The sequence below is a fragment of the Neomonachus schauinslandi genome, chromosome 15 (genome assembly GCF_002201575.2).
Source record: "Neomonachus schauinslandi chromosome 15, ASM220157v2, whole genome shotgun sequence".
NCBI lineage: Eukaryota > Metazoa > Chordata > Mammalia > Carnivora > Phocidae > Neomonachus > Neomonachus schauinslandi.
In genome coordinates, this window is record NC_058417.1 from 46093091 (window position 1) to 46165179 (window position 72089).

Genomic DNA, 72089 nt, shown 5'->3' on the forward strand with positions numbered 1-72089 from the left:
ATCTCAGGGTCCTGGGATCCAGCCCCGCATCGGGCTCCAAGCTCCTTGGGAGCCTGCTTCTCTCTCTCTCTCTCTCATGAATAAATAAATAAAATCTTAAAAAAAAAAAAAGCGTTGGTTTCATACATATATGTGTGTATGTGTAAGATGTCATCGATGGTAAAGCACATGCCAATTTCAGAGATATTATATGAAGAAAGTATCTTAGACTCAATGAAATATAGTTCTTTTACTCGGTTCTCTCAGTAACCCTAAAAATGTAGGTGATACTATCTCCGTGTATCACTGAGAAAATTGAGGCTCAGAGAGAGAGGTAACTTCCCAAATGTAAGGTTTTAGTCCAACAGGAACTTCTTTCTTCCAGAGCTTTCTCTGGAGCCAGAGATGCTCTGAAATGCCCATTTAGCAGGGATTTGGGAATAGCAAGTGGATTGGAAGGGGCTGGAAGCTAGCTTGTCTTGAAACCCATCTGGGAGAAGTCACAGGCTTACAGGCTTATGTGGGGTGTGTTGGGGGGACTCAGATTTTGGTGGGGATTCAAATCTCCCCAAGCCACTCCCTTGGTGCTGCCGCTGCTCAGAGATGTGAACGGCGCTACCAAGGCTTGTATTATCTGTCAGACGTCAACCAGTCCTGGCTGGGGATGCCACCATCGCCAGACCCTCTCAGGACACCGACTGCCCTGCCCATTGTCTCTCTCGGATGACCCCAACTTGTCTGACACCATTGTGCATGTCAGCTTTCCTGGAACCAGGTCCCAGATACCTCAGGGCTGCCTCTAAAATGCTGAGGGTCTGTGGGGACTCCACATAGGCCACACAGCCCAGCCCATGCCTACTCTCTGCCTGGGGGCCCTCCGATTCCAGGCAGGCCCCACTCTCCCTTGAGACCTTCTGTCTCCTCAGAACCCAGTCTAAAGTGTCTATGAACAAGGCCAGATGTTCCATCAGCTCTTGCTGAGAGGAAAGAGGATAGTTCCAGGCTCTTTTTTTTTTTTTTTAAAGATTTTATTTATTCATTTGCGACACAGAGATACAGAGAGAGAGAGAGAGAGAGAATGAGCAGGGAGAGAGGCAGAGGGAGAGGGAGAAGCAGGCTCCCCGCTGAGCCAGAAGCCCGATGCGGGGCTCGATCCCAGGACCCTGGGATCACAACGTGAGCCGAAGGCAGACGCTTAACCATCTGAACTACCCAGGCGCCCCCCAAGGCTCTTATTCTGACCCCACATGTTAGAGAAGTTTCTTCTTGGATATAGAGCATATCTGAGAGAAAACGGAGGCCCAGGTGTGCCTCTCAACATGGATGCCTGTGTTTCTGAAAAGATGTGCTGGAGCATCTTCTTTATGGATAAAGAAAGCACGTTTATCCCCCATTGGCTTATATTTTCAGCTAAGACTCTGATTTTAAGAGGCTAATGTATTAAGAATCCTAGTGAGGGGCGCCTGGGTGGCTCAGATGGTTAAGCGTCTGCCTTCGGCTCAGGTCATGATCCCGGGGTCCTGGGATCGAGTCCTGCATCGGGCTCCCTGCTAGGCGGGGAGCCTGCTTCTCCTTTTGCCTCTGCCTCTCTCTCTGACTCTCATGAATAAATAAATAAAACATTAAAAAAAAAAAAGAATCCTAGTGAATTGGCCCTTAGTAGGGTCTTGTGGTTTCTTCATGATTTTGGAAGCCAGTGTAACATTAAAGCAAATTTTGGGACGCCTGGGTGGCTCAGTCAGCTAAGCACCTGCCTTCAGCTCAGGTCATGATCCCAGGGTCCTGGGATCGAGCCCTGCGTTGGGCTCCTTGCTCAGCAGGAAGTCTGCTTCTCTCTCTCCCTCTGCCACTCCACCCCCCACCCCATCCCCCCCCACTCCTGCTCTCTCTCTCAAGTCAATAAATAAAATCTTTTTTTTTTTTAGGATTTTATTTGAGAGAGACAGAGAGAACGAGTGGAGGGAGGGGCAGAGGGGACCCTGAGGTCATGACCTGAGTCATAGGCAGACGTTTAATGGACTGAGTCACCCAGGCGCCCCAATAAATGAAATCTTTTTAAAAAATAAGGCAAATTTCAAACAAAGAAAAAAGTTCATCCCCAACCCCACAAACTCAGCACTGTTTCCATAGTCACACATCACTCCTATTACTTACTGATCAAGCACGTACTATGTGCCAAGCTCTGTACATATGTCACGGTGTGCAGTGTTTTTAATTACAATCATCCTGATTCCATTATACATTCTGCTAAAGAGAACAGGCTCATAATTGATTCATAAATATTATTCACATTTTCTCATAACCTTCATGATTATTTTTTCGTGGTTATTTTTAAAATACATTATACAAAAGTTGAAAACTAATTTTGAAAACTATCCCATCTTGGCCCCTACCAACCATTACCTTTCCTATATATTTCCCTCTGCACATCTATACCAAATAGTAATCCTATGTGCTGATTTTCCTAACATTGTGTCATAAGCGTTTCTCCATCTTGTTGTCTAGTCCTCTTGCAAAATAGTCTTAGCTTATAGAAATTTCCAGCTTACTGGCATTTTCCTGCAGCTGACTTCCTAAGCATTGCTGGAAAGGTGCCAAAACAATTGTCTGAGTTGGGATTTGTTCTAAGTGGTTTCTTGTGTCAGGAACTGTCTGGCTCTGTGGGAGTCAGTCTTGTCCACGTGTGAGCAAGGGCTCTCCTCTGTGAGCCCCTTTCAGAAAGGGATGGCATAGCTTTGCAGCTTCTCCCTCTGCACCCCTCCCTCACCCTCTCTCTCCATCTCTGATGCCCATTTCCTCCGGTACAGGAGTCAGACAGTGCTGGGCTCAGCCACTCAGCAGAGTGGCCACATCTCTGAAGCCCTCTATTTCCTCGGCTGTGGGACGCAGCACTGTCTTCACAGGGCTGTCATCTACACCTGAGATGATGCATGGAAGTGCGGAGCAGAACAGTTGCTATTATTTGTGTGCAGCAGTCATTCTGTGCCTGGGGTTTGATCTCCACCATGGAGTCCCTCTCTCTGGACCTGACCTGCAGACTCCCAACCGTGGGAGCCAACCATGAGTGAGTCTGGCTTTCATGAACCAGGTCCTCTGGGTCTGGGATTCTACAACCTTGTTACCCACACCTTCTACGTCCTGACCTCTACCGTCAAGACTTGTCCCTTGTTTTGACTTCCTTACTAGAAGGGTACTGCTCTTACTGACCAGTGGCAATGTCCCCAAGCTCCAGACTTTAACAGTCCCATTACATCTCTGCTCCCCAACTCCTTCCCCTCTTTGCTTTGGATTCCCGGACATAAACTATCCGGACACCAAAGCACTGTGACCAATTGATGCCCTCTACTTCGAACCTTGCTCCTTCTCTACCTAGAGCACTTGTCATGTGGCTGCAGACCACAAAGTGTCTGTTACACCCACGCTTTGCTGTGTTGAGAAAGCAGTCTGATTAAATGAGTTACTGTAATAAATGAGTAAAAATGAAACCTTGCATGTGTATGGCAGTGAACACTACATATAAGGCACTTGCTGGCGAGTTACCACCTTTGATGATCACAACAGTCCCACGAGCAAAGTAAGAATGGTTTTGCTCACTCTGAAGACGGAAGATTAAGGCACCGAGATGTGAATCGCCCAAGTTTGTCGACTCAGTGATGGCGCTGAAATGAGTATCCTAGGTCTTCAAGTTAGTGTTTTTCCTCCCATTCCACTTTACTTCCAGAAATGAATAGCTCCCTTGCCTCTCCCTGAGGTATATGCAGTGTAGAGGAAGATGTTTATTAATGAATCCAAATGAGTTGGTCTTTTCTGGCTGGCCACGAGAAAAAAGAAAGAACATGAAACAGAGCAAGTTCTATAATATGGAAGATGCATTCCTGTGGCTACGTAGAAGGCTACAGAAGCTAGCTGCCTCGGCCACTTCAGTTTTAAAAGGAGGAGGAATGAGAGGGGAGCAACTTTGAGGGCAGCAAGAAGGGACATGGGGAAGGAGAGAGAACTTTTGGTCCCAAGGGTTGGGGCCCCCAAGCTTATACTTTGGCATGCCTCGGGGAAATGGCAAGTGCTCAGAGGGGAATGGCCTACTGGTGTCCCCAGGAGTCTAGATCCTTGCCTTGGGGTACCCACTCCCACCATGGTGAGAATTCCCAGATTCCAGACATGGCACAAAAACCGAGATCTGCCAGACTTGAGGGGACCTCAGGGTTTTGGACAAAAACCATGGTGGACTAAGCATCCCCCAGATCTTTTTTTTTTTTTTTTAAGATTTTATTTATTTAAGAGAGAGAGCACTAGCAGGGAGAGGGGCAGAGGGAGAAGCAGATTCCCTGCTGGGCGGGGAGCCTGACGCAGGGCTTGATCCCAGGACCCTGAGATTAACAGCTTAACGGACTGAGCCACCCAGGCGCCCCTGACCGTCCCCCATATCTTTGGCATCATATAAATCTCCTAGTAGCTATGGAAGGTGAAGGAAAGCCAATCATGACTGAGATTGAATTTCCTATAAGTCTGTTGAAATAAGGGCTCGAAGTAGGATTTAAGTTGATTTGATTTATTTATTTTTTAAAGATTATATTTATTTATTTGACAGAGAGAGACACAGTGAGAGAGGGAACACAAGCAGGGGGAATGGGAAAAGGAGAAGCAGGCTTCCCGCTGAGCAGGGAGCCCGATGTGGGGCTCGATCCCAGGACCCCGGGATCAGGACCTGAGCCGAAGGCAGACACTTAACGACTGAGCCACCCAAGTGCCCCTAAGTTGATTTGATTTAAAGACTATAATTAGGATGTTTCTTGGACCCCTGGGGCTGTGGACACAATAACCACCACTCCTCAGTCATTTATTCATTAAGAATTTAGCTAATATTTACTGAGGTACTGGGCATTTTGTCAGGCAATAGAAATACCTTTTTCATATTGATAGTATCCTTACCCGATAAAGCAAATAAATAATGGTAAATAGTTGGGGCATCTGGCTGGCTCAGTTGGTAGAACATGTGGCTCTTGATCTTGGGGTCATGAATTCAAGCTCCACATTGGGTATAGATGGCTTAAATAAATAAACTTTAAAAATGGTAAATAGCAATACATAGCAAAAAAAGGAATTGAAGAAGATGTTGAAGTGACAGAACATAAAGTAAGGAAAAGGCAAACCAATCCTACTAAGGTAAGGTGGTCAGGGGCATCTGGCTGGCTCAGTCAGTGAAGCATGCGACTCTTGATCTCAGGGTTGTGAGTTCAAGCCCCATGTAGGGCGTAGAGCTTACTTAAAAAAGAAAAGATAAGGTGGTCAGGACAAGCTTCTCTGAGAAGGTGACAGCAAAGCTGAGACCTGAGAGATAAGAAGGAGCCAGTCATGTTCAAGCAGAAGGAATTGCTTTGTGCAAAGGCCCTGTGGTGGGAAAAAGCTTATAGGTTCAAGGGGCTGAAAGAAGACCTGTATGCTTGGAGCACTGTGGGATGGTGAGAGAAAGAAATGCAAGGAAGCTGGAGGTAGATCATTCAGCATTTTCTCCAATGCTCAGCGGGAAGCCTGCTTCTCCCTTTCCCACTCCCCCTGCTTGTTCCCTCTCTCACTGTGTCTCTGTCAAATAAAATCTTTTTTTTTTAAATAAAGATTTTATTTACTTGAGAGAGAGAGCATGTGCACGCACAAGCAGGGGGAAGGGGCAGAGGGAGAGGGAGAAGCAGACTCCCCCCTGAGCAGGGAGCCCGACTTGGGGCTCCATCCCAGGAGCCTGGGATCAAGAACTGAGTTGAAGGCAGATGCTTAACCAACTGAGCCACCCAGGCTCCCCTATTTGTTTTTAAAGATTTTATTTTTAAGTAATCTCTACACCCAACGTGGGGCTCGAACTCACAATGCCGAGATCAAGAGTCACATGCTTTACAGCATGAGCCAGCCAGGCGCCCCTTATGATAGGGTTTTTTGATACTTCTAGCCAGTTTTGACATGGATGCCTTCGCAGTTGTCCAGGAGAGAGGCCACGGTGGTTTGGACTACGGTGGTGAAGGATTTGAGGTATATTGTGGAGGAGGGCCACCAGGCCTCACTGGGGAACTGGACATGGGGAGCGAGGGAAGGGGTAAGCTGTTTCTCCAAATATGCGCCTAGCAAGTGGCGGAGATGAAAGTCAAACCCAGCTCTGCCTTGCCTCTTCTGTACACAAGTCATTTGATAAATGCTGATAGTGACCTTCCAGGGCTCCAGCTCTTTTCTCCAATGCCAAACCCACGCCCATGGAGCTTTCTCTGACCTTGGGTTGACTTTGGGAGCTGCCGTGGGTTTAGGGAAGCTCAACTGTCAGTGTGGCCAGCCTTCCACCAGTGTTGGCTAAACACTAACAATGTAGAGGCAGGGGCTCCTCAGCAAGCTGTCTTGGGGAGGAAGGGGTGATATTCCCAAGACCCTGATTCCCATAGGCTCCCTCAGATGTCCCCCTCTCCGTCTAGAACCCAGAGTTTATTAAGCCCGTGAGTCTACCTGGTCTCCCAGCCAGTCTTTGTGAAGATGAGGTCTAAACTCTGTGACTGACTTGTCAACAACAAAGATTGCAGAGTCAAGAGACTTTCTTCTAGCCTGTAGAACAAGTGATCCTCAATTGTACATCCTACTGGGAAAACTGGATAATGGAAGAGGATTTTATTCTTCTTGAGTATATGGTTGTCCTGGTTTCCTGGGGTTGCCATATCAAAGTACCACAAACTGGGGGCTTAAAACAACAGAAACTTATTCTCCCACAATTCTGGGGGCCAGAAGTCTGAAATCAAGGTGTTGACAGGCCTATGCTCTCTCTGAATGCTCCAGAGGAGGATCCTTCCTGGCCTCTTCCAGCACCTACTGGTGGGTGGCAATCCTTGGCTTATAGACCCATCACTCCAAATCTGCCTCCATCTTCACTTGGTTTCAGTGAATGTCTGTGCCTACGTCTCTTCTTATGAGGACACCTGTGACTGGATTTAGGACCCACTCTAATCCAGTATGACCTCATCTTCACCTGATTACACTTGCAAAGACCTTTATTCCGAATGAGGTCACATTCACAGGTAACGGAGGCTAAGGCTTCAACAAATCTTTTTGGGGACATAATTCAACCCACACCAATGTCACCATATCTAAATAGTGGCAGGAAATTGACAAATTATCCAAAGGGAACATTTTCTCATTCTCTTTTGTTTCCCACATGAATGGAATAGTTGTCCCTGTTGCACATTACACTCCTTCCCTTCACCTTTTACTTTTTAAAAGAGAATAGTTGTTTTCTTTTCAGGATTTTATTTTTAAGTAATCTCTACACCCAACACGGGGCTTGACCTCACAACCCTGAGATCAAGAGTCACATGCTCCACCAACTGAGCCAGGGAGGGGCCCTGAAAAGAGTTGTTTTCTTAATTACAATAAGAAACAACTACTCACTGTATAACATGTAGAAAACAGAAAGGCACAAAGAAAATCACCCATAATTCCACCTATCAAAGATAATCATTATTTAGAGTATTTTTCCATGCATCTAGTTTTTCTTTGTATAAACTATCACCCTCCATAAACTGTTTGAAGCCTATTTTACTCAATATGTCATGTATATTTTTCTGTGCTAAGAAATACTCTTACACAATGTGCTTTTTAATGGTCGCAAAGAATTTTTCTTTCTTTTTTTTTTTTTTAAGGATTTTATTTGTTTATTTGAGCGAGAGAGAACACGAGCAGGGGGGAAGGGAGAGGGGCAGAGGCAGTGGACCAAGCAGACTTCCCGCTGAGCAGGGAGCCTGATGCAGGACCCCGAGGTCATGACGTGAGCCGAAGTCAGACACTCAACCAACTGAGCCACCCTGTGTCCCGGTCACATAGAATTTCTTATAAATTACTTAATGACTCCTCTATTATTGGCTACTTAGCGTGCTTACACTTTTTGCTATGTACGTAGCACTATGATGAACATCCTTTTCACGTCTTTGTACACATCTATGATAAATTCCTAGAAATGTAATTGTTGGATTAACATATGTGCATTTTAAGGTTTTTAAGATTTATTTATTTACATTATTTCAGAGAGGGGGAAAGCATGAGCAGGACGGGCAGGGGGAGAGAGAAGGAATCTCAACGTGGGGCTCAATCTCACGACCCTGAGATCACAACCTGAGCTGAAACCAAGAGTCGGACGCTTAATGGACTGCACCACCCAGGCGCCCCATCGCATTTTAAGGTTTTTGATGCATATTGAGAAGCTGTCCTCTAGAAAGACTATATACAACAACAGCATATGAAAATGCCAACACCAGAAAAGGGGCTGGGGTGGGAGGGGGAGAAAAAAAGGAAACAACAAAACAAAACAAAATGCCAATACTAAATCACATAGGCCTCCCTGAAGAAATCTGTCCATTATATTCTGGGAGTCTTATTAAAAATGCAGATTTTTTTTTTTTTAATAAGTAGCCTCCATGCTCAACATGGGGCTTGAACTCATGAACCTGAGATTGAGAGTCACGTGCTCTACGGACCAAGCCAGCCAGGCACCCCTAAAAATGCAGATTGTGAGCCTGCTGGTCAGGAGTGAGGACAGTAACTCTCGATTTCCAGCGTCCAGGGCTGCTACCATGCTGACCTGCTGACTGTGCCTAGACAGCAGGGCTTCAGAGGACTTCCAACTGGAACAAGTCAATAAAATGAAAAGCATCATCTTAATACCAGATCCGAATCACCAAACACTTTAACGATTACTCCATCTGAACAGAAGACAGCGATAATGGGTCGCGTGGGTGGCTCAGTCGTTAGGTGTCTGCCTTCAGCTCAGGTCATGGTCCCAGGATCCTGGGATCGAGCCCCACATGGGGCTCCCTGCTCGGCAGGAAGCCTGCTTCTCCCTCTCCCACTCCCCCTGCTTGTGTTCCGTCTCTCGCTATGTCTCTGTCAAATAAATAAATGAAATCTTAGAAAAAAAAAAAAAGCGATAAACTGCCAGGTGGAATGGTTGCCAGGTGAATATGGTGGAAAAATCCTGGCTCCATTAGTCCTTTATTTTTTTAAAAGATTTGTTTATTTATTTAAGAGAGCGAGCACAAGTGCATGAGCAGGGGAGGGGCAGAGGGAGAGAATCTCAGATGTCCTGCTGAACGAGGAGCCTGACACGGAGCTTGATCCCACGACCCATGAGATCATGACCTGAGCAGAAACCAGAGTTGGACGTTTAACCAACTGAGCCACCCAGCCACCCCCCCACCCAATTAGTCCTTTAGATGAACCTCACCTTCAAAGGTTCCTTCTTTCTTGCATCTGACTCCATCTTGGTTCTGACCTCTACATCTAGGCCAAGTCCCTGGTTTTCAACCATCGTTTCATGAACACAAAATTGTGTCCAAAGAGCTACAATGGTCTTGACCTCATTCTTGTCCCAGTCCTTGGCCCAGCTCAGCTCCTTCACACTGAGTGTCCTCTGAGCCTCTACCTCGACCTGCTTTAAGTCCTTACCTACATCAGTAACACCTGTAGGTCCTTTCCCCTGGCCCAACCTCCAGCTTTTCCTACTCAGTGAGCGTTAGAAGGAAAAATTGTTGGCAATGAGAAGCAAGTGTATTTCTAAGAGGAAAGTAACTCCAGCAAAAATAATCATTCCTTTCAGAGGCTCCTTACCACATGTTCTATGATTCTTTCCAGTCTAAGGGTGTGGGGGTGAAGGCCCACTGGGGGAGTACTCCATGCAGAACACTTTGGGACTATTTGATCCTCAATTCCACCAGCAGCTCACTAAGGTTGTACTGTGTGGTTAGGAAAGAAAACCCTACATGGAGTATCTTTGGGAGCTCCAGGACCAGCTGGGAGTACCTGGGGAGAAGCAGAATTCAGAGAGGGCCTGGAGGTGGGCTCCCCAGCACATATGACACCTTTGTGACAGAGTTGATATCCATTGATGACATTGCCAATGACCCCCTGGGTCTCACCAATGACAGGAATGATGCCCAGAATAATTCCAAGGACATTCCAAGGACAATGGTTCAAGGGACCACTGCTCTCTTTAATTCCTTGAGAACTGTGAGATGTGACTATCTTGATTTTACCTCTGACCCACCCACTAGTCACATGGGGGTAAGCCTGTTTTCAAGATGGAGGATTCTTTCCCAAACCAAGTCCCTTCCAACTATTCAGCCTAGGAGTATCCATCAATCCGCCTAATGTGCCTCATCCAACTTCCTTTGCCCTGATTCTGACACCCCCTACCTGTCCTAAGTCCTCTGTGGAGCTCCCAACCATCTCACCTTCGCAGGAGCCAAGAGACAGCCCCAGCAGTACAAGGCGAGGTGAGAGGCGCTCATGTCACGGAAATAGGAATGGGGCCGGCATTTTCTCACACAACTATGACAAGGGAGAACTGAGGTAACAGTTCTATCCCAACAATACTCTATTTCAGGTGCTCTTGTGATATGCAAGCTTCTGTGGGCTGATCTCTAGTCTGTAAGCTGTGTGTGAGCCAGGGGCCATATCTATTTTTTTGTTTTGTTTTGTTTTTAAAGATTTTATTTATTTGACAGAGAGAGAGGGAACACAAGCAGGGGGAGTGGGAGAGGGAGAAGCAGGCTCCCCGCCAAGCAGGGAGCCCGATGCGGGGCTCGATCCCAGGACCCTGGGACCATGACCGGAGCCGAAGGCAGGCGTTTAACGACTGAGCCACCCAGGTGCCCCGGGGCCATATCTGTTTTGTTCAATGGTTGTATCCCCCGAACCCAGAACTATGCCTGGCGCAAGTAGGCATTCACTTAATATGTGCTGAATGAGAAACAGCCTGGGATCAAAACTACTGTTTAAAACATTGGCTGTAGTCTAAATTCCAAACACCTAATCACGTTCATGGTGACAGCTGACACTCATATAGAGCTCATAGCGCCCTGGGCGCTCTCTCACCAGATGGCTACAAAGCAACCTGCAAGGCAAGTCTTGTTATCCCACTTTCTAGATGTGCAAACCGAGTCTTAGAGTTTAAGTTCCTCAAGTTCCATAGAGACTAGGACCTGGGGTTTGCAAAGAAAGGCTAGGGCATCCCATAACGTCTGTTAACACATGCCTCTGGGTCCAGTTCCTAGAGATACATCCTCTTACTAATTTATTTTTATTTATTCGGTTCTGAGTCCCTTTTCACTTGGTGGACCCCATAAAGCAGCCAACCCAGTGCACCCCTGGAGTTGGGTTACTCTGGACAAGTCACTCAACTCATCCTGTTTACTTCTTTATTTTTATTTTTAATTTATTTTTATTTTTTTAAGATTTTATTTATTTATTTGACAGAGAGAGCGAGCACGAGCAGGGAGAGCAGCAGAGGGAGAGGGAGAAGCCGACTCCCCACTGAGCAGGGAGCCTGACACGGCGCTTGATCCCAGGACCCTGGGATCACGACCTGAGCCGAAGGCAGACGCTTAACTAACTGAGCCACCCAGGTGCCCCGTTTACTTCTTCATAGAGTTTTTAGTGTCCACATTCCTCAGTAAGGGGGAAAAAAGATGAAATTAGAGCACTATTTGTAGTCAAGTTTTATACATTCATAAGAATGAGATATTCAGAGGTGCCTGGGTGGCTCAGTCGGTTAAGCATCTGCCTTCAGCATGGGTCATGATCCCAGGGTCCTGGGATCGAGCCCTGCATTGGGAGGGGAGGGGAGGGGGGGGGCGTCCTTGCTCAGCAGGGAGCCTGCTTCTCCCTCTCCCTCCATCTGCCGCTCCACCTGCTTGTACTCACTCTTTCTCTTCAAATAAATAAATAAAATCTTAAAAAAAAAAAAAGAATGAGATATTCAGCTGTGACTGAGTAATGAACTTAAGAATACAAAATAAGTCATTCTTAAGACTTGTCCTCTAACCAGAATTTGACTAGCTCCAGTCCTCTGCTATGGACGGGGCCAACTGGCCATTTCAACACACTTTACAAGTAGACTACTAGAATGAGCTAGAAACACCCTATATTTAGAAAGTATTTTGGGGCACCTGGCTGGCTCAGTCTGTAGGGCCTGCAACTCTTGATCTTGAGGTCATAAGTTCAAACCCCACATTGGGCGAAGAGCCTACTTAAAAAAATAAAAAGCAAGTAGGAAGTATTTTGTTTTGATTGAATATGTGTGTGTATGAGTGTATTTAATTTCTTCTTTAAATCATGGAAAATTAATTTCAAATGTATACAAATGTAGAGACTAGTATAATGAATCCCATGAACTTATTTGTAGATTCAATAATCATCAAATTCATGGCTAAGGACATTTCATCTAAACCCCCCTTTCCCCCTTTCTATATTATTTTGAAGCAAATACTAGAAATCACATACTTTCTTCTATATTTTAGTATATATCTCTCTGAAAGAAAGAGACTTCCTTTTGAAAAAGACCGCTAAAACCAAGTAAAAAATAATTCCTCTTATCATCAAGTATCTAATCTGAAATCCACCTTCTCTTTGTTTATACTTAGCATACATTTTTTAGGTTTGTTCAAACTGAGATCCAAATAACGTTCCCATATTGCAATCAACTGATGTCTTTTAAGTCTCTTTAAATTTATAGGTTACCCTTCCCCCTCTTTATTACACTCTTGCAATTTATTTTGTATTAGAAAACCTAAATTATATTTCATTTTATTTTTTTAAAGATTTTAAATTACATTCTAAAGACTCTAAATTAAAATTATCTTTCGATCGCATGTTGGTCTTAAAGAAAAACAGTATCAATTAGAAGACAATCATCCATACTTTCTATCTCCCTTTTGTAGTCCAACATGGATTCATTTACAAGGTGGTAACCAGTAAAAAGATAGCATTACACTGTAATAGTAAGGTGCACAGGCATACCTATTTAAGATAGTTTTTAAATTTAATGAACCAGTTTTTAAGCAATCTCAACTCTCTAGAGTTACTCCTTTCATTCGTGGTCTCTAAAAGGAAAAATAAAGTCACTGAGCACCTTTTAGGCGTATAGTTACTGCAAGGGCAAACACCTGGGGCACAGGGCCGAGAGTGTTCTGCAAGGATAAGAGCATGAAAGTGCATAAAGATTAGCTGCTCTTTATTAAGGGCCTCAAAGCTTCCAGAAACATGAAAGTTTAAAGATACCTGGTTGCTATGGCCGTACACAGTGGAGAGACAATCCTCGGTCACCTACAATGTGAACAAGAGTTTAAGGGGCTGCTTTTATCTCCATAAATTGCTTTAATTTCCCATTATCCATTGCAGGAGTAGAATGAGCTGAGCTTCTGCCCCCAAAAGGCCTTGGCCGAAGCACTGTGGCCCCAGGGATTAGCCTGTGGGGGTGGGGGTGGGGGCAGGGAGGGAGGGGGCCCGCTTTCCCTCATCTCTTCTCTGGGCCCTTTCACTCCTTGCCCTTTGAGTCTTGCCAATGTACACCCTGCCCCAGGGGGTGGCTCCGGGAGAGCAGCTGGGCTGGGCGGTTGGTCAGAAGTGACTGGGTGTGGACTCCAGCCTGGACGACACGAGGGACGCCTGGTCCTGGGAATGGGGCCAGGCTGAATTATTTTTCTGGCTATTGTGGGCCTCAATATCCATTCCTTTCTCCTTGTCCGAGCTGGACATTCCATTGCGCTGAGCATCTGTGTGCGTGAGCACGTGTGTGGTATGAAGAGCATGTAGGAAGAGGCTGGAAGCACCCAGGCTTGTGGCTCTCCCGGCCCTGAGATCCCAGCCCGCAGCTCCAGTGCCCGGGTCTCCGGCCTTCCAGGAAACTTGCAGGTAGAGCAGAGAGAAGAGGCCCTCAGTCCCCTCCAGGCCACCTTGGCAGGGTAATGTCAACATGGAAAAATGACAAGCCAGGCATGGTCCCTGCATTCCCGATTCTCACTGCTATTTCCCCGGCAGATGGGAAAGGACCTCAGGGACACAGGAAAGTGAGCTTGGTGAGGCCAAGTAACTTGCTCAAAGTGAAACAGAGCATGAACACAGTTGGCTCTAAGTGATGCCTTCTAGGCAAGTCATTCGACCTCTCTGAGCCCCAGTTTCCATAGTTGCAAAGGAGAAATAACAGAAATACCCACCTGGAGAAGTTCATCCAAAGAAAAGATGAGCTAATGCATGGAAGGTTGCGTGATGAACTAAAAGCACTATCCAAAAATAAGGTCAAGAGGTTGGAAATGAGCTGGCTCAGCAGACCCAGGTGCTCTGCTAATAACAAGGCAGAGTTTTTTTTTTTAAGATTTTATTTATTTGATATATAGAGAGAGAGACAGCGAGAGAGAGAACACAAGCAGGGGCAGAGGAAGAGGGAGAAGCAGGCTCCCTGCTGAGCAGGGAGCCCGATGCGGGGCTCAATCCCAGGACCTTGGGGTCACAACCTGAGCCGAAGGCAGACGCTTAACCAACTGAGCCACCCTGGTGCCCCCAGGGCACAGTTTCTTTGATGAAATACTTCTAGGCAGTCAACTAGGTTATCTCATGGTAAGAACATCTTGTCTCTTTTCATAACATTCAAAAGATTTTTTTTTTATTATGAAGCTCTCCACCCACTATGGGGCCTGAACTTAGGACCCCGGGATCAAGAGTCACATGCTCCTCTGACGGAGCCAGCTGGGCACCCCGCATTCCATACATTTTGAGGCCGTCTGCACTACCAGGTGCTTTCTAGATTCTGGGGATACAGGGCAGATCTTGGTTTTGCCCTCAGAGTCTAACGAGGGCAACAGAAAACCCAAGCAAACAAGTAAGGGAATAATGTTGCGATCGGTGCTGGGAAGCAAGTGAAGAGCCGACGCAGAGCCAGAATAGTCAGGAAAGACCTCTCCAAGGTGGAAACCAAAAGACTAAGAAGCCAACCACGTGGTAGGGCTGGAGACAGAAGAGCAGGCAGATGGGACAGCGTGAACAAGGGCTGGAGGTGGGCTGGCCAGGTTGTGTAGGGCGGGCCTGCAGGGGAGGTGGACTCTGGTTGTAAGGACTATGATATGCATTTTTTTTTTTTTTTTACTGTAAGCTCTATGCCCAATGTGGGGGCTCTGACTCATGACCCCGAGATCAAGAATCGCATGCTCTACTGACTGAGCCAACCGTGCACCCCTATAGCAAGCGCTTTTTTTTTTTTTAAAGATTTATTTATCTGACAGAGACAGCGAGAGAGGGAACACAAGCAGGGGGAGTGGGAGAGGGAGAAGCAGGCCTCCCGCTGAGCAGGGAGCCCGATGCGGGACTCGATCCCAGGACCCTGGGATCATGACCTGAGCCGAAGGCAGACACTTAACTGACTGAGCCACCCAGGCGCTCTCAAACTTTTTTCTTAAACTTTTGTCTAATAGAAGGGAAACATTTAACAGCTGACCCCTGAAGAAGAGAGGTTTGAACTATGCAGGTCCACTTATATGTGGGTTTTTTTTCGATAAATACAGTAGAGTCCTGTAAATGTATTTTCTCTTCCTTATGTTTTTTTTTTAAAGGTTATATTTTTATTTTTAAGTAAGTTCTACGCCCAACATGAGGCTCAAACTCACGACCCTGCGATCAAGAGTCACATGCTCCGACTCTTGATCTCAGGGTCAAGTTCAAGTCCCATGTTGGGCATAGAGCTGACTTAAAAAAAAAAAGTCACATGCTCTACCAACTAAGCCAGCTGGGTGCCTCCTTATGATTATTTTTTTTTTTAAGATTTTATTTATTTGAGAGAGCAAGACAGAGAGGGAAAGCACAGAGGGAGAGTGACAGGGAGGAGACTCCCCAATGAGCAGAGAGCCCGACACGAGGCTCGATCCCAGGACCCTGAGATCATGACCTGAGCCAAAGGCAGACGTTCAACCGACTGAGCCACCCAGGCACCCCTTATGATTTTCTTAACATTTTTCTTTTCTCTAGCTTACTACTCTAAGAATATGGTATATTAATGCACACAACACACAAAAAATGTTAATTGATGGTTCATGTTATCAGTAAAGCTTCCAGTCAACAGCAGTTTATTAGTAAAGTTTTGGGGGGAATCAAAACTTACACATGGATTTTCAACTGCAAGGTGGTTTGGAACCCCTAACCCTCATGTTGTTCAAGGGTCAACTGTATTCACAAAGCGCTTCTACACTGTTATGTTTTCAAGTGATTTAACCCTCCTTGGACAACCCATACTCCTAGGTGGGTGGGTGGTTATCCTAATTGCTGACAAGTCTCTAGGAGAAGCCTTATAACCAAACACCTTCCCAAGAGAGTCCACTTTTGCTCAAACAGCAGTGACTGGGCCCCACCCCAGCCTCTGGGTGGGCAGCACTGGGAAGGAAGGGAAGATGTCCACTTCCAACAATTGTCCTCCTTTTTGTTGCCCCCCATCTGTTTACTTCAATCGCTGTAAAACCCAGGCGCAGGAACTCAGGCTCAGGAGGAAGTGTACTTGAACTCTCACATCAGAAAGAGCCCTTCTCCCTTCACTGAGATGATCCTTTAGCGAGCAGGTGCGGACCCCGGCAGGCTGCTTACAGAAGCGATCGCCAGCGCGATCTGTCCACAGTGTCGGGGCAGAGGCTCCGTTTCTCCATCTCGTGGCCTGGCCCGCTCTCCTCACTCATTCAACAAACAAATGACTGCCGTGTGCCAGGCGCTGACCCAGTGCTTGGAGGGAAGCAGAGAACAAGACAAGGATTCTGCCCCATGGAGCCTAAATGGATAGACAACCCCCCACGCCCCCCAGATGAATAAGTAAAATCTGTAGGATAGTGCACGGTTTTCTGGGGGGAAGTGAATGAGAGAAAGATAGAGAGTGCCATCGTGGGCACAGAAGGGGGGTAAGCAGGGAGGTCAGGGAAAGCTTCAGTGAGGTGACACTGGAGGACAAGCCCCAAGAAGGAGAGGGAAGAAAGCCTCCAGGAAGAATAATGCACACGAATGCAGGAGCAAGACAGAGCAGGAGAGCAGCAGATGAGATCGGGAGGAGGGAAGTGTGACACACAATTTGTCTTATATATATTTTTTGTAACAGGATCGCTCCATCTGCTACGTGGAGAGTGGACTGCAGGGGGCAAGGATGGAAGCTGGCGGACCGTGCAGGAGGCTTTTGTAGTAACCCGACCGAGAGCACTGTAGCAGGGGGGAGTGGAGGAGATGCCACTGGGAGTCAGGACTAAAACAGCCATGCCTTTCAAACCAAACCCACAATGAGTTACCACCTCAGACCTATCAGAATGGCTACTATCAAAACCCAAACCAAACCCAACCCAGAAAATAGGCGTTGGCAAGGACGTGGAGAAACTGGCACCCTTGTGTCCTGCTGGTAGGAATGTAACACAGCGAGGCAGTCCCTCAAAATATTAAAAATAGAATTACCGGGGCGCCTGGGTGGCTCAGTCGGTTAAGTGTCTGCCTTCAGCTCAGGTCATGGTCCCGGAGTCCTGGGATCGAGCCCCACGTCGGGCTCCCTGCTCAGCGGGGAATCTGCTTCTCCCTCTGCCCTTGACCCTGACTGTGCGTTCTCTCTCTCTCTCTGTCGCTCTCTCTCAAATAAATAAAATCTTTTTTTTTTTTTAAGATTATTTATTTATTTGACAGAGAGAGACACAGCAAGAGAGGGAACACAAGCAGGGGGAGTGGGAGAGGGAGAAGCAGGCCCCCCGCTGAGCAGGGAGCCTGATGCGGGGCTCGATCCCAGGACCCTGGGACCATGACCTGAGCCGAAGGCAGACACCCAATGACTGAGCCACCCAGGTGCCCCAAATAAAATCTTTTAAAAAAAAAAAGTAGAATTACCATATGATCTAGCAATTCCACTTTGGGGTATGAATCAGATTTGAAAGTAGGGTCTTGAAGAAATATTTGTCCATCCAGGGTCGCCTGGGTGGCTCAGTTGGTGAAGCATCTGCCTTCGGCTCAGGTCATGATCCCCGGGTCCTGGGATCGAGCCCCACGTCGGGCTCCCTGCTCGATGGGGGGCCTGCTTCTCCCTCTCTCTCTGCCCCTACTTGTGCGCTCTCTCCCTCTCTCGCTCACTCTCTCAAATAAATAAATAAAATCTTTAAAAAATATTTGTACATCCATGTTCACAGTGAAGGGGTGCAGAGTACACACTGTAAAATATGCTTCTCTGGCATAAAAATTTTTTGTTTTATTTATTTATTTTTAGTACTCTCTACACCCAGCAGAGGGCTTGAACTCACGACCCTGAGATCAAGAGTCACATGCTCCACTGACTGACCAGCTGGCATGAAGGTAATTGAAAAAAAAAGCAGACCCAGGAAAAACTCTCCACCTTCCCCCATTCTTCAGGCAGGAGGGCAGGGCAATTCTTTTTTTTTTTTTTTTTTAAGATTTTATTTATTTATTTGACAGAGAGAGACACAGCGAGAGAGGGAACACAAGCAGGGGGGAGTGGGAGAGGGAGAAGCAGGATTCCCGCTGAGCAGGGCCCGATGTGGGGCTCGATCCCAGGACCCTGGGACCATGACCTGAGCCCGAAGGCAGACACTTAACGAATGAGCCACCCAGGCGCCCCAGGGCAGGGCAATTCTTAGTCATCAGAGACAACTCTAGACTCCAGCTCAGGAACAGTACCGGAGGACTCCACATAACAAACCCCACTAAGTAGCCCTTATCTTCCAATACTTTCCCCCAAATAGTTACCCTCCCATACTTTGCTGCCCCTAGAAGCAAATAGTCCTGGCGCTTTGTCTTGTCGCTGCTCTGTGAAGTTTATTTTTCTTTTGTTAAGATGCAATACAAGCCCAAGTCTAATCACCCCTTTGAGTCCCTCATTGCTGAGTTCTCCTGTGTGTACGTACACACTCGTTAAGAAACCATTTTTCTCCTATTCATCGATCTTGAGTCAACCCAATTTGCAGGGCCCCAGCCGGAGAACCTCAGCGGGTAGAGGAAAAAAGTTAAGTTGTTCCCCCCTTACAAGAGCAGCATTAGCCACAACAGCCAAGCATGAAAGCAACACAAATGGGACACCGACAGGATGGATAAACAAAACGTGCCTTGTACACGCAGTGGAATATTATTTGACCTTAAAAAAGGACAGTCTGACACAGGCTACAGCGTGGATGAACCTTAGAGATACTGTGCCAAGTGAAAGAAGCCAGTCACCAAAAGACAAATACCGTATGATCACACAGACCGGAGTTATCTAGAGGAGTCAAAATCAGAGACAGAAAGTACAACCGTGGTTGCCAGGGGCTGGGGATGGGGGCGAGGAAGGGAAGTTGTTTAGCGGGTAGTTTCAGTTTTGCAAGATGAAAAAGCTCTGGAGATGGGTTGCACAACAATGTGAATATACTTAACATCACTGAACTGCACACTTAACAATGGTTAAGATGGTAAGTTTCATGGTATGTGTATATTACCACAACTTCTAAAAAAAAGCAGGACTTTTGGGGCGCCTGGCTGGCTCAGTCAGTAGAGCATGTGACTCTTGATCTCCAGGTTGTGAGTTTGAGCCCCAGGTTGAGTATACAGATTACTTAAAAATAAAAAAGAAAGCAACGCTTTCATCTATCACAAGGTAAAAGGGTTCAGAAACCACTAACTTAAAAATTATTTACTTGCAGTGGAAGTGGGTAGTAAAAAATTCCAAAGACATAAAAGGGTATAAATTGTAAAAAGTAAGCAGCACTCTCAACTTGGGTCTCCTCCCCAGAGGCAATCACTGTTTCTAATTTCTTGTGTATTCTCCTATGAATATTCTAAGTGTAAACATATCCCTGTTATTTATACTAATCATAGCAGACCCACTGATTTTTATTTTCATCTATTAAATTCTGGGGGGGCGCCTGGGTGGCTCAGTCGGTTAAGCGTCTGCCTTTGGCTCAGGTCATGATCCCAGAGTTCTGGGATCAAGTCCCGCATCGGGCTCCCTGCTCTGTGGGGAGCCTGCTTCTCCCTCTCCTCCCCACTTGTGCTCTCTCTCTCACTGTCTCTGTCTCTCTCAAATAAATAAAATCTAAAAAAAAAAATTCTGGGGATGGGTCCTTATCGATACATACTCACCTGCTCCTTTTTAAATGCCACCATATCAAACCATTGCACAAACGTACCATATTTATTTATTTAGCCAATATTCTCTTGCACATGTGAGTTATTTCCAGATGTTTCCTACTGCAAAAAGGGTGGAAATATTCTTGTACATGCTTCTATGGGCACATGTGCTAACTATCTGTAGGATAAATTCCTAGTAATAGAGGAGTCAAAGGCTATCTGATTTTCAATTTCAGTCAGTATTGCCAAATTGCCTTCTGATGAGGCTATGCCAAATTTATTTATTTTTTTTTTTAATTTTTTTTTTTTTTTTAGATTTTATTTATTTATTTGACAGAGCCAGAGAGCACAAGTCAGGGTGGGGGGGGATGGCAGAGGGAGAAGGAGAAGCAGGCTCCCAACTAAGCATGGAGCCCAATGTGGGGCTCGATCCCAGAACTCTGGGATCATGACCTGAGACGAAGGCAGATGCTTAACCAACTGAGCCACCCAGGCGCCAGAAGCTATACATATTTATATTTACACCTAAAATGTAATACATGCCCGACTGCCCACCCCTCCACATTTGTTCATAAAAAGCCCAAATCAGCACAAACACTTCTTCGGCCGATCTTATCCGGTCTACCGTCCCTCTTCCCTGCACGCCAACTGTAGGTGGCTCTTGAGCCCTCTTAGTCCAGGCCTGATGGATTTACTTTCCTTGTTTTGTATCCAGAACACAACTTCTGATTTTTATCCTTGAATCTCAAGACTTGTGAGAAGCATTCCATCCTAGAAGGCTAGTAAAGAACCCTCAATACCCATCCCTCTCCACCCCCTGTGGGGGGCAGTGGTCTGAAGATGGAGGATTCTCCATGAAGACTCTCCCTTCACAACAGATCTTTCTACAACATGAACTGGATTATGCTTGCCATCTTACATTACTCATTGTGCAGTTCAAACGAACACATCACAGCCCTCATGGCACTTAGTCACTTGAGAGCCTTGCTACAAACTCTGCAGATTCCTTCAACTGGAAATAAATACGGCTCCCTGATGTTAGGTGATAAAGAAGTATTCTAACTTCTATTTCATCCTAATGATTTGACGGGCAATGCCTCAAAGTGTCCTTCCAATCTATTGGCCCTTCATGATCCTAAAAGCTGTAAGTAGGAATTTATCAGTAGTCTGAGCTGATCTCTAGGTCTTGCCATATTTGCTGCCCTGGGAGACATTGTGATCTTAGTTTTTTTTTGTTGTTTTTTAAAGATTTTATTTTTAAGTAATCTCTACACCAAACATTGGGATCGAACTCACAACCCCAAGACCAAGAGTCTCATGCTCTACCAACTGAGCCAGCTAGGCACCCATTTGTTTTTAAAGTAAGCTCTGCACCCAACATGGGGCTTGAACTCAGGCCCCTGGATCAAGAGTCACATGCTCCATGGACTGAGCCAACCAGGCACGCAGTGATCTTGGTTTTGACTCTTCTTTTGGAAGTGTCTTTCCCTCTCATTTCCGTATTTCCGGTCTTTACCCATCTTATAAGATGGATTTCAAATGCCACCTCCTCCACAAAGCCTCCCATGATTCCCTAACTGGGAGCAAGCTTCACCCTCCTCAAAACTCCCCCAGTATTTAGGACATTTAATGTTTTGCTTACAGTGTATCTTGGCTTCCCCATAGGACTGGGAGACAATTGAAGATGGGTTACCATTTTATTCATCTTCATACTCTGCACCACCACACGTGGGTTACTTAAGTCACAGGCTCCTGCATAACCCAGCATAAGTTACTAGGCACGTCCTATTTCATGCTGACCCCATAGAAAACTACCTGTACCCGGCGTCACAATGCCCCCTCATCAAGCTGTGGATTCTGCTGGTCAAACTGAAACCTCTGAACAGAATCCTGGCACTTCCTGTACCACCTGCATCTGGGTGTGAGTCTCTGTAGCCTTCCTGGGCCTCACTCTTCTCAGCCTTGATCTCCTGACCCATCTCACCCTTCCCTACACACCAGCACAGTCACCGTACTAGAAATTACACGTAAACTCTCAAGTGCTGTACGAATCCCAGTCTAGGCAGAGTGTGCTTCTTTCATCTTAAGTGATTTCATTTCCACAGCTGTCTCAGAAGGCACGTATTACTGTCCTCACTCTGAGTAAGGAAAGTACAGGCAGGGCCAGTTATATAATTTCAAAGTCTAGGATAAACTGAAAATGTTGGGCTCCTCGCTTCAAAAGCAGGTGAAAAGCGTCATTAAAGGTAATACAAACAAACCACTTTCCTTTCTTCTGTGGTCTCTCTCTCAACTTGTCATGGTGCCTTTCATTTGCTATTTGATGCTGTGGTCCTGTGGGCATGGGTGGTCCCTACAGGGCCTCACCCTACAACGGGACACATGCACAACCCACTGGCTGCCAGGTAGTGTTACAGACACTAAAATTTGAATTGCATGTAATTTTCATGTGTCAAGAATTATTATCGCTCAAAAAAAAAAATAGATTATCGCTCTATTGATTTTCTTTCCTAACCATTAAAAAATATAAAAACCATCCTTAGCTTGTGAGCCATACAAAAACCGCAGTCAGCTAGCTATGTCCCATAGCTTAGAGTTTACTAACCTCCGAACTAGATGGCTGTTTTAGTAACTGAATATTTAAAACTTGCATACGCTGACAGAAAAGCTTTTGTGCAAAATAAAGGGAAAATGTTGTCATGGCCGCCTACAGAAATGAAAAGTTCGTGACAGTTCAAAGAGAAAAATGGTGGGAGACGTGAATCATCACATGATTTTCAGTAGATTACATTAAACTCAAAGCAGTATCATATTCATCTTGTAAGCAGCAAATTACAGAAAAAGATAATTCATCACAGCAAATTAAAGATGCTAATTTCAATTTTACTGACTGTAGTTCTGAATTATTTTTAGTACTTACTTCTGCCTGTACAGATCTTATCCATTGAAAGCCTAGGTCTAACCTTCTTTCTCTGACAATACTCTAGACCTGTGGCTCCAAACAGAAGTCCATGGGTTGATGCCCAGTGGCTGTTAGCACACATAGGAGGTGAATTGAGAAAAATTAAGGCAAAATAGAGCTCTTTTTAAAGGTTAATTAGCAAAACAAAGCCTCGGTAACATTATGTCAGATCCCAGAATCTTTTGGAAATTGTACTGATCCATGATACCGAAAGTTCGGGAAACATGGCTGTAGATTCTTCTTTACATAGCACTCCAGCACATAGCCTTAACCGTCAGACTCGTTTGGCATACAAAGATGAACTTGTATCGCCATTATTTTGCTTTGTTATCTCCTCTTTGAGACAGGAATAAGCACATAAAAGACAGGAATTCTGCTTTTGGGTCTAACTAATCCCTAGCTTTGTGTTTGTAGGAACTTTCCTCCATCCTGTAGTTATTTCCCATCCAGGCTGTCTTACCAATCATTATCATTCAGTAATTATTTAATCGTATTTACTCTTCATATTTGCTAACAGCTCCTAAACAGAGGTTGAGCCCTTGCCTCTTCCTGAACCACAGGAAGTCCAATTTGCCCTGGCACAGGGGTTCAGCAAGAAAGGCTTAAGCACGTTAGCTAAATACCTATGGTCGTAAGTGATGCTCTCCTGGTTTTAGTGTATTTGCACGCAATTTAAAATACTAATACACACTTTTATTTTTTAAAAAGAAATCTTAAGTCTTTTTTCTTTTTTTTTTAAAGTAGGCTCTATGCCCAACCTGGGGCTTGAACTCATGCCCCAATACTTGTTTTTAAAAAGAACTTGAGTTTGAGCCCAAACACTGCCACTGAGTAACAAGCTATCTTGAGCAAATCTCTCAGCTTCTTGGGGTGCCTGGCTGGCTCAGTTGGTAGAGCATGTGACTCTTGATCTCGGGGTCACGAGTTCTGGCCCCACATTAGGCATAGAGCTTACTTAAAAAAAAAATCATATCAAAAAAATAAATTGGGCACCTGAGTGGCTCAGTCGGTTCAGCATCTGCATTTGGCTCAGGTCATGATCTCAGGGTCCTGGGATCGAGCCCCTTGTTGGGCTCCCTGCTCAGCAGGGAGTCTGCTTCTTCCTCTCGCTCATGCTTGTTCTCTCTCTCAAATAAATAAATAAAATCTTTTAAAAAAATAGTTTAAAAAAATTTAAGAAAAAATCAGCTTCTCTATCTATAGGTGAGGGGTGAACTCTTTTTTTTTTTAAGAGAGAGAGTGTGGGTGCGAGTGGGAGTTGGGGGAGTAGAGGCAGAGGGAAAGAGAGAATCTTAAGTAGGCTCCACGCCCAGGGAAAGCCAGACACAGAGCTCAATTTCACAACCCTGAGATCATGACCTGAGCCAAAATCGAGTCAGACGCTTAACTGACTGAGCCAGCCAGGCGCCTCAGGGGTGAACTCTTAATAGCTAAGGCACTTCCGGCATCATATACAACTAGTGCTACACAAACATTTTCAGCCTCTCTATAATGCGATAGACTGACTGCCTTTTTAGTTACACAATCTCTTATTAAAATATCTCTCTGATCAAGGTGAGACAAAGCACTGATGGTTTAAAAAGTTCCCTGTGTCCTTCTCTGTTACACTATAAAGGAAATCACCACAGTGGGTAAACTTTACTTGTCCTGATTCAAGTAACTTGTAAAATAAATGAATAAAATATTCAGAGATGAAATTATCTGATGTCTGGGATAGTATAAAAAGTGGAAATAAGAGGAAGTACAGATAAAATAGGATTGGGAAAGTACGGATAATGGTTGAAGCTGGGGGATACATACACGGGATTCATTATACTCTTCTATTTTTTATGTTTGAAATTCCCCATAATGCAAAGAAATGGAAAAAAAAAAAAAAGAGAGAACATATAAAGCTTAAAATCCATAACCAATTAGAGTCTTTCTGAGCCTAAAGGTTTTGTTGACTTTGCTGTTGCTGTATTTGTACGCACCTTTCCTGGGACTGATTATTTATTTCTATTATACTATTTGTCGTATATTTCTTTGTGAAGCAATATACAAAGAAACGAAAAGCTTTATAGCAAAGGTTATAGAGCCTTAAGTGTCCTGACTTTCCTAAGGGAATCATGCACCAATCGAACTGCTAAAAATGGCATAAATTTCATTTTGTAGAGTTTATGCTATTGCATATTACATGCTATGGCCCACCCTAGTAATGAAACAGGGATGGTAAACATGGTCTGGGCAAATCCAAGAGCCTTCCCTTCCAGTATGTACTTTAAGTGCTCCAAGTTCACTTTAAAGTAAAATAAAACAGGGGCGGTGCCTGGGTGGCTCAGTTGGTTAAGTGTCTGCCTTTGGCTCAGGTCATGATCCCAGGGTCCTGGGACAGAGACCCAGGATCCTGGCATCAGGATCCCTGCTCAGCGGGAAGCCTTTTTCTCCCTCTCCCTCTGCTGCTCCCCCTGCTTGTGCTCTCTCTCTCTCGCTCTCAAATAAGTAAATAAAATCTTAAAAAAAAAAATAAAACAGGGCGCCTGGGTGGCTCAGTCGGTTAAGCCGCTGCCTTCAGCTCAGGTCATGATCCCAGCGTCCTGGGATCGAGCCCCACGTCTGGCTCCCTGCTCAGGGGAGAGCCTGCTTCTCCCTCTCTGCCTGCCACTCTGCCTACTTGTGCTCTCTCTCTGTCAAATAGGTAAAATCTTTAAAAAAAATAAATAAATAAAACATCTATACACTAACTATACCTTAACATGACAAACAACTTAAAATAATGACATTTAACAATACAATATCCAAATAAACCAGAAGAAATAGATGTGAACCCTGCGGTCTGAACATACTGTAACAATGCCTAACAAATTTGGCACTGACAACCAAAGCATACAAATTCATCCAGAAATCAAAAGTGGCCAAGGATAATTAGGTTCACATGAAATTTTTATCTATCTCTATTTTTTTATTTTTTTAAAGATTTTATTTATCCATTTGTCAGGGAGAGAGAGAGAGGGAGAGAACACAAGCAGGGGGAGCGGCAGACAGAGGGAGAATCAGGCTCCCTGATGAGCAAGGAGCCCGACTTGGGACTCGATCCTGGGAACCCAGGATCGTGACCTGAGCCAAAGGCAATATATATGGTTTTGTTTTTTTTTTAAGATTTATCTTAGAGCGAGTGGCAGAGCGCAAGCGGGAGGGGTGGAGGGAGAGGGAGAATCTCAAGCAGAATCTATCAGATAATCTTTTGAGGATTATATAGATGGCAACCATTTATCATCACAAGGTGTCCCTATAAACTACATCCCAAGAAGGACTACAGTGAAGCAGGCCTTACACAAAATTTTTCCTACACAAAATTATACAGTAATTTGGGGTTATATTACTAAGATTAAACACCAAATTACAGTACCCTAAGTCTGAGAATGAGCATAAAATAGTGGAGCAACTGGGATCTGAATTGTATTAGAAATACCTAGGACACAAAAACCACAACTCTATCTGGGGTGCCTGAGTGGCTCAGTCAGTTAAGTGTCTGACCCTTGGTTTCTTTTTTTTTTTTTTTTAAAGATTTTATTTATTTGACAGAGAGAGACACAGTGAAAGAGGGAACAAAGCAGGGGGAGTGGGAGAGGGAGAAGCAGGCTTCCCACCGAGCAGGGAGCCTGATGCGGGACTTGATCCCAGGAGCCTGGGATCATGACCTGAGCCGAAGGCAGATGCTCAGTGACTGAGCCACCCAGGCACCCCGTGACCCTTGATTTCAACTCAGGTCATCATCTCAGGGTCGTGAGATTGAGCCCTACATCAGGCTTCATGCTCAGCATGGAGTCTGCTTGGGATTCTCTCCTTTTCCCTCCACCCCTCCCCCTAGTCGTGCTCTCTCTCTAAAATAATAAATAAATAAATTAATTAATTAATAAAGTCTTCAAAAAAAAACCCACTCATAACTCTAATTATTGGCTGTGTTAATCTAGGTAATAGTACGTGACCTAAAAGCAATAGGGTAACCTTATCAGACATTTATTTAAAACCATTTTAGGTGCACCAAGATGGCTCAGTCAATAGAGCATGCAACTCTTCATCTCAGGGCTGTTGAGTTCAAGCCCCATGTTGTGTGTGGAGCCTACTTAAATAAAACCACTTTAATAATAGTACAGTGCTTTCTTAAGTGATTAAAAAGGTTCTGGGAGGGGGTAATTTAAAAGGACGACTCTTCAAAAAAGTTGTCCAGAATTTTTAATATCTTTTTACTTAAGATATTTGTCTGTAGCAAACAGAAGAATTCCAAATATTCTGCTAATTTGTGTATGCTTCTAAATGTCCCAAAATTATAATAATGATGATGATTTATAGAAATGGAATGGTATAATCTAAAGTCACGCTTTAGGCTGCTAAGTACAAAGCTGTGGGAACTGCACGAGACACTTAACATTTAGGAATAAATTATCGGTAAGCCTTTTCAGGTCTATAGTTTTCTGAGTCTGAAATTTTTAAGAATTGAAACATATTAACTATGTAAAATATATTTTTATGAAAATATTAAATGAAAAAAATAGACCACACAGTGTATGCTCAATGTGATAACTATTTAAATCTGTGAGACAACTCCATCCATTTATCTGGCCATCCATATATAGATGAAAGCAGACAGCAGAGAGGAGAATGGTCGCTATATAGCACAGTGTTCAGTTTTTAAGTGAAATTTATGCCAAAACATTACAATTTCCAATCACAACCACCACCGTAAAAGCTGATTCAGGCAAAAATTACCAATAGATCTAAAACCACTGTTAGGGGAGAATATTCCAGAATAAGATATTCACACAGTCTCAAAGATATACACAGGATACTTTGGTTACAAAGGGAAAAGGTAGAGGCAATCTGGTAAGCCCACCTTAAGTTAGCCAATTTAACATCACCAATGATGGGACAAGTCACATCAGTGCCTTGTGATGCTGTGTCTTCTCTGTGGCATTCTCTGTCAAAAACATTTAATCTGAACCTAATCATGTGAAAATAAGACCAGTCCAAATTGAGGGACACTGAGCAAAATAATTGGCCTAGATTGCTCAAGAATGCTATATCTAGGGAGGTTAAGGAAACATGAAAACTAAATACAATGCAAGATCCTTGAAGGGATTTTAGGAGGAAAAAGTCCAGCTCTAGGAGACATTACTGAGGCAACTGTGGAAACCTGAAGGACTGTAATCATTCCAAATAGTACTGTATTAATTACCTAAATTTGATAATTACATTGTGGTCATATAAAATAACGCTCTTGTTTTAGAGGATTAAACTGATGTATTTATGGGATTAAACTGAATTATGGGATTAATCTGGATGTTTGCAACTAACTCTCCAATGATTCATTAAAGAAAGAAAAAATATATGGAGAGTGGTGAAAGGAACATGGTAGAATGTTACCAATAGGTAAATTTAGGTCAAGAATAAGTAAGTGTTCATTGTTTTTTCTTAAAACTATTTTGGGACTAAAAACTTTTAAAAGAGCTGGGGCAAAAAGTCCACCTTTGTTTTAAAGTTCTATACATAAAAAAAAAAAAATAAAGTTCTATACATGATCCAGGGGCACCTGGCTGGCTCAGTCAGAAGAGCATGTAACTCTTTTTTCTTTTTAAGATTTTACTTATTTGTCAGAGAGAGAGAAAGGGTGAGCGAGCACAAGCAGGGGGAGCGGCAGGCAGAGGGAGAAGCAGGGTCCCCGCTGAGCAAGGAGTCCAAAGACGGACTCAATCCCAGGACCCCAGGACCATGACCTGAGCCAAAGGCAGATGCTCAACCGACTGAGCCACCCAGGCATCCCGAGCATGTAACGCTTGATCTTGGGGTCATAAGTTCGAGCCCCGCTTTGGGTGTAGAGATTCCACAAATAAACAAACAAACGTAAAAAAAAAGTTCTATACATGATCCAGAATGGAATCCACTATAGTTACAATCACCAAATATTTACAAAGGAACCGAAAGAAGCAAAAGGCAAATAAATGTCTAATTTCAAGTATTAATAACTCCTTAGTCCACATTTCCCTCAAAATACATTTTTTTTTAAGATTCCATTTATTTACTGAGAGAGAGAGAGAAAGCACAAGCAGAGGGAGGGGCAGAGGGAGAGGGAGAACTTCAAATCAGACTCCACTCTGAGCAGGGAGCCCAACGTGGAACTCAATCCATGACCCCAAGACCATGACCTGAGCAGAAATCAAGCATCGGATGCTCAACCAACTGAGCCACCCAGGTACCCCTCCCTCAAAATACATTAAGTTCACAGCAGGAAATCATCTCCTAGATGGAGAATATAAGTTTAAAAAAAGTTTTTTAAAGATTTTTTATTTTTTTATTAGAGAGAGAGACAGAGAGCATGAGAGGGGAGAAGTCAGAGGGAGAAGCAGACTCCCCGCTGAGCAGGGAGCCCGATGTGGGACTCGATCCCGGGACTCCAGGATCATGACCTGAGCCGAAGGCAGTTGCTTAACCAACTGAGCCACCCAGGCGCCCCTAAAAAAAGTTTTAATATATGTAATATGTAATCAGAAACAAATGTGAGATATAATTTGGTGTTATAAAAAAGAAGTATAGGGGCTCCTGGGTGGCAGAGTTGGTTAAGCGTCTGCCTTTGGCTCAGGTCATGATCTCGGGGTCCTGGGATGGAGCCCCACATCGGGTTCCCTGCTCAGAAAGGAGTCTGCTTCTCCCTCTGCCCCTTCCCCTCATGCTCACTCTCTCTCAAATAAATAAAATCTTAAAAAAAAAAAAAAAGTAGAGAGGAAAAAGGTATACAGTCTATATGTAGTGAACACAGATGGATTTACTTTCCAGAAAGATTACTGCAAACCCTCAAAATTATTACTCTACAGCTGGATAGATAAGATCCATTATTCAGTAACTTGATTCAATAACCATTTACTGAACACTATTCATGTGCCAGCGGTCCTATATTTACTGTGCAGAAAGGGTAAGACACAAGCCTTGGCTTGAAGGACTCATCCTGTAAGAGTCTACTGTCAACTGTACCTCAATTAAAACGTTTTCTGTATGTCCTTATAAAATCCTCATTTCTAAATTTAGTGACTCAGACTGTAGGCAACCTAATTTTGTACTTATATTGGGCATCAGCAATGTTTCCATAATATTTACAACCAAATTATTAAACTTCATAATAAAGACTGTGAAAGAACCACTATTATTTATTTTTAAGGACATATATAGAAACTCTACTATGAAAACCTGCATTTTTTATTTCTGCTGAGAAGTACTGCATCACTTTAAATTGAGCAAGAAGTCCTATTATATAAAGTGAGCATGACAGTTAATATATGGGGTTCCCTTGTGATTCTTTTCTCTCAGGATTAAAGAGAGATTAAGCAGACTGAGGAAAAGAAGCTGTCTGTTAATTGCCATAGTTGTAACTAAAGTTTACAGAGAGTGCCTGAGCTAAAATGAAGCCTTTCTCTAATGCAAATTACATTAAGCAATTGGGATTCTGTAACTCTGGGCTCTACAATCACATTTGAACTTATATTTCTGCACTAGAATTTACAGGAATTTTTGTCTTTAACATATTTTAACCCTTCAAGTTAGAACAGGTTTTCAAAATTATTTACTCAACAGAGACTTGCACAGCTCAGAAGTGTTTCAGTTATTTATAGGGATCTTAATTCATCACCTGAAAGAATGATTTCATTTTTAACAAAGATGTATTTGAGTTTATTTTCAAGAAACAAAACACCCATTTCATCTACATAAAATCCCTCATTTGTCCTAAATCCAAAGAGTTAAAATGGGAAATTCTATGGTCAATCAACCTATAAAACTATTTTCAGAAGAGACTTTTTTACTATTTAGTAATACAAAAACCTAAGTTACCAACTAATCATGAAGATAGTCTCAGAGATACTAAATAGAAAGAAGTACTGTTCGACTCCTGAGCATGTGAAGAAGGTAAGTGGAAGTAGGTAAAGGACAGAAGAAGGTGGCAGAAGAGAGGCAATATGCCTGCACAAAGACCGTCCCCCACCCTGCTTACAGAAGTCACCTCCTTTTTCACTCGGGAGCACAGTCATGCTGGGACAGCTTCTGACTCTGATAAAACTACATTCTTCTTAGAATCACTGTTTCAATGGTGATTTTTTTTTTTAACTAAATGAAGAACTAATCAAAACACACAGTAAGAAATAAGATTTTTATCAATACACAAATAAGTTTACTTAAAATCAGCTCAGTTACATATTTAAAAAAAGCTTCAGAACCTCTCCCCACCACTGTCCATAAACTAAAATAGGTTCACGTGAAACCTACAGTCCAACTTAGGCGCATCAGTAAGTGATGGTCCAGGTACTAGCTGACACATTTCTCTTGTCACTGAGAGACAGTCACAAACAAAACACATCTCTTGCCTGGATGAGTAGAAGAATTCACATAAAAGAGCTTCATAAAATGTCTATGAAGGAGAACTGGTAATATCAGAAGAGTTCCAGCACTTCAATTGAATATAATTCTCTATTGTTCTTTTCTTGACTTAGTTTCTGCAGCTCACGAAAACTTACTTCAATCTTGTTGAGCTCGGAACAAATGCATATCTAAAGAAAAAAGTTTCAGAGTAACTTTTACCATAACTTCTACAAGAACAAATCCTCCATGACTACCTATAACTATTCCAAGATAAAAATTTAAGAATAAATTATAATTTAAGTGATACCTGGGTACCAACGAAACTCAGTATATATCGAATAATCACAAACCTGGGATTTCACAAACTTGTAAAGACTCAACAGTAGCCTTTTTGCTTCTGGTATCATTACCACAACAGTAAAGTTCGCATCCAGAAGTAGACATATCCAATCCATAATCTGAAGACAAACAGGAAAAGGAAAGTTAAGATTTTATTTATTTTTTAAAGATTTTATTTATTTATTTGACAGAGAGAGACACAGCGAGAGAGGGAACACAAGCAGGGGGAGTGGGAGAGGGAGAAGCAGGCTTCCCGCTGAGCAGGGAACCCGATGCGGGGCTCGATCCCAGGACCCTGGGATCACGACCTGAGCCAAAGGCAGACGCATAACGACTGAGCCACCCAGGAGCCCAAGTTAAGATTTTAAATTTAATTTTAGGTTAATTCATTTTACAAAGTCCAGAATTACATCCGTTATAAAAATTAGTCTTAATGTTTAGGGGCGCCTGGGTGGCTCAGTTGGTTGAGCGACTGCCTTTGGCTCAGGTCATTGTCCTGGAGTCCCGGGATCAAGTCCCACATCGGACTCCCTGCTCAGCAGGGAGTCTGCTTCTCCCTCTGACCCTCCCTCCTCTCTCTCATGCTCTCTGTCTCTCATTCTCTCTCTCTCAAATAAATAAAATCTTAAAAAAAAAAAAATTAGTCTTGTTTACAAAAATCTAAACATTTAAGTTTAGAAATGGAGTTAATTTCTAACCAATATAAAAAACTCTTTGATTTACACTTGCTATTTTACAAGCATAAGTGAATCTTTTTCATAGCATTAATCAGTAAAAAGAAAGCGAGAGTGATATTTAATCCAAGAAAGAATGAGTACTTTTTATTAAAAATTTTGTTTTAAATTGGGGCTCTTGGCTGACTCAGTTGGTGGAGCATGAGAATCTTGATCTCAGGGTTGTGGGTTCAAACCCCATATTGGGTGTAGAGATTACTTAAAAATAAATAAATAAATAAATAATTGGCAGTTAACAAAAAAAACAACCCACTCATCTCCTGTTCTGAAATATACACAATGCCCCCAAAATAGGGTGTTGTGTATTAAAGATGAACTACCATGAACTAAAATACATTACTATACATTTATTAAAGTATTCTACACAGTTCTACATCTTCACATGGTGTAGTTAACATGCAAATTATCATTTCTCATGAAAAAACATTAAGGAAACTGATTTATCCATCTGGGTGGAGAGGAGAAGCCTGATCCCTATGAAACTCTTTACACCAAAATATATTTTAGATGTATCAAGGAATTAAACACAGAAAAGGACACCATGAATGTACCAGGGAAAGAAAGGGTAGTTATTTTTATTTTTATATTCTCAGAGTAGGAACAGCCTTAAGCGTGACATAACCATAATGAAGCCAAAAAGGAAAAGCTTAATAATTTAAAGAATTAAAATTTAAAGGGGTACCTGGGTGGCTCAGTCAGTTAAGCGTCTGTCTTCAGCTCAGGTCACAATCTCAGAGTCCTGGGATTGAGGCCCATGCTGGGCTCCCTGCTCAGCAGGGAGTCTGTTTCTCCCTCTCCCTCTGCCCTCCTCCACCCCCCATGCTCTCTCTCTAAATAAAAAGATCTTTTAAGGGCGCCTGTGTGGCTCAGATGGTTAAGTGTCTTGCCTTCAGCTCAGGTCATGGTCCCAGGGTCCTGGGATGGAGTCCCGCATTGGGCTCCCTGCTTGGCGGGGAGCCTGCTTGTCCCTCTGCCTCTCTCTCTCTCTTATGAATAAATAAATAAAATCTTTAAAAAAAATTTTTTTTAAATATGTCTTTTAAAAAAATAATTAAGGGGCACCTGGGTGGCTCAGTCGTTAAGCGTCTGCCTTTGGCTTAGGTCGTGATCCCAGGGTCCTGGGACTGAACCCCACATCGGGCTCCCTGCTTGGCAGGAAGCCTGTTTCTCCTTCTCCCACTCCCCCTGCTTGTATTCCTGCTCTCGCTATCTCTCTCTGTCAAATAAGAAAATAAAATCTTACCAAAAAAAAAGAATTAAAAAAAAGAATTAAAATTTAAAAATGAAATTAAAAATTAAAAACTTACCTATGGCAAAAATTACACTGAAAAAAGTAAAAAGTGATAGGAAAAAAGTACTTATAGTACACTCCACAAAAAAGGCTAACTTCTTTGGGGCGCCTGGGTGGCTCAGTTGTTAAGTGTCTGCCTTCGGCCCAGGTCATGATCCCAGGGTCCTGGGATCGAGCCCCGTATCAGCTCCCTGCTCCGCGGGAGGCCTGCTTCTCCCTCTCCCACTCCCCCTGCTTGTGTTCCCTCTCGCGCGGTGTCTCTGTCAAATAAATAAAATCTTAAAAAAAAAAAAAGGCTAACTTCCTAATACAAAGAGAATTCTTTATTAGCCAAAATTAAAAAGACAGAAAATGCTATTGAAAAATGGACAAAGAACCTAACATGGCAATTCAAGAACGGGGCTATAAATAGGCTAGAAAAGATGGTCACAAACCCTTCAGAAAGGTACTGGCATTTTCAAAACTAAAAATGTGGGACACTGGCTGGCTCAGTCAGAAGAGTAGACTCTTGATCTCCGGGTTGTGTGTTCAAAAGCCCCATGTTAGGTGTAGAGGTTACTTAGTAAGAAGAAAAAAAAGGGGGGGGGGGAAGGTTGATCATTAAAAAAAAATTTTTTTTTTAACTAAAAATGTATGTATTCTTTATCTAGTAATTTCACTTGTGGGAATTTACTCCAGAGGTGTTTTCTCATAATTACGTAAGAATAACTGTATAAAGATGCTCACTGAAGGTTTGTTTAAAATAGTAAAAAAACTGTAAAAAACTTAAATGCCAATCAACAGGGGACTGATAAATTAAAAACTATCCACAAAAATGAAACAGTATGCATGGTTAAAAAGAATGAGGCAGGGGGTGCCTGGCTGCCTCAGCTGGAAGAGTGTGCAACTCTTGATCTGAGTCGTGAGTTCAAGCCCCACACTGGGTGTAAGAGATTACTTAAAAAAAAAAAAAAGAATACTGCAGATGTATGTTAACTGCTCTAGAAAATGTCCAAAACACAGTACAGAATGAAAAAAGTGAGGTTCAAATAGCATGCATACTATGATCTAATTTGTGTTAGAAAGACAACAGGAAGATAAATTAGGGTATAGAAAGAAAATTTCCACAGAGGGGAGGGGGATGGAGGGATGAGGTAACTGGGTGTGTCTTGGGGAGGGCATGTGTTGCAATGAGCACTGGGTATTATATAAGACTGATGAATCACAGACCTGTATCCCTGAAACAAGTAATACATTATATATTAATTGAATTTAAATAAAAAAACTAAATTTAATTTAAAAAAAAGAAAATTTCCAGACAAAAACAAACTTTTTCTTTTCTTTTTTTTTTTTTAAAGATTTTATTTATGTATTTGACAGAGAAAGACACAGTGAAAGAGGGAACACAGCAGGGGGAGTGGGAGAGGGAGAAGCAGGCCTCCTGCTGAAGCAGGGTGCCCGATGCAGGGCTTGATCTCAGGACCCTGGGATCATGATCTGAGCCGAAGGCAGATGCTTAATGACTGAGCCACCCAGGCGCCCCAAGAAACTTTTTCTTTTAAAGGTTTTATTTATAAACAAATAAATAAATAAATAAAGGTTTTATTTTTAAGTAATCCCTGTACCCAACATGGGGCTTGAACTCACAACCCCAAGATTGGACAGTAGCATGTTCCACAGAATAAGCCACCCAGGAACCCCAAAAGAAACTTTTAAAAAGATTTTATTTATTTATTTGAGAGAAAGAACGAGCTAGAGAGAGATAAAGCTCATGAGTGGGGGGGGAGGGGCGGAGGAAGAAGCAGACTCCCCACTGAGCAGGGATCCTGCCATTGGTCTCGATCCTAGGACCCTGTGTTTATGACCTGAGCCAAAGGCAGACACTTATCCAACTAAGCCACTCACGCCCCCTAAAAGAAACTCTAACGTTAGTTATCCCTAAGAGGCACTATAGGAGTGGAGATGCAACCTTTGGTATTGTTGGAATTTTTGACTACGAAAGTTAACTACTTAACAAAATTTTAAGTAGTCAAATTAAGGGTTTCAAACACTTAATTAGGGTAACATATTCTTCTTAGACCACAATAAACTTTTTAAAAAAAATTTTTAAGTAATCTCTACACCCAACGTGGGGCTCGAACTGACAACCCCAAGATCAAAAATCACATGCTCTCCTGACTGAGCCAGCCAGCTAGCCAGGTCCTCCTAACCACAATAAACTTTTTAATGTTTTAAACTGCTCAAATAAATACTATATTTAAAGAGTACCAAGAGATTCTTTGAAAACATTTTTTATTAATCTTTATTCTCTTATTCTTTTTTTTTTTTTTTTAAAGATTTTATTTATTTGAGAGAGAGAGAGAATGAGAGAGAGAGAGCACATGAGAGGGGAGAGGGTCAGAGGGAGAAGCAGGCTCCTTGCTGAGCAGGGAGCCCGATGCGGGACTCGATCCAGGGACTCCAGGATCATGACCTGAGCCGAAGGCAGTCGCTTAACCAACTGAGCCACCCAGGCGCCCTATTCTCTTATTCTTAAGAGATTAGGACACTTATTATCACCCTCTCCCAAAGAAGCTAAGAAAATTCTTGAAAAGGGTTACAATAAAGAAACAAGAATTTTTTTTAAAGATTTATTTAGAGAGAGAACGTGTGAGACACGCATGCATGAGTTGGGGGAGGAGGAGAGGAAGAGAAAGAGAATCTCAAGCAGACTCTGCGCTGAGTGCAGAGCCTGATGGGGGGCTTGATCTCACAACCCTGAGATCATGACCTGAGCTGAAATGCTTAACCAACTGAGCCACCCAGGTGCCCCAAAGAATCAGGAATTTAAGATGTATTTAAGTTCTTTAGTATAGAATTATGGCTCTAAAAATCTACCTACCAAGTTGAGAGATGCTCCCCACCTCTCATTCCAATGGTTTGTATATATGGTGAGGGAGAAGGTTCATATGAACCAGAAGACAAAGGGAAATCAGTAACTGAATTCCAAGTTCTGACATTATATATAACTTTTTTTTTTTTTTTTTACAGTTTTCCCAGTACCAGGTCAAATTAAAAAGATTATCTCACACCTATGTTTATTGCAGCATTATTTACAATAGTCAAATTATAAAAGCACCCCAAGTGTCCATCGACAGACAAATGGATAAAGAAGAGGTGGTACGTATATACAGAATTACTCGGTCATTAAAAAGAATGAAATCCTACCATTTGCAATAACATGGATGGATCTAGAGGGTATAATGCTAAGCGAAATAAGTCAGAGAAAGACAAATACCATATGTTTCACTCATATATGGAATTTACAAAACAAATGAACAAAGAAAAAAGAGACAAACCAAAAAAACAGACTCTTAAATAGAACAAACCATTGATTATCAGAGGACAGGTATGTGGGGGGATGGGGTAAATAGGTGAAGGGGAGTAAGAGTTCACTAATCATGATGAGCACTGGGTGTTGTATGGAAGTGTTGAATCACTATATTGTATACTTGAAACTAATATAATACTGAAATAATAAATAATAATATAAAACTAATATAAGTATGTTATCTATACTTGAATTAAAATAAAAAATAAAAAAATAAGTTAAAAAATGATTACCTTACCTGGTTCAGGGTTGGAGGGTGTAGCCCAGGAAGAGTCATAGTAGCATTTTCACTACACTTCAGATAAAGGAAATACAAATACTGGAGAAATAGCTGGGTAGGAAGAAAAAGGACAATTTATCACCTTGATAGAAAAATGTTCTCTCTATATAAAGCTAACAAAGAGACTGAAGAATTTTAAGAAGCTACTGAATTTAATTATACATCAAACAAATATGCTAGACACAAAAATGAATAAAATGTAGGCTTTGCCATCAATGAGGAGTTCATCTGGTTTGGGAGCGGTGGCCGGGGAGCTTATTCTGTTTGTAAATAATAAGTAGAAGAGAAAAAATCCGTCTCTCAGCAATTTTGTTTCTACTTAAAAACAAAAAACACCCAAAACGTGTATCTATACATGTATGTATGTATGTATGTATTTTAAAAGTAATCTCTACACCCAACATGGGGATCGAACTCACAACCCCGAGATCAAGCATCACATGCTCTACCAACTGAGCCAGCTAGGCACTTGTTTTTAGCTTAGATGGATTACCTGGCCTTCAGGCTTGGCACTAGGAACATGCTAAGATCTGCCAACCTAAAGTCACTCGTCTCCTAGGCACAATTTTTCAGCGTGGGGGCTGGGAAAACTCTTATTCACATGAAAGAAACTGAGAACCTTTCAAATGCCCTAAAGCTGGTTAGAGTTAAGCAGTAAAATTTAAACCAGAAATAAGGGGCGCCTGGGTGGCTCAGTCGGTTAAGTGTCTGCCTTCGGCTCAGGTCATGATCCTGGTGTCAGAGGATCGAGCCCCGCATCGGGCTCCCTGCTCGGCGGGGAGTCTGCTTCTCCCTCTGACCCTCCCCCCTCTCATGTGCTCTCTCTCTCTCATTCTCTCTCTCTCAAATAAATAAATAAAACCTTAAAAAAAAAAAAACAAAAAAAACCAGAAATAAAATTCTATAGATGTCTAAGAACACTTACAGTGACATGTTGTGCCGGGATGTCTTTCAAGTGAGGCAGAAGAAACATTTCGCTATAAGCTGAATGAAGAATTGCATTTCTACTTAGGACTAAAGGAAAACCTTGTTTTAATAAATAAAGGCTTTTCTACTGAAATTATGAGTAACTCCCTTCCCCAGTGATATCTCTTCTAAATTTATAGGAAGTTTTACTTTTCTCAAAGAGCTCTATCACTGATCTTTCTCATAAATACCAGAGGTCACTTGGAATATTTCACCCCTATAACTGGTATTTATCCAGAATACTAATTTTTAGAATCGATAAAGTTTCTGCCTTCACAAAGCTTCTTAAATCAGGCTTAAGTAAGTTGTTTGCATATACTCCATTTTCCAGCAGAAACTGAAAAAGATGGAAAAACAGAAAAGCAAGCATTTGAAATGATCTATTTACTCCCTAGGTACTGTGTGGCACTTGACTGTAGGTAAAGAGACAAGGCCAGGGAAACTATTTCAAAGGATACAGCAGAGCTGCTCTCTTTGGTATCACAGGGCACGAAGTGGTCTCCTCTGCTGCGTCCCGAGGCTTTTCATTTAACTCCCGGTCACAGTTATCACAGTTTTCCTCTTCAGGATTGAAGCCATTGTGAAGAATTTCCGTTTGCTCTTCCATTTTCTCCTCTTGCACAGAATCACTATAGTCAGAAACTGATTCCATATTGATTTCTGCTTCTTGAAGACTGTCATCACTAATGCTACCATGTTAATTGAAAGTGAGAAATGAATCCTTATCACTGCATGATCTCACTGGAAAAATGTTCATTTTGTAAGCAAAGTTTCAGAAATCAAGTAATGTAAAAGATTAAAAATGCACTAACGAAAAAGGACCATCAACTTCTAACTTACCTCAAGAAAATTTTTAAGCAAGCACAGGTGACTGACTCAGGAATGTCAGGGAACTGCTGCAGACAGAGCTGTAACATCTGTACATCTGCTTTCTCTAGGGCAACCTCCATCAAGCCAGGGCACAAGCTAAGACAAAACACCGGGACTCATTTTTGTATCTTAAGAAAAATCTCAATCGCAAATAATGTATAAGCTTTTTCAGAGTATGAAAATTAGTAAAAAAACAAGGTCAAAAAAGTTATGCATATCAAGTTTGGTATACAGAAACACTTACCTGTAAGAAAGCACATGTGTTTGGATAAGCTGCATCAAAGAGTTCCGGGGATAAAATGATGGTTCTGCTTTATGTCTTCCCAGAAGTTCTAATACTATGTCCCCAATAACCGTATGAAAGTCAGGTGTCTGCTTAATAGCCAAAAATTTACATAGTTCTACTTCAATGTGTTTTTCTGAATCTTTCTGAAAGGGCAGAAGTAACAGAGTTCAGTCTGGTACATTAATGTCACTCTGAACTTAAAAGTTCCTAGCTCAACGTTTTCTTAAATCATTAACAGTATTCATGCACTGCCATGAACTTGTGTAGTGAATTGTAGCATCAACTCCAAAGACAAACTACAAAACACAACACAAAACAAAACACAATGCCAGGGTTTAGAAATCAAATTCTTTAAGAGGCTAAGTTACAAATATATTCATTGCAAAGGGGAAAGAGAGAGTGATGAGGCCACCACCATTACAGTGACTTCACAAAATACTTAGTAAGAGCCAAATAAGCCAAAGTACTGGAGAGCTCTGACAACCTTAATACACTATACAATTGTTAGCTACAGATATAAAAAATGATCATAAAAATTAGAATGAAAAGTAGATGGGATTTCTTTTAACCCCCTGAGTTGATTTTTCATATTTCTAATATTGTACTTACCTTTATAGTTGACAAAAGTTGTTTGGACGCTGGAGGCTGTACACTCACTTCAATTTTTCTTCTCCTTAACTGGAATTAAGTAAATTGGTTAGGATCTCAAAGTGTCCTAAAGAAACTTATGCTCTAATCAAAAACTTCTTAAAATACTTTAATTTTGTTATAGTGAAAAGTGGGTTTATCTCAACTAACTTAAATACCTTTAAGACTTTTAACGTTTTTGTTTCTTAAGCAGAAAATTTCTATACTCAGGAAGGCATCATTACTAATTGCAAACTGTGCATTTTCACGCCTATGTCTTACACAAACACATGCCCATAAAAATTAACTACTAGACAACACATGTCATTTCTGGATAAAAGATGTCAGGTTACTGGGTTCAAGATTCAAATTGCTGTCACTAAGATCAAAACTATAGGGGCGCCTGGGTGGCTCAGTCCGTGGAGTGTCTGCCTTCAGCTCAGGTCATGATCTCAGGGTCCTGGGATTGAGTCCTGCATGAGGCTCCCTGCTCAGCAGGGAGTCTGCTTCTCCCTCTCCCACTACCCCTCCCCCTAGTCGCGTGCATACGTGTGCTCTCTCTCAAATAAATCTTCTTTTTTAAAAAAAAAAGATCAAAGCTATAAGCGTTGTAGAGATGCAAATCATTAAGGTAATTCCACCTTTTTCTTTTCTTTCTTTTTTTTTTTTTGCATATTTGCATTAACATTTCTGTTTCAACTACCAAACTTACGATTCTCTTCGACTGCTCTGAGTTCTGGGATCCAAGTCCATATCCCTGAGATGTTTCCCAGTTTACAAAATGAGGCACAGTCTGAGGGCCTAAGAAAACACAAAGTATACAATTTCTGGAATTTTTTGACCTACTAGATTTAGCCAACCAAAGAACAACAAAAAACCACCACTGTGCACAATTTAAGACAGGCTTTAAAGATCACTGAATTCCCCTGAGAACCCCAGATCAGTACTTTACGATACAGTCTAAGGCTATGCGCCCAGCAACACTAAGCCAACAGATGAGACCACTGGTAAACCCAGGAGGGTAAAAGTATTCATGATTTTGTCTGGGGGACTCTCCCATTGCCCCTGAAGTCAGAACACTGGTGTTCAAAACAGTGTAGCTCTTCAGCCTGCAGCAATACCTGCAATGTAGGCTGTTCCCAGGGTAGATACCTGGGTCAAGGAAACTTCAAAGAACAGTGTAAATTTCAACATCAAAAATGGGCTCTGTAAACTGATGGTTTTAGAAATCTACATCAAACTGAAAGTTAATAAAATGGTTTATATTAATAAAAAACAGAAGGTCCTGGGGCGCCTGGCTGGCTCAATCAGTACAGCATGCAGCTCTTGATCTCAGGGGTCATGAATTCAAGCCCCACAATGGGTACAGAGGTTACTTAAAAAACAAACAAACAAAAAATAAAAACTACAGGGGCGCCTGGGTGGCTCAGTCGTTAAGCGTCTGCCTTCAGCTCAGGTCATGATCCCAGGGTCCTGGGATCGAGCCCCGCATCGGGCTCCCTGCTCCGCAGGAAGCCTGCTTCTCCCTCCCCCTCCCCCCTGCTTGTGTTCCCTCTCTCACTGTGTCTCTCTCTGTCAAATAAATAAATAAAATCTTTAAAAAAAAATAAATAAATAAAAAATAAAAACTACAAACAGAAGTTCCTACCTGGATCTTGACTATGCTTGAGTTTTCCAAGAGCACCTGCTAATGAAGATACTTCACACTTATATGGAACCACAGTAAGAAATTTTCCATGTAGCATAAATAAATTTTCCCCATAATACCAGAGCTACAAAAAAATGTTATAAAAAATGTAAGCAATTTTTTTTTTTCGCTTCTAAGATCTGAGCTGCATTTATAACAATAACTTACGGTATGAGCAATCTTAATATAACAAAAATGACAAAACAAAGTTAAGGAACTTTCCAGAATAATCTCACATGTACAACTTATTACCTGGGTAGGTTTACACAGCTCTTATTTTTGCCCACATCTGAATAAAGCATAATTTAAAGGACACTCTTTACTCATAAAAATCTGATCAATATATGCATTTAAAATAATTAATTAATTTATTTTTAATTTTTTTTTAAAGATTTTATTGGGGCGCCTGGGTGGCTCAGTCGTTAGGCGTCTGCCTTCGGCTCAGGTAGTGGTCCCTGGGTCCTGCTTCCTGCTTAGGCCTGCTTCTCCCTCTCCCACTCCCCCTGCTTGTGTTCCCTCGCTCGCTGTGTCTTCCTCTGTCAAGTAAATAAATAAAATCTTTAAAATAAATAAATAAAAGATTTTATTTATTTGACAGAAACACAATGAGCGAGGGAACACAAGCAGGGGGAGTGGGAGAAGGAGAAATAGACTCCGGGCTGAGCAGGGAACCCGATGCGGGGCTCGATCCCAGGGCCCTGGGATCACGACCCGAGCCGAAGGCAGACGCTTAACGACTGAGCCACCCAGGCGCCCCTAATTAAATTATTTAAAAGTAACACTGCCACTGTTATACATCTATTAATGTAATAATTACTAAGGGGACCGTAACAGGGTACTCTGTTAATGACGTACTAGATGAAAAAAGCAGAATTTAACGTTGTTTCTATCTTATCATTCCAATTTTTAAAATAGTAAAATATAAGACAGATATATGAACAAAAAGCTTAAAGGAACATGGAAATCAAACAAGTTTGTTAGAGTGGTAGAACTGTGAATGGTTAATTTTGTTATTATTTGTTTAAATATAAATTAAAATTATATTGTATGCTGTGAAATCCAGTCTCTTTATGCTCTAATCACAATTATTTGTAACATCATATTATCTTGATTACATTTTATTTATATATGAATATGCATTCACTAAACAACCAGTCCTTTCTGAGCACCTCTGACAGACAGACACTGAAGATAAAATGGGTAACAAAATATACAAGGACCCCTGCATCAGAAAGTTTGGTCTGGTTGGCTAAAATTTTAACTCTTCAATAATTCTTATGTAAGGGCCGCCTGAGTGGCTCAGTTAAGCGACCAGCTCTTGATTTCGGCTCAGGTCATGATCTCAGGGTCTTGGGATGGAGCCCCGTGGTGGGCTCTGTGCTCCTCAGGGAGCCTACTTGAGATTCTCTCGCTCCTCTCCCTCTGCCCCTCCCCCTGCTTGTGCCTGCTCTCCCTCTCTTTCTCAAATAAATCTTTAAAAAATTGTAATTCTTATGTAACTCCACGATAATGTTTACCATATAACCTAAAAGACTAATTTATTAGGAAAAGTAACAGCCCTAGCGTATGGTTCAAAATACAGAAGTAGGGGCTCCTGCCTGGCTTAGTCAACAGAGCAAGTGACTCTTGATCTCGAGGTTGTGAGTTCAAGCCCCACACTGGATGTAGAGAATACTTAAAAAATAAAAAATAAAAATATTTATAAACAAATACAAAAGTAAAAACATCAAACCAAAGAACAGCTTTGTTTTATTTACTCATTGTTCTCCCTTGATCTAAAATTGCTTATAACTGAAAAGTGACAAACTTAACAGAAATTGAAACAATAAGCTTGCAGGTAAAAAATAATTCTCAATTTATTTTAATCAAAAACTGCCAAATTATTTAAATCTGAAGTCTCTTCCTTTATACTACATTTATCACGCACAAAAGTAACTAGATTTGAAAATCCCCAAAAACAAAAACTTACTTGACCGCTGGTCCCCTGTGGTAGCTCTTTGGAAGTCTGTAGTGTTTGAAACTTCGTGTTCCATATGGAGAGGCATTCTATAAAATAAGACATACAAATTCAGATGTCGTGCCACATATAAATATGTGACGCTGAGGATGGTGGGGAAGGAAGTGGGTAGACTAGGGAGAGACATAGTTAAACACATAAGTCTTGCTTTATGAGGTATAAAATGAGTAATAACGACAGTGATTGCCACAGAAACTCAAGGAAATGAGATCTTACGACAAGAAGTGGACATGTGTGGGGGAAGAGGGCATATGGCACATCTACGTACCTTCCCCTCAATTTTGCTGTGAACCTTACACTGCCCTAAAAGCATAAAGTGTTAATAATAACAATCATAATAAATTAGTAATAAATGTTGATATGGAAAGGGCTCTAGGACCTCTCAGGTAAGCGAATAAATAAGGTGCACAAGTGTTAATGGTATGCTACCATTCATGTAAAAAGAAGAGGAAAGAAAAATAAGTAGTAGTATTTGCTTGTACACATGTGAAAACACTCTAGAAAGAGACATAGGAAGCTCTAACAGTAGTTACCAGGCTTTGAGGGTTAGAGCAGGAACCAGAAAGAGGGATGATGGTGGGAGAGAGAGAAGCACAGCATGGTAAAGTGACGAAGCACCAGGACTGAAGATCAGTAAGGTCTATGGCCTAAGTAAAGAGTCCTTCTACTTAGTTATCCAATACCTATCTGCTAATTTGTAAAACAGGAGTGTTATTAGTAACCACTTTCTCTCCTAGTATTGTGGGAAGATTAAATGATACAAACAACAAGATAATATACATAAAAGGCTTGGCACGGTATAGCTATGCTGTAACTAGTAGCTCCTATCTTAATAGTAAGAGGGAGAAACATAAGAACAAAGTACACAGATGAGGACAGGCAGATTAAGTGTACAGCAGGGAGCCTGGGCTGAATAAATCAAAGGATTCTTGCTCCGAAATTGAGAAAAGAGACTGGAAAAAGTGGATAGGGGTCTAGACGGGGGAGAGCCTGAATACTAGACAAAAAGATTCTGAATTTCATAGCACTGCCTGAAAGACCCCACTCTCGCGCTGGCCAGAACAAATGTGTTCTTTGTGACAGACAACGAGTGTGTGTGTGTGTGTGTGTGTGTGTGTGTGTGTGTGTGCGCGCGCGCACGGACGGGTATTTGGGGGGCAAGGTGAAGTGAAAATGAGAACGATGCTCTGAAGTCAGAGATGAAAAAGCATACTAGCAGTCCCTGAATTTCAAGTTGTCCAAGTCCAGTGGATTTCCTTTCTGCTGAAATGTCACCAGACTATGAATTCGAATCCCTACCACAAGGCTTACCAATGATCAAATGCCTATGGGCTGGCACAGACACTGGCAGTTTTTATTCCTTTAAGACATTAGTCATGAGCAAGGTAGTGATACAAGGAAATGTGTTAAAAAGATGGGACACCTGGCTGGCTCAGTCAGTAGAGCATGTGACTCCTGATCTCAGGGTTGTGAGTTTGAGTGCTGGGTGTAGAGATAAGTAAAAATAAATAAATAAAATAAAATAAAATAAATTTAAAAAATATTAACGAATGTAAGATGAAATCACAGACCTATTCAAGGAGAGTTAGGAAGCTACAAAAATAATTTGAGTATGACACTAGAGAAAATGAATAAGTGATAATAAATAAAAAAGAAAAAGAAGACTAAAGGGTACACTTTGAAGGAAAAATCCAAAGGACTTCTTAATTGAACAGATTTCAGTCACCCTTGGAAGCTGGTAGCGGTGGTCCCAGGACCGCTAGGTGATCTTTATCCAGGACGGTGAGTGCAACACCATTTCGAGCATTACCAGACACGACAGTCTTGAGCAACAGTGACCTAACCACCCTCTGATTTTTTTCTGGGTCACTTGGATGTATTGGTATCAAGGTTTCATATATACATCCATCAGAGCCTGTTGGAAACAAGTATTATTCATTATCAGTTGAAGGACAGTTCTCTATCTGTTACAGTTAAAGGTACTAGGCTGTTCGTAAGTTGTACCAATTTGATACAGGATACACCCAGAAAAATAAACAAATTTAACAATCACATCGCTCTATGCTTTCCCTTAAATTGCACTACAAACCTCAAGTTGAGGGAGGAATATTATTAATAAAACTCTCAGTAAGACATGTCACAACAGCTAAATACTTACAATAACTTAAAATATGAGAGGGACCTGCAAGACGACAATTTAATCACTAAAAGGATATACCTCACATTCAAAATTAATTAGCCTTCTGGTCTATACATGACATTTCTCGTTAATGTATCACCCTGAAAACCGTAAGAAATTACTGTTTTTTGGCATGTCAATTGAATTTTGGCATGTTATTGTGGTTCTAGCTATGTTACAGGAAGATTTTATGACCCTTTGGTTCAGACTCCCTTATTTCAGTGTTCATTCACTAAGCTAAAAACTTAACTTGTAAACTTTCATTTAACAGTAAGTATATCTGGGGCACCTGGCTGGCTCAGTCGGTAGAGTATGCAACTCTTAATCTCAGGGTTGTGAGTTCAAGCCCCATGCTGGGCAGGAAGCCTACTTAAAAAACCAAACTAAACCAAATCAAGCCAAACCACTAAGTATATCTTACAGATTAAACTGTAAGAAAACCAGTCCCTTGGGGCGCCTGGGTGGCTCAGTTGGTTAAGCGGCTTCCTTCAGCTCAGGTCGTGACCCCAGGGTCCTTGGATCAAGCCCTGCATCGGGCTCCCTGCTCAGCGGAGAGCCTGCTTCTCCCTCTGCCTCTGTCTGCCGCTCTGCCTACTTGTGCTATCTCTGTTAAATAAATAAATAAATAAATCTTAAAAAAAAAAAAAAGAAAAGAAAACCAGTCCCTCTTAAGCAAAGGCATTAAGTGGATTCCAAAGACCTTCTAGATAAGATAAATGATGGGAACTTTTTCTTAATAGCCATTGCAAACATCTGCACATTAAAAAACTTCACAGATTTTTTAACTGGGGTGGGAGGAAAGGATAACTGGGTGATGGGCATTAAAGAGGGCACCTGATGTAATGAGCACTGTGTGTTATATGCAACTGATGAATCACTAAATTCTACCTCTGAAACTAATAAAAAAAAAAGACAATAAAAAGATTTTTAAATTGTGATAATATGGAAATAATGTCCTTGTTTTTTCCTCCCTTAATTCTCTTAAGACAACTCCAAGAGGAGCCATAAAGGGCAGGATGAAGAGGACACCACAAGGCATTTTTCTTTTTCCTAGTCACCTAAGATCAGGGTTATACTTTAGACCATTAGATAGAGATAATCTACAAGGCATCAACAAATCTATAAAATGCTGGCTTGCATAGGCCATTAATGCTTTGTTAGATTCCTTTAACTCACCTGCCTCCACCACTGTTCAAAGAAGGGTACCCTAAATGTTAAGGCTAGAAAAGAGAATTAGAGGAGTCACTCAATACCAACCTTAGTTTTATTATTATTTATTTATTTTTAAAGATTTTATTTGAGAGAGAGCACGCGTGTGCGAGCACAACTAGGCACAGTGGCAGGCAGAGGGAGAGGGAGAAACAGGTTCCCCACTGAGCAGAGAGCCCAATGCGGGGTTCGATTCCAGGACCCCAGGATCATGACCTGAGCCGAAGGCAGATGCTTAACGGAGTAAGCCACCCAGGGGCCCCTTATTTTATGCTTCACTAATTACAGTATCAAAGAACCTGGCCTTATGATGATAAAGATAAAAGATTAATTTTCCCTTTTTTATTGGTATTATATTATTATTTATTGCTTATGATACATCTTTTTTTTTTTTTTTTAACAGATTTTATTTATTTGAGAGAGAGAGAGAGCAAGCACAAGCAGGGGGAGAGGCAGAAGGAGAGAGAAAAGGAGAAGCAGACTCTCCGCTGAGCAGGGAGCCTGATGTGGGGCTCAATCCAGGACCCCAGGATCATGACCTGAGCTGAAGGCAGATGCTTAATGGACTGAGCCACCGAGGCACCCCTTATTTCTGGTTTAAATTTTACTGCTTAACTCTAACCAGATAAATCTTAAGACATAAAAGTTACCTACAGAGAACCACTGACTTAATCATGACCAGATATGGCAAAGTGCAAAAAATGAAGGCACAAATGCTTGTAAGAATGCATGTGAAGGAAAGTGCTACAATAGAAAACTGCAAAAAACCTAAGACTCTAACTCAGAAAACCCACCATCCTTTATTTACAATCGCTGAAAGTTTAAAGAAAAATACTTACTTAATGACATCAAAGAGATGAATTTCCGATCCACAGATGCACTGAAACTCTGTATAACAGATTTTTCTTCTTGTCCAAGTAAGAGTGTGTATTTGCTTAAGGTACGTGAGTTAAACATTTGTATGTAAGCAAAGTAATTTCCGTGCTGCACATAAAAAGGTTATTTTATTTAAAAATATTCCCATTTCAACCAACTATATTTAAACGTTAAAGCCACTTGTCACTCTCTTCTAATTACTTTAATGAGTGCTTAAAAACCTCTTGTCCAATTAAAGTAAAAATGTTATAAAAAAAAATATTTCTTCATAACCAGATTTTTTAGTATTTAAAAAAGATACACAATAAAAAAAAATCTTCCGAGAGAAATACTAAAGCCCAATTTTAGTTTAAAAATAATATATGTGAATTTGAAATGTCACAAAATAGGCCAGGAATGAAAGCTATCACTTACTTTTTCAGTAATAAAGATTAAAACAGGATGCCTAAATACCATGAAAATCTTTGTCCACCTAAAAAAATAGGAAGAAAAATTATAAAATGACAAATCACCAGCTGAGAGAAACCTATAAATCTAAATTCCAGAGAATATTTTCTATTAAATATTTTTTAGAGTCAAAGAGATGTCATGGAACTTAATTCAGGGCTTCAAAATACACATCACACAGAATTAGTAGGCATTTCTCTGTCAAATGAATTTGTGGACTAAATGCAAGTTGCTGAACTTCCCAGAGCTTTGAAGACCACGTGAATTGTAAAGTTCCAAAGGGGTGGGTGTGTGACAGTATGCAGTGTTATTCAACTTATTTGATCCCTCCCCTCCCCTTTTTCAGTCACTTTTGGGACTAGTGCTCTGAGGAAAACATTAGGATCTCACCCGCCTTCTTTTTTTATTTTTTAAAGATTTTTTTTTTTTATTCACGAGAGAGCAAGAGAGAAAGGCAGAGGGAGAAACAGGCTCCCAAGGAGCAGGGAGCCCGATGCGGGACTCAATCCCAGGACCCTGAGATCATGACCTGAGCCGAAGGCAGATGCTTAACCATCTGAGCCACCCAGGCGCCCTCACCCGCCTTCTTTAAGTGACAGAGGGATATGAGGTACAGGGAGGGTAAAGGGCTTGTAACCAAGGCTACATAGCCAGATTCTGGCAAAGTGGCCATCAGAACTCAGGTCATCTACCTGTATCCCTTTTTCCTAAAGATTTCCTCCAAACACAGTTGCTCACACATTAGAGGCATTCAACAGGGCAGTCCAAGATACACCTGGTCGTTGTCCACATTATTCACTAAGTACAAGCCTTCCCTCTGACTTTTAGAAATTGAGCTTGCATCAAGTGGGCCAGGACAGGCAGCAAGTTAACTAAACAGGAAACATGATAAAATAATGGGGTTTGGAGAAATGTGAAATCATGAAAATTTGAGTCATTTTCCCAGTTTTATTCCAGAATCTGGGAAAAGCAGGGTGCTCAAAACACTATCATGATGTCACTAACAACAAACTGTACTTGTCCTCAGGGGTAAGGGTTCTGACCTTGGCAGTCAAGGCAATATAACAGAAACAGAGGTTTTGGTCTCATGGCATTACCCACTTCATCTTCAAATAACTTACTATCCAGTCTTCTGTCATCAAAATAGGACTCATATGACCCTACAGTTTCCCCAATGACCTATTATTCTAGAGGTTTTTGGAGGATGCTAATTTGGTCAATGGCATATAAATGGTTTTTAATTAAGCTTTTATTAGGTTTATAACCAAAATACTTTTGAACAAGGGAAAGAATGTTACAAAAAACATGCACAGTACATTTTTATTACGGAAAAAATTCACTTACAAGTATTGGAACTTACTTAATCACTTCTTCATCAGAGATAACAGTTTCAATTTTCTGCTGGGGCTCTGCAAGCAAGGCCTCTAAACCACGAACAGCACCTTCCTTGAAGAGTACTAAGGGTTCTGTCCCTTGTATTGAATGTATCCTATATATCTCAGCTGGCAACTAGAAGAACATAAGAATACAATGTTTTTAAAACATTCTAAAACAGCTGCTACCTAAGAGAATAAGGACATTTATAGAAAGCTTATTTTTTAAGAACTGATTTGTTTTCATTTTGATTCAGCTTTATATGGTTCCAAAGTCAAATGTACAACATAGGGCGCCTGGGTGGCTCAGTTGGTTGAGCGACTGCCTTCGGCTCAGGTCATGATCCTGGAGTCCCGGGATCGAGTCCCGCGTCGGGCTCCCTGCTCAGCGAGGAGTCTGCTTCTCCCTCTGACCCTCCTCCCTCTCATGCTCTCTGTTTCTCATTCTCTCTCTTGCAAATAAATAAAATCTTAAAAAAAAAAAATGCACAACATAAAATATACACAGAAGCCTTTTGCTCCTATTCTGCCTACCCTATCCCCTGCTCTCCCCTTAAGTCATCACTTTTTAAAGATTTCATTTATTTATTTTTAGAAGATTTTATTTATTTATTTAGAGAGAGCATGGGTGAGCAGGGGGAGGGGCAGAGGGAGAGAGAATCTCAAGCAGGCTCCGTGCTGAGTGCACAGCCCAATGTGGGACTTGTGCCCATGACCCTGAGATCATGACATGAGCCTAAATCAAGAGTCAGACACTTAACTGACTGAGCCACCCTTAAAGTCATCATTTTTATGCATTTTTAGTTTATCCTTCCATTGGGAGTGCTGGAGATTAGGTACAAGCTGGATCTCCAAACCCTGAAGGTGGGGAGCAGTAGAAACGAAGGCAGTACTGCAGTTTCAAGCAGTCCGGGTGCTAGGTAAGAACTGGGGCCGTCATTACAACTACAGCCTGTAAGCCCAAGAGAAGAAGTTAACCCCACTGTAAAATTAAGGATCGTGTCACTGCAAGGTAAACAAAAAGACGAGGGCCAGCAGACAGCACAGTTAGCTAGACAGAAGTTTCAAGGGTCCAAGGGATAACTGCCATTATATCTCAATCAGTTCTGTTATGCGCCACTTCTAAAATTTGCTAATTATATTTAGTTAGACATTCAGAACTGGAAGGGACTTTCAAGGTCACCCTAGTTTGAGACCCTCATTTTATAAGTAAGAAAACACTCTTTAGGTCAGGGGTGCCTGGGTGGCTCAGTCTGTTAAGCTTATGACTCTTGATTTTGACTAGGGTCATGATCTCAGGGTTATGAGATCGAGTCCCTCGCCTGGCTCTGTGCTCTGAGGGGAGTCTGCTTGAGATTCTCTCTCTCCCTCTCCCGGGCACCACCCCCCCACCACCACTTGTGCGTGCTCTCTCTCTCAAATAAATAAATCGTTAAAAACACACACACACTTTAGGTCATCAGTAGAAAAGGCACAGTTACTCAAGGTTCTTTCTTACTGCATTCTGTGCACTCCAAAAATATATAATGTATAAAATTGGCAGGGTCTGTTCTACCTATTTTAAGAAAGGGCACAGTGAAGTTCTCACATGGGACACACCATAAACATCTAAACTCATGGAAAAAACTGCAAACATATCATTCAGGAATTATTTAAATCCTTAATCTCAGGTAATAATAAAGTTTCTATTTTCTAATATATTAACTCATGAACTAAGATGTGTTCCAAGATATGAATGAAAAGCTGATATAACTTTTATGGTCACTTTCACAGATGTATTTAAGATAAGCAAAATACTACATTACAAATTATTTCATCTCACCAATAAGCTAACAGACACATTAGAAAATCCAAAGACTAATGCGTGAGCCTCGGTGGCTCAGTGGATTAAGCGTCTGCCTTCGGCTCAGGTCATGATCCTGGGGTCCTCGGACTGAGCCCCGCATCAGACTCCCTGCTCAACCGGGAGCCGGCTTCTCCCTCTCCGCGCTTGTGCTCTCTCTCTCAAATAAATAAAATCTTTAAAAAAAAGAGAAGAGGGGTGCCTGGGTGGCGCAGTCGTTGAGCGTCTGCCTTTGGCTCACATCATGATCCCAGGGTCCTGGGATCGAGCCCCGCATCGGGCTCCCTGCTCCGCGGGAAGCCTGCTTCTCCCTCTACCACTCCCCCTGCTTGTGTTCCCTCTCTCGCTGTGTCTCTCTCTGTCAAATAAATAAAAAAAATTTTAAAAAAAAAAAAAAAAAAAAGAGAAGAAAAATCCAAAGACTTACTGTAGCTTTAAATACTTTATCCAGGTTTACATCTTCATTACTCCATATTCTCAAAACCTTAAATCAACACACACAAGTTAAAAAAGCATTCCAATTTCTACTTATATCTAACACAAACAGTTAATAAATCAACATTTGATTTCTGTTGTATATGTTATTATATAAAAAGTTTTAGAACTTACCTTATTATCATGTACAACAATATACTCTCCAGTTTGAAAGTTGCACACAGCTGGACATGTTATAATTTGACCTTGTTTCACTGACCAGCTTCCCAAGGGTTTCTGATCAGAAACCTAGTAAAATCAAGATAACATAAAATATTCAAAAAGTCAATTTCAGACATTACAAGCAATTAAATTTACAATCAAGCAAAGAAAGAATTAAAATAATAACATTTAAGGGCAGCTGGGTGGCTCAGTCGTTAGGTATCTGCCTTCTGCTCAGGTCATGATCCGGGGTTCTGGGATCGAGCCCCGAATTGGGCTCCCTGCTTGGCGGGAGCCTGCTTCTCCCTCTCCCTCTGCCCCTGCTTGTGTTCCCTCTCTCGCTGTCTCTATCTTTCTCTCTCTGTCAAATAAATTAAATCTTTAAAAAAAAAATAACATTTAATAAATTTCCTAAATTAAAAAAGTAAGTAGTCACAAAAAGACAAACACTATACGATTCCACTTAAGACAGAAAGTAGAATGGTGGTTGTCAGGGGCTGGGGAAATAGGCAGTTATTGCTTAATGGTACAGGGTTTCAGTTTTGCAAGATGAAAAGAGTTTGGGAGATGGATGGTGGTGATGGCTGCACAACGTAAACATACTTAATACCCTGTACGGTACACTTAAAAAACAGTTAACATAGTAAATTGTATGTTGTATGTATTTTACTACAATTAGAAATATAAAAAACTTGGGGTGCCTGGGTGGCTCAACTGATTAAGTGTCTGCCTTTGGCTGGGGTCATGATCTCGGGGTCCTGGGATGAGCCCCCCCATTGGGCTCCCTGCTCAGCAGGAGTCTGCTTCTCCCTCTCTCTCAAATAAATAAATCTTTAAAAAATATGTAAAAAACTTTAAAAAATTAATTAAAATGAAAGTATAACTGGACGCCTGGGTGGCTCAGTTGGTTAAGTGACTGCCTTCAGCTCAGGTCATGGTCCTGGGGTCCTGGGATGGAGTCCCACATCAGGCTCCCCCTGCTCTGCCGGGAGCCTGCTTCTCCCTGTCCCTCTGCCTGCCACTCCCCCTGCCTGTGCTCTCTCTGTCAAATAAATAAAATCTAAAAAAAAAAAAAGAAAAAAAGAAAATATAACTAAGTTACTAAAAAAAAAGTAAATTAGCAACACTTTTCAGTAAATAGTACACTTAAAAGAATGGGATTCCACTGTGCCTTGGAACGGGGGCATGGGAAATTGAGTAGGTATAGCTGGATCATGCCAATTCCAGTCACTGTATTTTCATGCAGGAATTGCAAAACTTTTAAGTCCACTTAACAGTGGAGGTAAAAGCCAACAGTGTCATCAGAAAGACTCAAGACCAGCAAACACTATAGGGAATGTTGGCAACCTGTTCCAAAACTTCAAAGTAGATAGCTAGCTTCTTAAAGACACGGGAAACTATGTTCAGCAGCCCAGATAAAAATAATTACTTTCTATGAGACCACTAAAAGCAAAACTGTTTAGGAGTGGTGAGTCAACAGTTTGGATAAAAAGGGGGCGGGACCTATAGAGCCTGCCCAAGACTCAACTCCAGGATTTACAGCGTGTAGTTCGTTGGCAATAGACACTTACTCGGAATCAAGATTCCCATTAAGCTACTAAGAAATCAAATAAAACAATCTGCAAACCTTTTTTCCCCAAAGAGGGGGGAAAAGTGTATGGGCACAAAGTTAAACCACTGTTCCCACGCTGCCGGTCATTCTCTCCCGCCCAATCTCTGTTCAACCCTTCTGCGGACAGCTGGGGTAACAGAAACCCCGGGAGGGGATCTTAAGGCCATCTCCGGGAGATGCGAAGCGCAAGCACAGGTTTTCCTTTCCTTTCTGAGTCTAGCCCACGTGCACTCAGACGCTCTGCCGCCGGCAAGTCGGAAATATGCCTCTTTCCCCAGAAGAACAACCGACTCCTATTCTAGACATCATTCAGCGCCCGGGAGAGGCCAATAAGCCGCTCGACGATCTTTCTGAAGCTGTGAGAAACCTGCAGCTCTGGCTCCGTGCTCAGAAAGGGGCGAGACCTCAGCGGGGGGCTCTCCGATCATATCACCCTCACCTTATAGAGGATGACGGTCCTGCCGCCATCCGTCACTAGAAACTGGTCTGTTTTGTCGCTCTGCTCCACGCCTAGGAGTCCGTTAGGCCCGGCACCCAAGGGTACCGCAGACAACGTGAATCCCTCTTCCAAGGCTGCCATTTTGGGCAAACCTAGAGATTGCAGCGCATCCCTCCCGACAGGCTTTGCGCTTTCTCTCGCGAGAACTAGAAACCCGACTGGCCAGACACTCGTCAAATAAGAAACCTGTTTGCCGAGCCGGCGACCTCTGGCGGGCGCGGCTGGCGTGCCTGGCTGTGGGCGCCGCCGGGTGGGCGGAGCCGGGACGTTGCTTGTAGACTCCGCCTCCCAGTCACGCCCCTCAGAGTCCCGGATGTACTTCTCCGGAGAAAGGGTGGCGGGCTGGGCATCTCTTACCTGTTGTGTACGGCAGCGGCAGCTGCGGCGCACTTTTCCGCTAAGGATTTGAGAGGCTGAAGGGTGGGCGTGGCAACTAGGCAAACAAAAGTAAGCTTTTTCGTTTGTTTTTTTGTTTTGTTACTTTAAGTGAACTCTTTGGAAATTCTTTTTTTTTTTTTTAAGATTTTATTTATTTATTTGAGACAGAGAGAATGAGAGGGAGGAGGGTCAGAGGGAGAAGCAGACTCCCTGCCGAGCAGGGAGCCCGACGCGGGGCTCGATCCTGGGACTCCAGGATCATGACCTGAGCCGAAGGCAGTCGCTTAACCGACTGAGCCACCCAGGCGCCCCTCTTTGGAAATTCTTACCGCGGCCTCAAGAAAACAGTGTGCTAAAGAAAATAAATATACCTCCTTAGATAAACTCTTGATAAAGTGCTGTACCTAAGTGAAATGCCTAATCCCCCTGCTTCTCAGAAGCTTCCCTAGACGTCTAGGATCCGTGGCCTTTCGGACCTCCCATCTGTCTCAGTCTCCTTTTGTTCTCTGAGCCTAAGGACAAAGCGATCTCCGGCTAATGAGAACCTGCCAGGTGGAAGCTGAAGTCGAAGGGTCGGTCCCCTCAGGCAATTTTTAGCAAGACATCATTTCTGGGACAGAGTTCTAATGTAAACGTGATTGATTTAACTAGTAATGTAAAAAATCAAAAAAGATAAGTAGTTCATGTTCTTATGGAGAAACCATCTAAATAAGCGATTACTAAACAATACTGTACTGTGTTGACGTCACATGGCAAAATTTAAAGTAAGCATCCACACAGATCGGATCCCCTTGTGCGCGGCAGTTCTTCATGGCTACAACACTACAATACTGGAAAAAAGAGAATATTTAGCTATTGAAAAGAAATCAAGGGTGCCTGGGTGGCTCAGATGGTTAAGCGTCTGCCTTCGGCTCAGGTCATGATCCCAGCGTCCTGGGATCGAGTCCCGCATCGGGCTCCCTGCTCCTTGGGAGCCTGCTTCTCCCTCTGTCTGTCTCTCATGAATAAATAAATAAAACCTTTAAAAAAAAAAAAAAAAGAAAAGAAATCAAATACCATAAATTCTTTTTTTTTTTTTTAAGTAGTTTCCACACCCAGCGTGAAGGCCAACGCTGGGGTTGCACTCACAACCCTGAGATCAAGACCTGGGCTGAAGAGTCAGACACTTAACTGACTGACTCACCCAGGTGTCCCAAATACTATACATTCTTCATCGGACTAACAGACCTTTTATTTTTCAAAGTTGCCAAAGAATTTGTCTATGACTTTATGGCCCCTTTGTTGGTTAGAAAAGAAAACTGTAAGGTTCAGTCCATCTTGGCCTTTGTGAGACCTTCCTTTTCCTCCCAGGACAATTAATCAGCCTCTCTACTGAAAATTGTTTGGTACATACTGCCCGAGGTTTGATCCCAGGCTAGACATTTCCTCCTCCTCCAGGAAGTCTTCCCCAACTCTCTGGGACTGGATTAAGTGATTCAGTGCACCAATGTTATTGTAACATGTGTTATCCAGTACTGGGATGGCCTAGTTACTCATATGTCTGTCCCATTGTGTTTTATTTCTTTGAAGGAACTCTGGATTTATCACTAGTATCTGGCATAATGCCTGTCCCATAAATATTTGTGGGACCAATGGATAAACAGTGAAAGCTTATTCATAATTTTGAATTTGTGCTTTCCCTTTCCTTCAGCTTAAAGACTTTATTCTTTTTTTTTTTTTTAAGATTTTATTTATTTATTTGACAGAGAGAGAGACACAGCAAGAGAGGGAACACAAGCAGGGGGAGTGGGAGAGGGAGAAGCAGGCTTCCCGCGGAGCAGGGAGCCCGACGCGGGGCTCGATCCCAGGACCCTGAGATCATGACCTGAGCCGAAGGCAGGCGCTTAACGACTGAGCCACCCAGGCGCCCCTATTTATTCTTATTTTTTAATGATTTTTTTTTTATTTGAGAGAGAGCACAAGTGGGGGAAAGGGGTAGAGGGAGAGGGAGAAGCAGACCCCTCACTGAGCAGGGAGCCCCACGTGAGGCTCGATCCTAGGACCCCGAGATCATGACCTGAACCAAAGGCAGATGCTCAACCAGCTGAGCCACCCAGGCACTCCTAATTTTTTTTTAATTTTTATTTATTTATTTATTTTAGAGAGAGATCGAGAGCACAAGCAGGGGGAGTGGCAATGGGAGAGGCATACTCCTCACTGAGCAGGGAATCTGCTTAAGATTCTCTCTCTTCCTCTTCCTCTACCCAGCCCCCCTAAAATAAATAAATAAACCTTGAAAGAAAGAAAGGAAGGAAGGAAGAAAGAAAGAAAGAAAGGAGAAGGAAGGAAGGAAGAAAGAAAGAAAGAGGGGCGAGAAAGAAAGAAAGAAAGAAAGAGGGGTGCCTGTGTGGCTCAGTTGGTTAAGCGTCTGCCTTCGGCTCAGGTCATGATCCCAGGATCCTGGGATCGAGTCCCGTGTCGGGCTCCCTGCTCGGCAGGGAGCCTGCTTCTCCCTCTGCCTGCCGTTCCCTCTGCTTGTGCTTTTTCTCTCTCTGACAAATAAATAAATAAAATCTTAAAAAAAAAGAAAGAAAAAGAAGTGGATTCTCACATCTGCTTTGCATTGAATCCATTGTGGTATCACATGTCCTGTAGCGCCTGTACGGTTCCAGAGTGCACCAAAAAGGGAAAATAACATCTAATCTGTTTGTCTTCCTGGAATCTCTAAAAGGGTCTCAAGACTCCCAGAGTTTGAGAGCTACTATCCTATAGAAAACAAGGTTACCTGTCTTGAAGGTCAAAACTCCATGGCTCAGAAAAAAGGATGGAGCAACTTTTCCCTAGTTCTAAAATCTGGATTAAGTGTAAAGCCCTTGAGAGAGTCAAAGTAGGAAGAAAAAGTAGGAGGGCTTCCACCTCAGAAGTGAGGTCTGAGCCCCCAACCCTCCTTATGCCCAGGAGACCTTAGGACCTGGAAAAGAATAGCTGCACTAAGAATGTAATTGAAATTCTTATAGATAATAAGAAGTGGAATGTCTTCTGTTATTTTTAGTCCTAGAAAAGATTATGGGACTAGAGATAGATTTTACTTTATTTTATGTTTTTTTTTTTTAAAGATTTTATTTATTTATTTGAGACAGAGAGAATGAGAGAGAGAGCATGAGAGGGAGGAGGGTCAGAGGGAGAAGCAGACTCCCTGCTGAGCAGGGAGCCCGATGCGGGACTCGATCCCGGGACTCCAGGATCATGACCTGAGCCGAAGGCAGTCGCTTAACCAACTGAGCCACCCAGGTGCCCCTAGAGATAGATTTTAAATTTTCTTTCTGTTCTTTCCTTTGATAGGTGTTATGGGCTGAACCGTCCCCCAACCCCAACCAAATTAGTATGTTGAAGACCTAGTCTCCAGTTCCTTAGAATGTGACTGTATTTGGAGAGAGGTCATTAAGGTAAAATTAGGTCATTAGGGTGGGCCCTGATCCAATAAGACTGGTTTTATTATAAGAAGAGGAGATTTAAAAGAAGGAGGAGGGGTAGGGGGAGGTGGAGGAGGAGAAGAAGAAGAGATTAGGACACAGACCCACAAAGAATAGATCATGTGAAGACATGGGAAGAAGATGGTCATCTAGGGCGCTGGGTGGCTCAGTTGGTTAAGCGACTGCCTTTGGCTCAGGTCATGATCCCAGGGTCCTGGGATCGAGTCCCACATCAGGCTCCCCTTGCTCTGAGGGGAGCCTGCTTCTCCCTCTGCCTCTGCCTGCCACTCCCCCTGCTTGTGCTCTCTCTGTCAAATAAATAAATAAAATGTTAAAAACAAAACAAAACAAAAGATTGTCATCTATAAGCCACGGAGAGAGGCCAGAAGAAACCAACCCTGATGACACCTTGATCTCAGATTTCTAGGCTCCTTTGTGAGAAGATACATTTCTGTTGTTGAAATCACCCACTTTGTAGTACTTTGTTATGGCAGCCTTGGTAAATGAATACAATAGGTTACACGTTCACAGAATTAAAGGGTATACAGTGTAAAAACTCTCCCATCCCTATCTCCAGCTACCTTGTTCTCCTTCCGAGAGATGATCAATGTTAACAACTCTTATGTGCCATTTCAGATAGATTTTCTACATATACAAGTCATATATGTGCACGTTTTCTCCTCCCACTTTTACACAAATGAAGGCATAGTGTTTCCAGTGTTCTGCCCTTTGCTTTTTTCACCTAAGTAATATGTCTTGTAGCTCACTCCCTATCAGTACACAAACAACTTTCTCATTCTTTTTTACTCTTCCATAACTGGTAATAGACTTTTTTTACAGTTTTGGGATTTCATGAAATATGCAGCCATCTATAAAATAGATATCGATAACATTCTATTTCTTAGGTTGGGTGGTAAGCTCAGGAATATGTGTTTTATTAAACACATGTTATGCTTCATAACAAATTATTATAAGTGGCAAGGAGGGAAAAAAAAAAGCTCAGAAGAGGGAAATGAAAAGGGAGGGAGGAAACAGATGATATGTATGTGTATGTGAAATTTTAGTAAGGATGGGACCATAGAAAGCCTTCCTGAGAGGATGTCTTATAAGTAAATGATGTGAAGGAGGCGAGGGAGCTAATTATGGAGTTAGCTGAGACAAGAGTATTTTCAGTAGCAAGTGCAAATGTCCTGTGGCACAAGCAGGGAGTTTCATTAGAAAGCTATTGTAGTTACTGTAGTTATCCAGGTGACTAATGATGAGGATACCATCATTAGAGAAGCCTTCCTGTCTACTTTGTCCAAAACAAGTTTTGTCCATTATTCTCTTAACAACTTGTTTCCTTTTTACCATGGTTTATACATTTTTAAAAATTTGGTTGCTCAGTCAACTAGGCTCACCAACTACATCATAAACTTCTTGAGGGTAGGGGGTTCCTGTCTGTCATATTCACCTATGCATCCCGATTTCCTAGCACTTAGTAGGCACTGAGTAAAAATGTGCCATTTGAGTGAATGAATCAATCATTTTATATCTTTGTATTCCTAGCAGCAGCAATTGTGTTTGATCCATATAAAGAGTTCCATACAGGGATGCCTGACTGGCTCAGTCAGTAGAGCATGTGACTTTTGTCTCAGGGGTCATGAGTTCGAGCCCCACGTTGGGCGTAGAGTTTACTTTAAAGGGGCGCCTGGGTGGCTCAGTCAGCTAAGCACCCAACTCTTGACTTTGGCTCAGGTCATGATCTCAGGGTCCTGAGATCAAGCCCTGTGTCAGGCTCCCTGCTCAGCAGGGAGTCTGCTTCTCTCCCTCTCCCTCTGCCTCTTCTCTGGTTCTCTCTCTCTCTCTCTCCAAAGTAAGTAAGTAGACCTTTGGAAAAAATTTTTAAATAAAAAATTTTAAAAAAGAGTTTGGGGTGCCTGGGTGGCTCAGTTGGTTAAGTGTCTGACTCTTGATTTTGGCTCAGGTCGTGATCTCAGGGTCGTGAGGTTGAGCCCCATGTCTGGCTTCATGCTGAGCATGAAGCCTGCTTAAGGTTCTCTCTCTCCCTCTGTTCCTCCCCTGGCTCTCTAAAAAATAAATAAATAAATAAATAAATAAATAAAAATTTTAAAATGTAAAAAGTTGTTTAGGGGCTCCTGGGTGGCTCAGTCAGTTAAGTGTCTGACTCTTGATCTCAGCTCAGGTATTGATCTCAGCGTTGTGAGTTTAAGCCCCATGTTGAGCTCCATGCTGGGCATGGAGCCTACTTAAAAAAAAAAAAAAAGTTTAATATATGTTTGTTGAGTAGATAACGCTTACATGCCAAGCCATTGTAATAAATGGGATGTGGGCCTAATCCATTAGGATAAAGAAAATAAGACTTACTGGTTGAGAATGCTGAAACTACACTTGCATGTTCATCTGTAAATGTGAGTCTAAGTTTGGTAAACTATTAAAGGAGATTGCAGTCCTTTCTGGAAGGACACCAGCTGTAACAGGGGAACTAGGAGTCTTCAGCAACCTGGCTTAAGAAAGGAGCGGGTCAAAGTGTTCCACTTCCAAGATGCATCAATCAAGGTCAATGAGCAAGAACAGAGCCTGGATATCCATCAACAGTTAGAGACACGTGAGGGCCAGTCTTCAAAGGCAGCTGTGACCCTGTACATTTTACTGTGAGCTGGGGATGTTCCATCTGAATTGTTTGTCATGTTTATGCTGCTTGGCTGCCTAGCTGTGAAGACTGGGAAGATATCGCCTCTCACATTCAATTCCTAGAATAGAATTAGGTGATAAATATACAATGAACAAGTCTAATTATATATCGGGTAGGAAGGAATGCTTGCCCATATTCAAAAAGGAGAATGTTACCCATTATGGATTTTTCATGGAAGGTTGACAGTTGGTGGTATGCACATTGCTTGAGTGGGATATAGTAAGAGCTTTGCCAAAGGAACTTTTCTAGAAGAACCATTCTGAAAAGAGGAGAGATGGTAGATATATATATTCCACCAAATCTCCATATTATATGGAAGTTGTGGTCATTCTTAAATATGGTCTAAGATGCTCTGAGATATGTTTTCTGGTGTTAGAATCTCAAGCACCTTTGAGGCAAATATTGAGAACACCACAAGGAATTGAAAAATATTATTGAAACTCAGGTAGACACCTCTGAAGGTGTTTCCCACAGTAAATATCAGAGATAAAGGTAGAATCTAAGCTCTTTTGTTGTAATTTAGGGCACACATTTGAATCTAACACTAGTGCCCTCCCAATGAGTGCCCAAACTCAATAGGTGTATTTGGAATTTGAGGTCAAGCAAACACTTGTGACTTAATTTAACAGGATGGAGAAGGGGGAGAAAAGTCTTGGACTGAGGAGGTTTTCTTAAATTTTTATTTTATTTTTTAAATTTTATTTTTAGGTAATCTCTACACCCAACGTGGGGCTCGAACTCACAACCCTGAGATCAAGAGTTGCATACTCCATGGACTCAGCAAGCCAGGCACCCCTTGAGCCGAGGAGTTTTAGACGGGTGGGCAGAGTACAGTGCCCACAGAACCCAACAATCTTCAGGAAGAGTTTGGGCAACTTGTTGTCACTAAGGGTCCAAGTTGAAGTCAGAGCAGTGACCAGAGCTCTGGAAAAGTAAGTTCTGGCAGGTGAAAAAATAAACAACCTGGGAGGGGTCAGGCACTGGAAGTGGTTTTCAGTTGTTGGGCCAGGGATCAGATGTGGCCAGAAATCACTGACACTTCCTCTCCCTTGTCTCCCTGTGTCAGACTGCAATTATACATTTATTTGTATGCCTATGTAAGTATAATATATCCTTTCCAATAAACTATAAGGTGAGAGGCCAGATTTATTTTTGCTCACTCTTGTGTCCTCTGTGCCTCTTCTAGCATCTGGTGCATGATGAAAGCACTGTGAAGGGAGAAAAGAAAGGAGGTAAAGGAAGAAGGAGAAAGGAAGAGAGGGAGGGAGGGAGGAAGGAAGGAAAAAAGATGAAAGCTAGTACTAGATTATAGAATAAGTTATATTAGGACCAGAGTGAGGAATGAAGACTCAAGCGGAGATTGGTCCTATGAACTAGTTCACAGGGAGGGCAGGAAGGTGACGCAGGGTAATGATAAAATACCCACATCAGCCTGGGAAGAAGGTGACAGTATTTTGTCCCAATATGTTGGGGCTGATGAGGTTTGAGGCTGTTTAAACAAATTCTATCGCTGAGGTGGCTCAGTTGGTGAAGGGTTGGACTCTTGATTTCAGCTTAAGTCACGATCTCAGGGTCGTTGGATTGAGCCCCACATCAGGCTCCTCGACGAGTGTGGAACCTGCTTGGGATTCTCTCTCTCCCTCTCCCTCTGCCCCTCCCCACTCGTGTGTTCTCTCGCTCTCTCAAAATAAAATAAAATCTTAAAAAAACAAACAAAACCCAACAACCCAAAACATACTCTACCCCTAAACTCTATTAGGTCTGGCAAATGGGGCAGCATGGAGGTGGGTACAGGTGAGCTTCTTTGTATAATTGCTGCCTCAGGGAAATGTCAAGTGGGTCTGGGCTAAGACCCTGTTCAACTTGTGGGGATTGTTCCCCTCCACCCTGAAGTCCCCAACTTCTTTGTAAGCTTAGCATGAGTAAGTGTAAGGGTGTGTGTAGACTAAAGACAACTAGTGCAACTAAGCCCCCCCTTCTCAATCAGCTCTCCAAATAAATTGGTTCTATTCTTTTTTTAAAAAATATTTTATTTATTTATTTGTCAGAGAGAGAGAGAGCACAAGCAGGGGGAGTGGCAGGCAGAGGGAGAAGCAGGCTCCTCGCTGAGCAAGGAGCCCAATGCGGGACTCGATCCCGGGACTCTGGGATCATGACCTGAGCCGAAGGCAGACGCTTAACCGACTGAGCCACCCAGGCATTCCAACTGGTTCTATTCTTAACTTAAACGTCTGGTTAGACTACATTTTTGGGTATAAATATAGATCTATAAATTGCTCAAATTTTGTCTTAGTTATAGAATAGGAAAGAAACAAGACAGTCGGTGCCATTGATACGAACATCTCCATTTCTTTGCTAAACTTTTTACTTATTTATTTATTTATTTATTGGTTGTCTTCATGGCAAATGTTAGCCATACCTAATTTTTTAAATCGAAATTTTAGTTTGGAATTTTATTTGAAAATAAGGAGAATGACAACTTATATTTAGAACTTTGTACTTTAATGCAGTGTTTTCATATCAAGAAATTATTTTTTATGGAACTAAACTGGATTTAATTCCAATAGAATTAAATTCATGATCTCAAAAAAAGTGACTTCTTCCCTGAAGTACATCTAATTCATATCTATAAATGTTATTAAAAATATACACAACCAGGGGCACCTGCGTGGCTCAGTCATTAAGCATCTGCCTTCGGATCTGGTCGTGATCCCAGGGTCCTGGGATCGAGTCCCGCATCGGGCTCCCTGCTCAGCAGGGAGCTTGCTTCTCCCTCTCCCCTCCCCCTGCTTGTGTTCCTTCTCTTGCTGTCTCTCTCTCTCTCTGTGTCAAATAAATAAATAAATAAAATCTTTAAAATATATATATACACACACAGAAGGAATCCCCCAAATCTGGAAGAGGCTAATTTGGGAGTTGATTGTTTTGAACTCAGACCCTATTTCCTCATGCTGTGTAGGATAACCAGGTTCTCCCTTGGTCCAGGAGACCTACTCAGTGCAGCCAAAGGACCATCAACATCTCTTTATCCATGTTAGCACTGGAAATGCCGGTGGTCATGGTTCAAAAGGAAACATTTTAGAGTTCCGGCATGGGATGTCAGGAAGACATCGTTATCTGCTGGAATCTAGATAAGGGGAGGTGGCATGCACCATCTTCATGGGGGCTGGTAAGGGAAATGAACTTCAGGCGAGGTGTTGGGGACCCAGTGGCAGGCATTATGGTGGCTGGGTCCGGGGTTGCGGAGCCATTTTGTGCACAGGTCATTAATAACTCAGATGTTTGAGCTGCCACCACCTTTTAGAAGCAAGTAAAATAACAAATGCTTCAGAATGGAAGAGAAGAGAATACCATGTGAAATCTTGGCTTCTAGTGCTCCCTTTGGAAAGAAAGACTCTCAGATTGTCTCCTCCAGAGACTTTGAGATTGTCTACTTTTTTTTTTTTTAAGATTTTATTTATTTATTTGAGAGAGAGACAGAGATAGCAGGAGCCGGGAGGAGAGGGAGAAGCAGGCTCCCTGATGAGCAGGGAGCCCAATGCAGGGCTCAATCCCAGGACCCTGGGATCATGACCCAAACTGAAGGCAGACGCTCAACCAACTGAGCCACCTAGGCGCCCCCAGAGATAGTCTACTTTTTAATCCACCATTGTTTGGTTTTCATTTGAAGAATCAAGAAAGATTCAGTGGGGAGAGGAAAAGAGGAACTCACCAAAAACACTTAAAATAATTGATTCATATTTGGATCCAGATCTGAAGAGGCTCATGCGTAAGATATGTACGCTTCTTTGAGTACACTTGTTTTAATTTTACTTAAAAGGAATCACTGAAGAGTTTCAGCTGAGGCGGTGGCATGGCTTAGCAAATCCAATTAACAAAACGTTGATTTTTCTAGTCAGACTTCTGTGTATTAATCAGATCTGTCTCAAAAGCCATTCATCAGGTTGGGGAGGGTGTCTTATGCGAAAAAGCTTTCTCATTTAGATGTAAATTAGACCTAGCATATCAGGAAAAAAGAAAGTTTCTGACATTTTTATATTCTGACAATACAAGGTCACGTTGCTCAAAAGAATCTGGATATACATACTACTGACCCCTGGATAGTATGAATTAGCCAGTTGTTTTTTTTTTTAATGACCCAAGCACCCTCATTTAATCATCTTTATAGGAGTAAAACATCATTATTTTACAACCTGCATGCATAAAAATAGAGTAGGTTTTGCAGGTCTGACTTCATCTCCACAGTTCTTTTCCAGCAGAAACATATTTCACGTTATTCTTGAAATATCATTATTTCTACCTGGGGTATTATTAATATTTGTTGGAATCCTAGCAAGGAATCGAAAAGGTGCATTTCTTGTATTTGTTTCCTCTGGCAAACTTGTTTCTAGAATGGACATTTTAATGTACTTTTTAACTGCTTTTAGTTACCTACTGTGTCTGAAAGGAAAAGACTCACTCAAAATAAACTCAAAATAAAAGCTTTATGTAATCATGGAGTTCAAGGGACTGGCAATGCTCTCAGTTTTTCTCATGAGCTCCCTGCTGTTTCTTACAGAGATTCTGTTTCAACTTGCCTGTACCCTCTTTTTGTTTTTCTAATGATTCTTCAGCAGCAACTTCCACCACCAACTGCCAGTCTTATTTTTTCATACTTGCCATTGAGATAGAATATATGCCACCTGTTATTACTGCTGTCGTTAAACTTGAAGGAATGAAGGCTCGGAAAGATTTAGTTGCCCAACATCACACAGCATTAGAAAACATTTGTTTCTATGGTTATCAGCTTATCAGATTTTTCTACCATAATATACACCTTTAAAAATGTCTGATACAGGGGTGCCTGGGTGGCTCAGTCGTTAAGCGTCTGCCTTCGGCTCAGGTCATGATCCCAGGGCCCTGGGATAGAGCCCCACATCGGGCTCCCTGCTCAGCGGGAAGCCCGCTTCTCCCTCTCCCACTCCCCCTGCTTGTGTTCCCTCTCTCGCTGTGTCTCTCTCTGTCAAATAAACAAATAAAATCTTAAAAAAAAAAGTCTGATACATGCAATTAACATAAATGGACCTTGAAAACATTATGCTAAGTGATATAAGCCAGACACAAAAGGGACAAATATTGTATGATTCCATTTATATGAAGTGACCAGAATAGGCAAATTCATAGAGGCTGGAAAGGAAACTAGAGGCTACCAGGGGCTGGAGGGAGCAAAGGACAGGGATTACTGCTTGATGGGTAGAGTTTCTGTTTGGGATGATGAACCATTTCTGGAAGTGGACGGTGGTGATAGTTGCATTCACAAGTATATTGTGAATATACTTAACACCACTGAAGTGTATACTTAAAAATGGTTAAAATGGTGAATTTTATGTTATGTGTATTTTGCCGCAATTTAAAAATGCCAAAAAATGTTTGAGAGCAGTGAGGAGTATGTTATAGTGAAAAAAACATGAGATGGCTCTTTGCCTTAGTGAAATACTTTCTTTGTTTTTAAAAGTAAAGTGTTTTTGGGAGGCAGAGCCAGGGGCTGTGTCTATGAAGGGGCAGTACGAGAGGATCCTCTAGTGATGGAGCAGTTCTGTAGCTTGTATACGGTGGTGATTGAATGAAGCTGCACTGCTGATAACATTGCATAGAACCACACACACACACAGGAGCGCCTGGGTGGCTCAGTCGGTTAAGGTCTGCCTTCGGCTCAGGTCATGATCTCAGGGTCCTGGGATTGAGCTCTCTTGGTCGTAGGGCTCCCTGCTCAGCAGAGAGTCTGCTTCTCCCTCTGCCCCTCCCCCCAGCTCGTGCTCTCTCAATCTCAAATAAAATAAAAATTTAAAAAATCTTTAAAAACAAACTGCACACATGCGCGCGCGCGCACAGACACACACACACACACACTAGTGCATGCAGAATTGGTGAAATCTGAATCAGTTTTATGGATTGTATCAATTTCTTGGTTGTCATATTGAAGGATATTATACCAAATGTTATCATTGGGGGAGGCCAGGTTAAGGGTATACCAGGACATCCATATACATTTTTTTTTTAAAGATTTTATTTATTTATTTGACAGAGAGAGACACAACGAGAGAGAGAACACAAGCAGGGGTTGCAGGAGAGGGAGAAGCAGGTTTCCCGCCGGGCAGGGAGCCCAATGTGGGGCTCGATCCCAGGACCCTGGGATCATGACCCGAGCCGAAGGCAAATGCTTAACGACTGAGCCACCCAGGCGCCCCTCCATATACATTTCTTTGTAACTTCCTGTGCATCCACAATTATTTCAAAATAAAAAGTTAACACAAACACACAACACCGACAACCAAAAAGTAAAGACTGCAGTCAGATTGGAAACTAACTTGAGGGTAGATTTTATACCATGTCCTTGTTATGCATGAGGAATGACCATTCTTCTTGAGACTTCTCTATTCTCCAGGAAGGCTCTCACGTGGCTTCAGTAACAGAGGATGACGCACAGTTACTGTCCTTTTTTGGAGCACGTATGCAATTTGTCATCACATTCTTTCCAAGAAGTTACATGAAAGACTTAAAAAAGATTCTGCTTTGTCCTTACCAAGGTTCTGTTAGAATCAGGAAATCATTGATTTCAAAATAACAGCGAGCTTGAGTTTTTACTTTCATTCTGTCTTGGTTAAAAACAAAACAAAACAAAACAAAAAACACGAAAAATCTTGTTGGCATGTACATGGTGGTTTTCAGGAAATCCTCAAGGAAAGATGCATTCAATGTTATCACTGAAAGCGTGAAAACAAAATGACAGGGAATTGATGTTTATTTATTTGATTAAATGCAGTTCCTTATGTGTTTGTTTCTGTGGGAGCCAGTCAACGTCTCTGCAGCAGTAGGCCAGTAAAGGTACTGAACATCTAAATAAATCAGAGAACTTTGTCTTCAGTTTGCCCTTCATCACATGAACACCCAAAAAGAGAGTATTAATACATTAAACCAGCAAAGGATTTATATGGGAACTGGATGCTAGCAATTGCTTAACAAGTTGAGAATAATAAACTTTTAAAACTGTAAATACTTGTTTAAAGAGACAAATGTTCTCACTCATATGTTGTCAGTAGAATTGTAAATTGGTACATTTTTCTTTGGAGGAGATGTTGGCAGTAAATACTCCAAGTCATAAAACTATTCATATCCTTTGACCCAGTAATTCAATTTCTGGGAATTTACCCAAAACAAATAATTAAAAAGAAGACAAACTATGTTATAAAGATGTTCCTAACAACACTCTATATAATAACAAAATCCAGAAAATAACCTCAATGCCAAATAATAAAGGAATGTTTAGGTAAATTATGGATTTCCAACCTAGGGGAATATTACATAGCTATGAAAACTGATAAACAAGCTATGTACCAAAAGTAAAGGTGCTTATAGAACAATTCAAAATCCTCACAGCATTTTGAAGAAAGGTATGCATTTATGAATTATCTTCCACAGAAGAAAGAGCAAATTCTAAAGCACTTAATGAAGGTGGAAAGAAAACTCACGTCCTTGGGTCTATAGTATAGATTTTAACAAAACGCAAGTAAGTAGAATAAGTCCAAGATGTGTGGGAAAATTCAAACTTGTAGAAGTATTTCTCGATTTTTAATTATGTCCTGAGAAGAGGCACAACACATATTAGGACTGACGACTGGATTTTAACAATTGTGCATAGAGGGCAGCAAGCTATCTTTGGAATGCTCTGGATGTAATCACTAGTGTGCTTAAGATCACAAAATGATTCTCAAGGGTTGCTAACCAGCAGTAAACTGCCAGCATCTTGCATGTAGAATCCCTTAGGAGCAGGAAAGTTATTTTGGAAGATTAAAATTTTTAAAAAATCACAAAGGTCCAGATTTGGCTGCCCTCAAATACCCTCCAGTGACAGAGTGGCCAAATCTCCCTTCGGTAAGCTAAAGGGGGGGAAATGATGATCTCCAGTCTTTTGTGTCTGCCTTCAGGGCAGATAGTTGGTAATTCTAGTTAAGCATAAACATTCCCTAAATTCCAGGTGTTTAATTCAGCTCAGTAATGTTGCTGTACTGAATGGCCACATTGGGTAGGATTTGAAGCTGTGTCCACTTTCTTTGGCTACATCTTACCTTGAGTCCTCCCTGCTGGGCAGAGCAAGAGCATTAAGGCAAAGTACCAGACTGTTTCCAATTTTCCCAGGAGCAGAAGTAGTTAAATGTTTGGACTTGAATGGGATCTCCTACTAGGTTGCATGTTACAGAAAGGAGGAACTTATGAGAGCGTGGAATCTTAGAGGGCTAAAAATTGAGCGGAGAAAGTCAGTATAACAAACTTGAAACCAAGGCTTGCTTGGGTGAACCACATGGAGTTAAAGACACACACACACACACACACACACACACGTACATCTGCACACAGGTTGATTGTTGTTCCAAAGCCATCAAAGCTTCAGGTTCGAGAGGAACATTTTCATAGAGGGATATGTCAGAAGAGGGCTTGGAGGAAGGATACGTGATTTATCCCGAACTTGAGAGGCTAAGGTACAGCTGAAGGTTGGAGGCAAAAAACCCTAAGTGGAATATACTGAAGACAACAGGGAATTTTAGAAAAGAATGTGGGCGTTTGGAAGTCTAAGAGTGATCCTCAAACAAGAAACACTATGATTAAAAGCAGTACTAGTACGCTGGTAAACTACAAACATCTATATACTTACCATTAAGCATCCAAATGTTGCATGTTTTAGTTCATTGGCTCAGTTACACGATTTCAGGCAAGTTTTCAGTGTAGGAAGCCTCGTTATGGTGCACTGTTACGTGAATCAGAGGTGAATGCACGGGATATGGATGTTGACATTAGCTTCAGGTTTGAAGAGGAGAACATAGAGTGGGAGGCGTGTAGCAGAAGACTACGGGACAAGGGGCAGTAAAGCATTGTTGTCCTCACACTCCCCATCCCCAGAGGACCCTTCTGTGAACAACAGGAGCTTCTTGAGATGGAGAAACTACATTGGAATGATTGCAGCTCACCTTAGACTGGTCCCCCCTACAATGGAGACAAGCTAGTGTCCTGTTGGGGGGGTGTTCCTATGGTTTCCCTTAGGGAGAATTTTCTTGGTTGTCATTCAGACTATAGCCTTACATTTGACAAGGGGCCAGCCTTTTTTGCATATGAGACCCCTAGACCTGGGTCTAAGTACCAGCTGTTAGCTTCTTCCTTGACACCTTCTTTCCCATCAATCCACAAGTTCACAATTGCCAACTTTCCCTAGAGAATGGCTGAGAAAGAGAGAGAAGGAAGCTACGCTTGGCAAGAAGATTGCTTTGTAGTTTATTTACACCAGAATGTAAGAAAAAGTAAGCTATTAACAATAATAAATAACTGGGGGAAAAAAACACAGAACATAAAACACAGAACATAAAATGACACAGAAGGATGGCATGTGTGAGGATCAACTCGTTTGCTTTGCTTGTAGTCTATAACACTGTGCATTCCAAAACTTGGTCCTTCCGCAGTGGCAGTGGTATTTTGACTCAATATATGTAATCAAGACCCCAGCTTGAAATGTAAACCCTAAAAGTGACACTTTGAAGCTACATTTAAGCAGCACAGGCATTAGCAACAACTCAAAGAATCTCTTCTTGGTGATAACATAGAAACTGAAGGGAGACTTGCAATTCAACAGACATGCTTTCAATTTTAAGCAAAAACATTGAGAGGTTTATCCTAAAGCACTTGTTAACAACAAAAGTATAATTAATAACGGCACCTGAAAAGTTCTTAGCATATTCACATTCCCTTATTGCACTAACTCCTAAAAAGCTTAAACACTTCTATTTCAAATGCAGATTGTTTTGAAGGTAGAACCCGGAAGAACCCGGTATGTGTTGCCTCCCCACGTCAACACTGTGCTCGAGTTACACTTCAGTTTCAGCAAGGATGAATAGTTTTAAATGATCTATTTATTGATCAACTGCAGTCACTAAACAGACCTTTTTTTTTTTTTTTTAATTTCAAGCATTATGGCTCCGATGGCAGGTTGTCTGTCACCTAGCCTACTGAGTCAGATGATCAGAAAGAGACTAAAACTATTCAGACAATTGTTCTCTATTGGATTATCTGAGCACGCACTGTATGTGACTACGTTATACTCTGGCCCTTGTGAAAAGTAAAATTCCTATTGACCGAAGCCAGCCCGGTGACCTTGTTGTTTCTGAGCCACGACGAGATGCGAAATTAAGCAAAATTGAAAAATCCACATACATACATTAGCCTTGAAATTTTCACAGAAAAATGACTTCCTGAGAAGCGTCAGAATCTTTTCTCTTAGGCCACTGTTTATTACAGTATCTTGAAAGAAAACCACATATTTCTTTTGGAGGTCTCGTGTTTTTTACGTGTCTGTGTTCATTATACACCTACAACTGCGCTCCTTAGAGATTTATTTTCACAATCCAAAACACGCCTAATAAATACTCCCAAATTAAAACCATTTCCCCCCCCACATACAGATGCAAACCCAAAGCAGAAGGTTTATAAATGAGTCCACCAATGAACTCCTATTGTTTTGGTTATCATGGTGGTAACTGAAAAAAATGTCACAGACTTCTTTGTTATTCTTTTCCTTTGCTTTGTTTTATTTCAGCCCAATAGTAGGAAAATGAAATGGTCTCCAGAGCTCACCTCAGATAAAGTTTATGCAGTAAAATCACCGAGACCTTCTTATCCTGGGAAAGCACAGCCAAGCAACGATGCTGTATTACAGTCAACGAAAAACATGGGGGCATTTCGGAATTTGAAATCCATCCAAAGTAATGACATTTATGGTCACTTTGATGGTCTCCACTAACACCAGAGATGAAGATGAGGTGAACATTATGTGTTATTCTATGGATTATTTATTTTAATTTGGCTACCAGAGACTTAAAACTGGTGGTGTCTGATTCACTATGCCATACATATATATATATATATATACACACACCCACACACACACACGCACACAGACGCACACACACACACATATATATACACACAGGTATAATACAATTTTGGTGAACAAAGCTGAAGATTTCCACATTGCAGACAGAGGCACTGTGTTAAAGATTCTATTTTTCCCCAAACATGCTTAATGAATTTAAGTCTCTGTTTTTCTTCTTCTAAGTTTCATCATGCAACCATTTAATTTCCATCCTTATAGGAATTATTAATGTTCTATATACACATTCATCGCAGGCTTGTATCCC

At 42.0% G+C, this 72089-nt stretch overlaps 1 protein-coding gene across 1 annotated transcript; it reads right to left on the reverse strand.

Moving 5' to 3' along the window:
* Positions 1 to 31002: 31002 nt before the first annotated feature.
* NOL11 (nucleolar protein 11) lies at positions 31003 to 54498 on the reverse strand. The gene is made up of 18 exons (XM_021678419.1): positions 54286 to 54498; positions 52208 to 52321; positions 52026 to 52082; positions 49743 to 49891; positions 48350 to 48407; positions 47899 to 48043; positions 45398 to 45586; positions 43624 to 43700; positions 41616 to 41739; positions 40680 to 40768; positions 39950 to 40018; positions 39299 to 39483; positions 39025 to 39150; positions 38643 to 38873; positions 38144 to 38222; positions 37177 to 37269; positions 31576 to 31683; positions 31003 to 31413 (listed from the first exon to the last, which is right to left on the reverse strand). Exons 1-18 carry the CDS (start codon positions 54424 to 54426, stop codon positions 31297 to 31299), a joined length of 2151 nt encoding a protein of 716 aa, XP_021534094.1. The 5' UTR covers positions 54427 to 54498; the 3' UTR covers positions 31003 to 31296.
* Between the last annotated feature and the right edge of the window lie 17591 nt (positions 54499 to 72089).

What these genes read in the sequence shown, in the direction of transcription:
- NOL11 (XM_021678419.1), bottom strand. Translation starts at nt 54,426, where the DNA reads ATGGCAGCCTTGGAAGAGGGATTCACGTTGTCTGCGGTACCCTTGGGT. An exon ending in ACCCTCCAACCCTGAACCAG is followed by an intron (nt 31,684 to 37,176) that starts GTAAGGTAATCA and finishes GTTTGTCTTCAG; the next exon opens with ATTATGGATTGGATATGTCT. An exon ending in ACAAGTTTGTGAAATCCCAG is followed by an intron (nt 31,414 to 31,575) that starts GTTTGTGATTAT and finishes TTTTTTCTTTAG; the next exon opens with ATATGCATTTGTTCCGAGCT.